General features: G+C 46.4%; 3 protein-coding genes and 1 long non-coding RNA gene across 4 annotated transcripts; 2 read left to right on the top strand and 2 right to left on the bottom strand.

The window, feature by feature from the left end:
- The first annotated feature begins 5,411 nt into the window (after positions 1–5,411).
- LOC140420104 (uncharacterized) lies at positions 5,412–15,984 on the top strand. The gene is made up of 2 exons (XM_072504123.1): positions 5,412–5,748; positions 7,718–15,984. The coding sequence occupies exon 2, from the start codon at positions 8,269–8,271 to the stop codon at positions 9,385–9,387; it is 1,119 nt and encodes a 372-aa protein (XP_072360224.1). The 5' UTR covers positions 5,412–5,748; positions 7,718–8,268; the 3' UTR covers positions 9,388–15,984.
- A 17,484-nt stretch (positions 15,985–33,468) lies between these two features.
- LOC140420100 (uncharacterized) lies at positions 33,469–37,045 on the top strand. The gene has a single exon (XM_072504116.1). The coding sequence runs from the start codon at positions 34,432–34,434 to the stop codon at positions 35,410–35,412; it is 981 nt and encodes a 326-aa protein (XP_072360217.1). The 5' UTR covers positions 33,469–34,431; the 3' UTR covers positions 35,413–37,045.
- Positions 37,046–38,516: 1,471 nt separating this feature from the next.
- On the bottom strand, positions 38,517–47,783 carry LOC140420098 (uncharacterized). Its single transcript, XM_072504115.1, has 2 exons — positions 47,732–47,783; positions 38,517–44,995 (listed from the first exon to the last, which is right to left on the bottom strand). Exon 2 carries the CDS (start codon positions 44,634–44,636, stop codon positions 43,461–43,463), a length of 1,176 nt encoding a protein of 391 aa, XP_072360216.1. The 5' UTR covers positions 44,637–44,995; positions 47,732–47,783; the 3' UTR covers positions 38,517–43,460.
- A 14,046-nt stretch (positions 47,784–61,829) lies between these two features.
- Positions 61,830–70,701, bottom strand: LOC140420097 (uncharacterized). Its single transcript, XR_011946186.1, has 2 exons — positions 70,603–70,701; positions 61,830–67,768 (listed from the first exon to the last, which is right to left on the bottom strand). It is a non-coding gene; the product is annotated as an uncharacterized lncRNA (long non-coding RNA).
- Positions 70,702–71,907: the final 1,206 nt, after the last annotated feature.

Genomic DNA, 71,907 nt, shown 5'->3' with positions numbered 1-71,907 from the left:
CCAAAGTGCGAGACCTCGCACTTGCCCACGTTGAATTTCATCAGCCATTTCTTGGACCACTCTCCTAAACTGTCTAAATCTTTCTGCAGCCTCCCCACCTCCTCCAAACTACCTGCCCCTCCACCTATCTTTGTATAATCGGCAAACTTAGCCAGAATGCCCCCAGTCCCGTCATCTAGATCGTGGCCCCAACACTGAACCCTGCGGGACATCACTCGTCACCGGTTGCCATTCCGAAAAAGAACCTTTTATCCCAACTCTCTGCCTTCTGCCTGATAGCCAAGCGTCAATCCATGTTAGTGCCTCGCCTCGAATACCATGGGCCCTTATTTTACTCAGCAGTCTCCCGTGAGGCACCTTATCAAAGGCCATTTGGAAGTCAAGATAGATAACATCCATTGGCTCTCCTTGGTCTAACCTATTTGTTATCTCTTCAAAGAAATCTAACAATGGATTCCGAATATTACTGTCCATACTAAAGATTTAACTCCATACTCCTCTCAAAATGCTCCTCTTAAGTGTGAACTTCCTGATTCAGCAAAGCAATCTTTTGTTACTCTCAAAAACGCCCTGGCTACCACCCCAGCGCTAGGATGACCTATGTATGACAGACCCTTTCAGTTGTACGTTAATGTTCTTGATGAATGTGCCACTGGTGTTCTAACACAAGAACACGGTGACCGGCATCGCCCGGTCGCCTACTATTCTACGAAATTGGATCCTGTAGCTTGCGGTCTACCTCCCTGCACCCAAATTCTTACGGCTGTCCATTTGTTAGCACAGGCAGCCTCTAATCTGACCCTTCACCAGCCAGTACAAGTGCATACCTGTGGCTCTCCTAACGTCTCAGCAAACCCAGCATCTGACTCAAGCCCGCTTGAGCCACTATGAGGTTTCACTATTGCAAAACCCCTACCTCTCTTTTCATTACTGTTCTACCTTAAATCATGCTGTGTTCCTCGAACATCCCCCCGATAACCTTGCGGACCCGCCACACGACTGTTTGTTTCGGAATCACTTCCTCACCACACCTCGCCCAGATTTAATGGACCGGCCTATTGATAATCCAGATCTAATTTTTTATGTTGATGGCAGTTCCTCCATTTCTCTCACTGGCATCCCACAGTCGGGATATGCCGTGGTAACTGACACTGACGTGCAGGAAGCAGCAGCCTTCGAGACCCCTGTCTCCGCACAAAAAGCCGAGCTATTTGCCCTTACTCGAGCATGTATTTTGGCCACAGATAAAAGTACTAATGTTTACACTGATTCTAGGTATGCCTTTGGCGTGACCCACGATTTTGGTCGTCTCTGGCAACAGCGAGGCTTTCTCATCTCAGCGGGAGCTCCCATTCAAAATGCTCTTTGGGTTAAAAATCTCCTCGATGCTATTCAGCTTCCCCATCAATTGGCAATTATTAAATGTGCTGCGCACACAAAGGGGGACACTCCTGTTCAATTAGAAAATGCCCGTGCTGATTCGGCTGCTAAGGCTGCGGGTATATCAGCCTCTGTGATTGTTCCCAGTGGGGCTAATGAGGCTCTAAACCAGGTACCTGCATTAGGAACGAAGGGCATGCCAGAGATAACTGAAGTTCAAAATTTACAGAGGGACGCCTCTGATTCCGAGTGCACACTATGGAAGTCAATGGGGTGTTCACACTCCTTGACACGAGACCTCTGGCTTTCTCCCGTTGGTCAAGTTTGTATTCCGAATTCTTTATTGCCGATACTTATTGATTATTTGCATTCTTGTACCCATCTTGGCAAGGAGGGAATGGTACAGCTACTCCTGAAAGCTTGGTGGCACCCAGATCTGAATACAGCAGCACAAATGCGGCTGGATCGATGCGTTATTTGCATGAAGCATAATATGGGTAAAGGCATTAAATGCCCTCCAGGAACCACTCCCTTGCCAGATGGCCCTTTTGCCTGTATAACAGCTTGATTTTATCGAATTGCCAAAAGCACAGTGCTATAAATATTGTTTAGTCATAATCGATGTGTTTAGTAAATTGATTGAAGCCTTCCCCACCACTAAATGTACGGCACATACAGTGGTGAAGCTGTTGTTAACGGAAGTCATTCCTCGTTTTGGGGCACCCAAAATGGTGAGCTCAGACAATGGACCACATTTAGTGGCTCGAATCAATACTGAATTGTGCGAAGCACTCTTAATTAAACAGCAACTGCAACTGCGCGTATCACCCGCAGGCTGCAGGAATTGTGGAAAGAGCCAACGGGACTTTAAAAGACAAATTATCTAAATTAACTGAAGAAACTGGGTTAAATTGGCTAAAAGTATTACCCTTGGCACTGTTCCACATGCGAGTGACTCCCCATTTGCGGACCGGACTGTCAGCTGCAGAGATAGTCTATGGTCGGCCAATGAGGACTCCCTGGGATGCCCATGAAAAACCCCTAGAGGGAGTAGACCTCCATGTGATGGGGGAACAAATGCAGAACTATTTGAAGCAATTAACACTTTCTCTGAAGTTTCTCCACTCACAGGTAAAACAGGCACATCTCCCAGTAACGGCAGGGACAGCCGTCCCTTGATATCCAGTGATCAAACCCGGAGACCACGTGTTGGTGAAAAACTGGGACAGAAAGAAACTAGGACAACGCTGGAGCAGACCCTTCCTCGTACTGCTGACTACACCAACCTCCGTCAAACTTGAAGGACGTTCAAGTTGGATACATCTAATCGATTGCCAGAAGATAGTCTCCAACCCAGACGAGAACACAGGATGAAGATCTTCATTATAATTTTTGGACTCTCTGGACTATTTAGCCTTAATGGCCACTCGGTAGTAAAAAAAAAAACGACCTCAACGAGACCTGCCTTCCAATACCTATTTATATATGTCATATCTTTATGCCGAAGAATTGAACGTAAGCAAGTGTTGGGTTTGTACCCACATCCCCGTCCATTCGAGGGAAGGAATACCTCTCCAATCCCTCCCCTTTCATATCGCAGAGATGGTTGAATGGATTTTACGACAAAATCAAACAGGGAGCAGGGGAGATAGGGGGGATATGGAAATATGGAGATCTGCTGGCTATGACATGACTAAATTTTCAGCTTCGTATCAACCTACCTATAATCATGCCTTGACTCCACCCTCCCTCACTGTCCACTCGTATAATGTTCAAGGTTCCATGTGTTTTAATAAATCAGGGAAAGGAAAGTTAATGGGGCAAAGTAGATGCAACCTTACAGTTGACTGGCAAGGACCGGTACCAGGCATATCCAACAAGGGCATATTTAACTGTGATTGGTCCAAGGTATGGAAAATAACCTCTAACATTTCATGGGGACAGACATCCCCAATCCCCTGGATGACATCAGCTGATGATTTTACGGCCTATAATGGAACCTATTTTATATGCGGCATATCCATGGCTCCCCATTGATTGGACAGGATCCTGCTTTTTGGGATATGTTATACCTCAAATGCGTCGCCTACCCAGCCTTAAGCACTCCCCCTCGCGAGCAAAAAGGACTATTTCTGAAACAGAGCAGTTCTTTATGATGGCCTTTCCCTTGTACGAAACGGGCAAGGCATCCAACGAACTGATCCACATGGCCACAGCATTGGAACAACTGGCGAACGTAATGGCAGCAGAAGCCAGGGAAGCTGGATAGGCACTGGCTGAGGTCTCAGCTGAGCTAGTAGCTGTCCGGACCGTGGCATTACAAAATCGACTGGCTTTGGATTATCTGTTAGTCTCTCAGGGAGGAACGTGCGCACTCATAGGTCAGGAGTGCTGTACTTATATTCCAGATGGCTCTGAAAATATCACTAACCTGGCCGACCATATTAAGAGACAGGCTGCTCAAATTCAAGAGATTGGCAGTGAATTTCATGACTATAACCCGCCGGGTTGGCAAGGATGGTTGGGTCACGGATTATTTGATTGGATCTTTAAGGCCTTCATTCTACTACTCCTAATTCTACTAGGGTTAGGATTGCTTGGTTGCTTGTGTAAATGCATTTTCAAACGAGTCATGGATATACCTATTTAACTAGTTGTCATGATATGACAAAAGGAGGGAATGTGATATGGTACGAATTAAGTAATGGCATGATGAGAAAACTGGTCAATGGGAAGATTGGTCAAAAGGTTTGATACAATACCAGATAGACTGAAACTACTCATTCCAGCTCCCCAGGCCCAGGTAAAGAATTCTGCCCTAACTATTTTCAGACTAGTATGGCCATGGGCCAACTCTGCATAACTGGAAGTCTGAAAAGATCAGCGAAGGTCAAGCCATTCCAAAACACCGGACCTCGGCAACTCCTGATAAAACTAACTCGTCATAACCCAGGACCGTAGGAATTTAAAACAAAGATAATTCAGGAAAAAACAAGTCTATTCTGACCTTTCAATGTTCCCTCCGAGGACTAAATAATGGTATGAGTGATATGGCCAAACATGGTCTGGTCTTGCTTCCGTTTGTATTTCCGCTCAAACTCCTGACCATACTGTTGTCATATAATCTTGATAAAGTTAATGTATAAATATTGAGCTAATTCTCCGCAAAAAGCGCAGAACTTGTGACAGACTGAGCAGTTTTGTTGACTGCCCTCTGACTTCAAGTTTCAGCCATTACTGCAAGCAGTTGTTTTCGAAAATAAAGCTTGTTATTCTGTCGTAACGAGTGTGTTGAATTTTTCTACCACAGAAGCGGGAAAATATTAACTTTGACAATACAATGCCCCCAAAAAGTTCACCAAATTACACGTTCCATGTCGTGACCTCCGGCCCTCGAGACCTTCCAGCCGAAACTCACGAAAAGCAACATGTAGGCAACAGTCAGTAAAAGGCTGGAAAGTCCCAGAGTCTATCCCGACCGTCCAAGGGGACCAACCCCCGGAGCCTCCAGGAGCAGCAGCAACCCAGGCGGGCGCGGTCTTCCGTTAGAATTCCAACCCTGGCCCCGATCCGACCTGCCGCTTTCAGTAACATATCCAGCTCCCCTCCTTCCTCCATTCCGCAAACGCCGACCTGGCCCTCCGAGAGCCTGCGCTTGATGGAGACAGCGCAGAGGGAGCTCCACTCCCCATCCACCGCCTGCTGCGCCTGTCCTGGGCCAAGCCTTCCAGAGTCTGCACCCTCCCTGGATTCACTTCCTTTCCCTTCAGTTGCTGCACGTGACCAATTGAAGGTCAGAATGAGAAAAGAAATGGAAAGGGGGGAGAAAAGAAAGTGTTTTACTCACAGGTGTCGGAGACAGGAGGAGGTTTCAGTCTGTGTGAAGCTCAATCACCATTCACACAGAGCTCGTGTTGATTGGCTGGAGGAGCAGAGTCCTTCCGGTCCTAACTCTTCTCATTGGTCAACACCTCATCAGGAAGGTCAGGGGGTGAGCTTTTCCTCGCACATGCGCAGCCTCTCCTCTCTCTTGGACATGCGCAGTCCCGGGCCGGGAGGAGGGGAAATCACCGAGAGGCTTCTCGCTCTGGCCGGAGCTGTCAGCCGGTTGTCTGGAAACCTTGTCTCGAGGAGGGGGAACAATGAGTCGGGCGGAGTTGCCGCGCTTGCGCACTGGAACCGTGAGACGTCACCACGGATTCCTTTGCGCGCGCCGCAAAGTTGTTGCCCAATGGGAAGAGTTGGTGAACCGGAAGGACTCTCTTCCTCCATCCAATCAGCCCCCCCATTGTCTGAATGCGGAAGCTGAACAATGAGCAAAACTAGGACCTCACACAGACTGAAAACTTCCTCCTCTCTCCAACATCTGTGAGTAAAACTCTTTATTTTCTCATTCTGAAGGGAATGGAAGTGAATCGAGGGAGGGTGCAGACTCTGAAAAGCATGGCCCAGGTCTCTCTCTCTCGTAAAGACATTGACATCCTTTGCTCCCTCAGCTTGACACATTTATTTGTCTTTCTGAAAGGATGGTCTCTTTCCCAATGTTCACAATGAAAGGGCTGGTTTCCCCAGGAGATGGCTTACATTTAAGGAGACAGTAAATGAATATCAGACGGAGACATGTCTCGTGTTATGTGGTACAAATTAGATATTTATGGTTCTGTAATAAAGTATATTTATTATTATTTCTAGCCTTGTAATATTGTACTGTAGCTATGTTATATATTTCCAGTCATCTCTTCCCTCAGAGAGTTATTAGTCTCTGGATTTCTCTTCCACAGGGACCAGTGGGATGTGGGGGTCATTGAATATATTCACGGATGAGGTGGACAGATTTTTAATAAGTTATTATTTTTAAAATCATTTTTTAAACAATGAGTGCTACAGAGTAACAGAAAAAATGGTGGGAAATGGGCACAAAGTGGAACAAGAGATATTGCCAACATAAATCCAAGCAACACGTTGCAGAATTCATTTGGAACAGGATATTTGAGGGACCAGAGCCTCGAGATGAAATGCCAGATCAATTGAACAACCAGTTAACAGGTTAAAATAGACCATCAAGTCGTGGCAGCATCCTTGTAAATCTCTTCTGCACGCTTTCTAGTTTATCAATATCCTTCCTATAATAGGCTGACCAGAACTGTTCCTCATCATCCAGATGAGTTTTCTGCACTAAGGTTATGTCGACTTTCTCCTTAAGAAAGGAGAGGATATTTTTCCTTCTGATAGGGTGATGGATACCCCATACATTACCTGAGAAAATTTGCAGATTAACTGCCACCATTAGGCGACAGAGAGAACAGGAACAGATTTTCACGCCACAATCGGGCGTGCGCCATTACCCCCTCCTCCAACTCACTTTACACCAGAGGCACCAAAGTCTCCCCAAACTGCTCCTTTCACAGATAAAAGCCCTGTCTGTACCAGAGTAGGATAAAGTCAACATAACCCCTCCCATTATAACAAAAATACAAAAGAATCACCACCACAATAGATCCAAGGGGACATTCCTCAATAAGACTAAGGACCCGGAGGATTAATCCGATGGCCAGACTGGCGTTACCCTCAGGGTACCTTCTCCAAACTGAGGAGAAGAAAAGAAGGGCCAACAAGGGAATGGGGATCGAATGTCCCTCCCACATTTTAGACCCACCCATGAAGACCTGCATCCACCACTTCCCACCCTTTGGCAATGGCACCACACGGTTCTGCCATGATTGACGCTCGGATAATAGAAGAAAGACGATGGAATATAAGCACACAGCCCATCTGCCATAACTGAGATAATATAATACAAGTCCTGGAACACTCGAGGAGAAGAAGAAGGTATTCAAACGGCCCTCACAGAATAACAACTCCCTTCAACAGGATAACAGATAACAAATTCAGACAACAACACCATCATAGGGAAAGAGTCCAGATTAGAGTCTCAGTTAGTCTGGGCTGCAAATCTTCGCTCCAATTCTTCCCTTTCAAGGATTTAGCGAAGATCAAGGCAGTAGTCGGATTATTGAAAGACTTGACAGAGTTGTCGGATACAATTTTCAGGGTCACAGGATGACGCAACATAATTCACTGTAAGGTGAGGTGGGAGCCAGGTCTCACCTCACCTTGCCCATCTCCAGGACCCTCTGGTGATCTTTCAAGTTGTGGAAGAATTGGGTGGGTGGATATTAGATACAGCAGAGTGAGAATGGAGGGAGAGTGTGTGGGACGGAGATTTACAGCTTTTGAGGAATGAGAGAGTAAAGAATGTTCTCTAGGAACTAGAATTGTCTATTCTGAATTTCTATTCTGTACTGACAGTGATGTCTTTTGTAAATTGTTTTCACAGGATATTAGACGAAGAGGAGGAATTACAGAGAGAAATCTCAAACTTTACGTCTCGATCTGGCTGAGTCTTTCAATTCCTTGGAACTGAATATTATCGGCCTTTGAATCTAGAAGGAGAAATGTTTGTCTGTTCTGTCGGCTTCAAAAGATTTTAACCATCAGTGTGACTGGAAAAGCACCGAGACACACACACCCGAGTGAGAGTGCTCCAGAGCACTGACTGTGGAAAGAGCTTTTAACAAGTTACACAGTCTGAAAAAATATTGCACCGTTCACAGCGGGTAAAATGAAATGAAATGAAAATGAAATAAAAATCGCTTATTGTCACAAGTAGGCTTCAATGAAGTTACTGTGAAAAGCCCCTAGTCGCCACATTCCGGAGCCTGGTACGGGAATTAAACCGTGCTGCTGCCTGCCTTGGTCTGCTTTCAAAGCCAGCGATTTAGCCCAGTTAGCTAAACCAGCCCCTGAGAGAGACTGTACATGTGTTCTGTGTGTGATCGAGGCTTCAACTGTTAGTCAAACCTGGAGAGAAACGAGGAGACCCAGAACATGGAGAAACCGTGGAAATGTGGGGACTGTGGAAAGGGATTCAGGGCTCCATCAAAGCTGGAAGTTCATCGACGCAGTCACACTGGGGAGAGGCCGTTCACCTGCTCTGTGTGTGAGAAGGGATTCAGTCGATTAGCCACCCTGCAGTCACACCAGCGAGTTCACACTGGGGAGAGGCCGTTCACCTGCTCTCAGTGTGGGAAGGGATTCACTGAGTTATCCAGCCGGCGGAAACACCAGCGAGTTCACACTGGGGAGAGGCCATTCACGTGCTCTCAGTGTGAGAAGGGATTCACTACTTCATTGAGCCTGCGGATACATCAGCGAGTTCACACTGGGGAGAGGCCGTTCACCTGCTCTCAGTGTGAGAAGGGATTCACTCAGTTATCCAGCCTGCAGACACACCAGCGAGTTCACACTGGGGAAAGGCCGTTCACCTGCTCTCACTGTGAGAAGAGATTTACTACTTCATCGAGCCTGCTGACACACCAGCGAGTTCACACTGGGGAGAGGCCGTTCACTTGCTCTCAGTGTGAGAAGGGATTCACTACTCCATCGAGCCTTCTGACACACCAGCGAGTTCACACTGGGGAGAGGCCGTTCACCTGCTCTCAATGTGAGAAGGGATTCGCTCAGTTATCCCACCTGCAGATACACCAGCGAGTTCACACTGGGGAGAGGCCGTTCACCTGCTCTCAGTGTGAGAAGGGATTCACTCAGTTATCCAGCCTGCAGACACACCAGCGAGTTCACACTGGGGAGAGGCCGTTCACCTGCTCTCACTGTGAGAAGGGATTTACTACTTCATCGAGCCTGCTGACACACCAGCGAGTTCACACTGGGGAGAGGCCGTTCACCTGCTCTCAGTGTGAGAAGGGATTCACTCAGTTATCCAGCCTGCAGACACACCAGCGAGTTCACACTGGGGAGAGGCCGTTCACTTGCTCTCGGTGTGGGAAGGGATTCACTACTTCATCGAGCCTTCTGACACACCAGCGAGTTCACACTGGGGAGAGGCCGTTCACCTGCTCTCAGTGTGAGAAGGGATTCGCTCAGTTATCCCACCTGCAGATACACCAGCGAGTTCACACAGGGGAGAAGGTGTTAACCTGCTCTTAGTGAGAGAAGGGATTCAGATAGCCAGACACCCTGCGGGAACACGAGCGACTTCACACCTGGCAGAGGCCATTCACCTGCTCTGAGCAGGGGAGACATTGAATGATCCTTCCTAACTACGGAGACACTAGCAAGTTAATGCTGGGGAGAGACCATTCATCTCTCAATGTGGGGAGGGGGGGGGATTGTGATTCATCACACCCTGTTGTGACTCCAACAAGTTCACAAATTACAGATGTTGGCTCCGTTGTTATTGGTTCTGCTCTCACTGACAGCCAGGACTGCATTTTGTTCATTCTGACATCTGGTGAATGGTGATGATTGGAGGGTTTCTTTCTGCTGGACCGGCCGGTCTAACACCTCTGCCTCCGGTGGGCTGACCATTTTTGAGGCTAGTTGCGATTACCTGGTTCCAAGTTTGGCGAGGAGCACAGAATGAAAAGGTGTTTGCACGTTGGAAGATATTTAGTTCCCAAAGCAGCCATGTTGCCATGAAGATGGGCTATGGTGGTTACAGGGTTCTTTTGTCTCATTTATCTGGGTGTTTCTCACAGAAGGAAACTGTCATGGTATGAGGGGCAAGTTGTCTGTGGTAGATTGGGAAATTACAATAAACCTATCACTGAAAGTGGCAACGCAGGTGGATAAGGAGCTAAGAAGACAGACGGCATGCTTGTCTTCATTGGTCGGGGCATTGAGTATAAAAATTGGCAAGTCATGCTGCAGCTGTACAGAACCTTAGTTAGGCCACACGTGGAATATTGCCGACAATTCTGGTCACCACATTACCAAAAGGATGTTGCGGCTTTGGAGAGAGTACAGAGGAGGTTTACCAGGATGTTTCCTGGCCTGGAGGGTATTAGCTAAGAGGAGATGTTGGATATACTCATATTGTTTTCACTAGAGCGACGGAGGTTGACGGACGACCTGATAAAAGCTTACAAAACTGAGTGGCATGGACAGAGTGGATAGTCAGAAGCTTTTTCCCAGGTTATAAAATTCAATTACCAGGTGACAGGTTTAAGGTGCGAGGGGCAAAGTTTAGATGAGATGTGTGAGGGAGGTTTTTTTACACAGAGGGCGGTGAGTGCCTGGAACTCGCTGCTGGAGGAGGTGGTGGAAGCAGGTACGATAGTGACATTTAAGAGGCACCTTGACGAATACATGAATAGGATGGGAATAGACGGATACAGACCCTGGAAGCACAAAAGGTTTTAGTTTCGACAGACATCATGATCCGAGCAGGCTTGGTGGGCCGAAGGGCCTGTTCCTGTGCTGTCCTTTCTTCTTTGTTGTTCGATGTATGACGATAGACAATAGACAGGCAACCACTCACATTTTATTTACATAAAATATAGATTCCTTTGAGAAGCAAAAATTAAACAGCAAAATGAAGCTATCGTGGCGAACAAGAAAAGTTAAAGATTCTATTAGATCAATGGAGGAGACTCATAAAGTGGCCCAAATAGTAGTGAGCCTGAGGATTGGGAACTTGTTTTAGAATTCAGCAAAGGAGGACCAAGAAACTGATGAAGAGAAAATAGAATATGAGAGCAAACTGGGGAGAACTGGAAAAGCTCCGATAGGAATTTGAAAAGGAAAAGATTAGCAAAGACCAATGTGGGTCCATTCCAGGCAGCGGAGGAGAGTTTAAAGTGGGGAATAAGGAAATGACACAGAAACTAAACAATGTGTGACTGTCTTCACGGAGGAAGATACAGAAATTGTCCCAAAAACACCAGAGAACCAAGGGACCAGTGAGCACGAGGAACTGAAAGAGATTAGTATTAGTGAAAAAGCAGTACTGGAGAAATTAATGAGATTGAAAGTTAATAAATCTCCAAAAGCTTCTCTACATCCCAGAGTGTTGAAAGAGGCGGCTGTAGAGATAGTGGATACATTGGTGATCATCTCTCAAAATTCTATAGATTCTGGAATGGTTCCTGCAGATTGGAAGGTGGTAAATGTCACCTCACTATTTAAGGAGGGAGAGAGAAAACAGGGAAGCACAGACCCATTAACCTGGCATCAGTAGGAGGGAAAATGCTACAATCTATTATAAAGGATGTGATAACATATGAATTAGGAGCAGGAGTAGGCCACTCGGCCCCTCGAGCCTGCTCCACCATTCAGTAAGTTCACGGCTGATCTGATTGAAACCTCAACTCCACAGAGGCCCCTTAGAAAATACATCTGAGGAGATAGTAATAATATTCTTTATTATTATAATCTTTATTATTGTTACAAATAGGCTTACATTAACACTGCAATGAAGTTACTGTGAAAATCCGCCAGTCGCCACACTCCGGCCCCTGTTCGGGTACACAGAGGGAGAATTCAGAATGTCCAATTCACCTAACAAGCACGTCTTTTGGGACTTGTGGGAGGAAACCCACGCATTTTGGGGAGAACGTGGAGACTCCGTACAGACAGTGACCCAAGCCGGGAATTGAACCCGGGTCCCTGGAGCTGTGAAGCAACAGTGCCTCCATGTCGCTGTGTCAGTTATGGGGAACAAGGAAATGGCAGAGGAGTTAAACAGAGTTTTTTGCATCAGTCTTTATGGTGGAAGATACTTTGCCTATCCCATTAATACTAAAGAATACAAATGGAGCAATTAAATACCATCACTGGAGAAGTCATTTTGGACAAACTAATGGGGATAAGATAAGTCCCCTGGATGGCTGCATCCGAGGATCCTAAAAGAAATGTCTACAGAGATAGTGGATGCATTGATCGTAATTTTCCAAAAATCCTTGGATTCTGGGGAAGTACCAGAGGATTGGAAAACTGCCACTGTGACAACCCTCCGATTCAGAATGGGAGGGAGGAAAAAAATAAGACACTATAGGGCGATTATTTATTGTTGAAAAAAATGTTGGAATCAATTATTGGGAAGTAGTAGGAGCACATTGAGAAAATCATAATCTAATCAAGCAGAGTCAACATGGCTTTGTGAAAGGGAAACCGTGTCTGACTAATTTATCAGAGTGTTTCGAGAAAGTTTCAACCAGAGTGGATCGAGGGGGACCAGTAGATGTGTTGTATTTAAAATTCCAGAAGGCCTTTCACAAGGTACTTCACAAAACGTTATGTCATGAGAGAAGAACCCATGGAGTTGGCGTGGATAGAGAATTGGCTAATGAGCAGGAAACAGCGAGTGGGGATAAGGGGTTCTTTTTCAGGTTGGTGACCTGTAACCAGTGGGGTTCCCCAGGGATCAGTCCTGGGATCGCAACTGTGTACAATTTATATTAATGACTTGGAGGAAGGAAGCGAACGTACTGTGCCCAAATTTGAAGACAACAGGAAAATAGGTAGAAACGCAAGTTGCGAGGGGGATACGAACAGTTTGCAAAGAGATATTGATAGGTTAAGCAAGTGGACAAAAAGTTGCCACATGGAGCATAATGTGGGAAAATGTGAAGTTCATTTCGGAAGGGAGAACAAAAGAACAGTATTATTTAAATGGAGAAAAACTGCAGAAAGCTGCAACACAAAGGGACTTGGGGGAACTTGTGCACGAAACACAGAAAGCTAGCAGACAGGTGCAGTAGGTAATCAGGAAGGCTAATGGAATGTTGGCCCTGATTCCAAGGGGGTTGGAGTATAAGAGTCGGGAAGTCTTGCTGCAGCTGTACAAGGGGCTGGTGACACCACATCTGGAGAACAGAGCAGTTTTGATCCCCTTATGTAAGGAAATGTATTATTTCATTGGAGGAGGTTTAGAGAAGGTTCACGAGGATGATGCCAGGTATGGAGGTGTCTTAGGAGTAAAGGTTAAACAGGTTGGGACTCTACTCATTGGAATTTAGAACAATGAGAGGTGATCTCATTGAACCATACAGGATTCTTAAGGAGCTTCACAGGGTAAATGCTGAGAGGATGTTTCCCCTCATGGGAGAATCTAGGACCAGAGGGCATAATCTTAAAATAAAGAGATGTCAATTTAAGACTGAGATGAGGAGGAAATTCTTCTGAGAGTCTTTGGAACAATGAGAGTTGTGGGGACAGAGCCCTTTGTCTATTTAAGGCTGAGATAGATTCTTGATCAGTGAGGTAACCGAGAATTACAGGGAAAGGGCAGGAAAGTGAATGTGTGAAATGTCAGATCAGCTGTGATCCTATTGAAAGATGGACCAGACTGGAAAGGCCAAATGGCCTACTCCTGTTCCTATTAAGTCTGGTCTTAGTATGGTCTTATTCCTGCCCGATAACCTTTCACACCCTTGCTTTTCAAGAATCTATCCAGCCTGCCTTCAAAATATTCAAAGTCTCGACTTCCACTGCCCTTTGAGGAAGAGAGTTCCAAAGACTCCAAACCCTCTGCCTTAAATGGCCAAGTTGTTACTTTTAAAGTTACTCCAATTTCTAGATCCTCCCACAAGAGGAAACATCCTTTCACATCCACCCTGTCGAGGCCGCTCAGGATCTTATGCGGTTCAATCTTGTCACCGTAACTCCATCGGACACAAGCCCAGCCTGTCAATCATTCCTCATAAGACTAGCCTCCAATGCCAGGTATGAGTTCAGTAAACCTTCTCTGAACTGCTTCCAACACATTGACATCATTCCTTAAATGAGAGCATTACTGTACACAGTGCTCCAGATGTGGTCTCACCAATGTCCTGTATAACTGAAGCATAACCTCCCTACTTTTGTATTCAATTCCCCTCACAATAAACAATAACATTCTATTAGCTTTCCTAATTACTTGCTGTACCTGTATACTCGCTTTTTGTGATTCATGCTCTTGGACATCCAGATCCCTCTGAATCTCAGAGCTCTGCAATCTCTCACCATTTAGATAATAAGCTTTTTTATTCTTCTGGCCAACAGGGCAATTTCACATTTTCCCACATTATTCCCCATTTGACAGATCTATTTCCACTCATTTAAAATATACCTTTTTAACCTCCTTATGTCCTCTTCACAATTTACTTTCCTGCTTATCATTGTACCATTGGAACATAGGAGCAGGAGTTGGTCATTCAGCCCGTCGAGCCTGCTCCACCATTCAATACGATCATGGCTGATCATCCACTTCAATGCTTTTCCCCCACACTATCCCCATATCCCTTTATGTTATTGGTATTTATAAATCTGTCAGTCTCTGCTTTAAACACACTCAATGACTGAGCTCCCACAGCCCTCTGGGGTAGGGAATTCCAAAGATTTACAACTTGCAGATCTCTGTAGATCAAACCATTGCCCCGTTCTATCCCCATATCCCTGTCAGTTTACTTCCCTCAAAAGCACGTCCAATTTCCTTTTAGAAACATTCCAACATCTCTGCTTCTACCCGCATTGTCGGAAGTGGCTTCCAGGTATTTCCCACTTTCTTCAAATGCAAATGAGTCTCAGAGAGCACAGGAAGAGGCCATCCCACCCATTGTTCCCATGCTAGCTCTTTGAATGAACTTTCTAATTAGTCCCATCGCCCGGCATGTTCCTTTTCCTCCAGAATCTGTCCAGTTCCCTTTTGAAAGTTGCTGTTGAATTTACTTCCTACACCATTGTCAGGCAGTGAATCCCAACAACTCGTTCTGTTATAAATATAATAATTTCACGATACTCTGTGTTTGGATTTTCACAGGGGATTTGAAATGGGGAGAAAGACATTGTTGTTACACAAAATCAAGACTCAGTCTTTATGAATGATCTTCATGAATGGGCAGAGTGTGAAATACCCAAGTTTGCGGTGCCAGACTGGCAGTGCCAAGTGCACACGTTCCAGGGGCTGGGCCAGGGAGGGCCACCCTGCCCTAACCCTCACCACTCAGGGGCCTCCCAATGGCCCGGGAACCCTCGGGAACCGTGACGCCTGGCTCTTGTCTGTATGGGCCAATACTAATTGGCTTCCATGTGACCGACTGGGGAGTCGCTTATATCAAGGCCTTTACATAGGGCGTCCTTCCCGTTAATGGGATGGAGATTGGCCTTAATTGTATCCAGATCTCTCCAATGGGAATAGGCCGGTTAGATCTGAAACCGATTGGCGCTTAGTGAGGTGCCTGATTTCAGACTCTCCTGCGATCTAAGTGGCGCACTTGGATTTGCACCTTGCGCATCGTGGCCATTAGATCGTACCTTGATTTTCATTTGCTGTAAAAGCTTAATTGCTGTGTATGTAAAGAATGTGCAATGAGGATAAATGTACTGGCAAGAGAGACCTTCAAGTTCTGATTCGCCTCAACATTTGAAACTGTATGAATAAGGGATTGTACAGACTCAGATAAAGGGATAGTATGAAACAGTTCTATTGTATTCCTGTCTAAGATAATGAGAGAAGGTGGCGTCAGTAATTGGGGATCCAATTAAATTAATCTAGTGACCAAATTGACCAATTGCCGTGTTACAACAGGCCCAACTCTGACGTGCGGTAACGGTCACTTTGGGGATAAAAGTAGAGGTTCCAAAAGTCTTCCTTGTTGGCCAGGTACTGAAGATTCCCGAGGCCGAGTGCTAAGGAAATGACTGTCAAAGAAGGAGCCAGACTCCCGAGGCTGAATTCCACAAGAATTACTGTCAAAGAAGGAGCCAGAGAGGGTTACGCTTCTACAGACTGATCACCCACATGAGGTTGTAAAAGTTAATGTCTTAAAGTTGTTCAGTAAATATTTTCATTTAATAAATTTATTTTTAAATTTACTATCCGGAGAATTCTGATTTTGTCTTAATTGGTTAAAGTCTTGTCTGAACGAAAGTGAATTTATTAAATGGTAAGTTGGGTGTGGCTGAAATCAATTAAGTTCCAGATAAGATCAGAAAACATAAACCTTCAATTTAAAAAGTTACATTTCTATAGCGCCTTTCACAACCATAGGATGTCCCAAAGTGCTTTACAGCCAATGAAGTACTTTTGAAGTGTAGTCACTGTTGTAATGTAGGAAACACAGCAGCCAATTTACACACAGCAAGATCCCACACACAGCAATGTGATAATGAGCAGATGATCTGTTTTTAGTGATGTTGATTGAGGGATAAATAGTGACCAGGTCACCGGGGATAACTCCCCTTGCCCTTCTTCAAAATAGTGGCTGTGGGAACTTTTACATCCACCTGAGAGGGGCAGACAGGGCCTCAGTTTAACATCTTATTTGAAAGAAGGCTGTTCTGACAGTGCAGCACTCCCTCAGTGCTGGGATGAGGAATGTTGGAACTGGTTTTTGTCCACAGGTCCCTAACTGGGTCTTAACCTTATGATCCAGAGGTGATAGTGCTGCCCCCTGAGCCATGGCGGACACTAGTTAGAAAGGAAAAGTTATACTTTAAAACCCTCCACCCTTTGCCTCCGATGCCTCAATCTAATAATTAAAAACTCCAGTATAAATAACATGGATTTAACTTGACAAATATTGAAGTATTGATTTTGAGCCACACGTTTTAACTTCCCACTTTCTCCTCGGGCACCTTTCTGTCTCTATTGCTCATATCAATGACAGCCGGGCGACAGAGCTGAGGGCTGAAATTAGCTGAAAGTAACGGGGCCTGCATCCCAGTTGGAAAACTGCAATAGATGTTGCACTAATCGAGAGTCAGGTAGGTGCTGGAGGACTGACTGGGAAATGGACCTCAAATCAATTGTTACATCGGTCACTATTCCGATCCCAGACCAGACCACAACAGTGGCTAGGATACTGGACCAAACCCCCAATATTTCAGTTTATTTGTCAGGCTGTGCGGAAAGAATGATTCGCTCCAAGAGTGATCACATGAAGAAATAGAGCTTGGGTTATTTTTAAAATAAAATTTTATTATGGCGACAATATTAAACATTTTAACATCACACCCAAAAACAACAGCTTACAATTACCCATTTAAACACTACTACTCAATCTCCCATTAAACAACAGGAAAAGAAAGATACAGCTCTCAATCTATCTTACTGTGGAGAATTGTGGACCGAGAATTCAACTCCTCCAAATCTTTCTCCAAAAACTGCTCTCTAAAGATTTTTTAAATGTCTTTCTGCCTTCCTTGGTTCCACCCAGCAATGACCTCATCTCCCCAAGCTGGAAAACAAATTATCTCTGACGGCTGCAAAGTATATTAATTCCACAAGTACTTTCCCAGTCAAACCACAGTCCATTAGCCCAGACTGAAAAACACATTCCTTTGTCAATTTCATCTTCTGGCTACTAAAAATACCCACGCCCTGCAAAACAGGATCCTTCTTTAAAATAAAAACAGGACCACTGCAGTGAATCACACTTTAACCCGATGCTTTTAACACTTAAATTGCTCAATACATTTATGATCGAAATTTTCCTAAAATCTTCCAATTGTCACACCTCCCCCTTTAAAAAAAATGAACCTGCTATGTACGCAGATGGCTTTATTTTTCTAAAAACTTTTTAACGTTAAACATTTCTTATGATTTTATGCAACTTATACTCTATAATAACATTTTACATTTTTCAACAGGCTAACATACACGTGAGTATAGTCCATTTTAGTCTTCTCACATGTCACAGTCATTAGCATAAATTTAACCACTACTTCGAGCAAGAGAGATTTCAAAGATCAGGGTGGCCTCCCAAGATTACACAAGAAAAGCTTCATCAACAATTCAGTGATAAATGCACAGAATGGTGGCACAGTGGTCAGCACTGCTGCATCACGGCGCCGAGGTCCCAGGTTCGATCCTGGCCCTGGGTTACTGTCCGTGTGGAGTTTGCACATTCTCCCCGTGTCTGCGTGGGTCTCACCCCCACAACCCAAAAATGTGCAAGATAGGTGGATTGGCCATGCTAAATTGCCCCTTAATTAGAAAAAAATAATTGGATACTCTAAATTAAAAAAAAACAACAATTCAGTGATATGTAGTTGCCTGGCTCTGACAGCAGAATTCTTCTCTTGATGGTCAGACAGGTTGCTATCGATGCTGCAGCATTCATCATCTGTTCTTCACATTTATCAGCTGCTTTGTATTCTGTGTCTGTTGAGGATAGCCAAAAATAATGGGTAAGTGCTGGTGCATTTGGACAGTGCAAAACAACAGTCAGTGCATGCAAATGTTTGCTGAACATTCTGGCTACATTTGTACAAGCTCTTCAGCCTCCACCACAGACGATGCTCTCTGTAAAACTGTGAGACAGCTCCAGTCCTGACCAGATACTAGTATAATCACCTCTTGTGTCACTACCGGTGTGACATGATAGCACAGTGGTTAGCACTGTTGCATCACAGCACCAGGGACCCAGGTTCAATTCCTGGCTTGTGTCACTGTCTGTGCGGATCTCCACATTCACCCCATTGAACCAACTTGCTTGAACTAAAATTATCCGTTTCATCCACCACCTGCTCTTGTTTTTACCAACCATCTGATCAAGCATGTTTTCTGACAACTGAACCTCAGCCTCCCTATTGGCACTCCTCAAATTCTGTTCCTCCTGTCTTAACTAGTGGTTTTGTGATCTGATTGCCACGCAATCAGGAAACACTCCCGGATATATTTCTTGCAACATCTCAGTTCCACTTTCCACTGGCTTTTCAACCATAGTAGGTTGCACTCCTCCCTGTGATCCAGCTATATTATTATCTAGGATAAATCTTATCCTAAAAAGGTAATTTTTCTTTTACTCCTACTGCCACTTCACCACTTTTCACCGAACTCTCTCACCATACCTTACATAGTGGCACACTACTGCTCTCACCACTAAATAATAATAATAATCGTTTATTGTCACAAGTAGGCTTCAATGAAGTTACTGTGAACATAAGAACATAAGAACTAGGAGCAGGAGTAGGCCATCTGGCCCCTCGAGCCTGCTCCACCATTCAATGAGATCATGGCTGATCTTTTGTGGACTCAGCTCCACTTTCCGGCCCGAACACCATAACCCTTAATCCCTTTATTCTTCAAAAAACTATCTACCTTTATCTTAAAAACATTTAATGAAGGAGCCTCTACTGCTTCACTGGGCAAGGAATTCCATAGATTCACCACCCTTTGGGTGAAGAAGTTCCTCCTAAACTCAGTCCTAAATCTACTTCCCCTTATTTTGAGGCTATGCCCCCTAGTTCTGCTTTCACCCGCCAGTGGAAACAACCTGCCCGCATCTATCCTGTCTATTCCCTTCATAATCTTATATGTTTCTATAAGATCCCCCCTCATCCTTCTAAATTCCAACGAAAAGCCCCTAGTTGCCACATTCTGGCGCCTGTTTGGGGAGGCTGGTACAGGAATTCAATGCGCGCTGCTGGCATTGTTCTGCATTACAAGCCAGCTATTTAGCCCACTGTGCTAAACAAACCCCTAATTCCACAAATGACCACATTTTCTGCCAAAATTCCTCCCAAACCATTTCTCACTATTAAAGATTGACTTGCTCAAATATATTCAGAACTACCTGGAAATCAACGACACAGGTGAGGTTTCGGCGGAGTGTCAGGGAGGCAATGAAGGCGGTGGTTAGAGGGGAGCTGATCTTGATACAGGCCCACAGAGAAGGCCGACAGAGAAAGAGACGGACGGACTGATGAAGGAGATACTGCAGGTCGACAGGAGGTATGCGGAGAACTCAGAGGCAGGGCTTCTAAGGGAGCAATGGAGGCTACAGGCGGAGTTCGGCTTGTTAACTACAGGGAAGGTGATGGAGCAGCTGAGGAATGTGAGGGGGCGATATATGTACATGGTGAGAAGGCCAGCAGAATGCTTGCACAGCAGCTTAGAAAGAGGGAGGCAGCCAGGAAGAAAGGGAAAGTAAAGGATGGGGACGGGAACCTGATCGGAGACTCAGCAGGGGTGAATAAGGCATTCAAGGAGTTTTACAGCAAGTTGTATGGGTCGGAACCCCCAGCTGGGCCGTAGGGGATGAGGCACTTTTTAGGGGGGCTGAAGTTCCCGAAGGTGGACGGGGGGTTTGGAGAAGGGCTGAGGACCTCGATTGGGTTGGACAAAATAGCAGAGGGACTGAAGGCCATGCAGTCGGGTAAAGCCCCGGGGCCAGACTGGTACCCAGTGGAGTTCTGTAAAACGTTCTCTGGGATATTGGGGTCGCTGTTGATGGGGACATACAATGAGGCAAGGGAACCTGGGGTGCTTCCCCCAACGATGTCACAGGCCACTATCTCATTGATCCTGAAGCGGGACAAGGATTCAGAGCTATGCGGAACCTATAGGTCATCCCTACTAAATGTGGACGCCAAACTGCTGGCCAAAATCTTGTCCTCTAGGATTGAAGACTGCGTTCCGGCCGTGATTGTGGAGGATCAGACGGGATTTGTTAAGGGTAGGCAGTTGGCGGCCAACATAAGAAGGATGTTAAATGTGATTATGATGCCCCCAGAAGGTAAGGACGTGAAGGTAGTGGTCGAATGGATGCAGAGAAGGCATTTGATTGGGTGGAATGGGATATCTGCGGGAGGTACTGGGTGGTTTGGATTAGGGCGGGGCTTTATTGACTGGGTCAGGCAGTTGTATCAGGCTCCTGTTGCGAGCTACGGATGGACAGGTCAACATCGGACTATGTCAGGCTGCATCGGGGACGAGACAGGGATGCCCACTCCTGTTCGCGTTGGCCATAGAGCTGCTGGCAATTGCACTGAGAGCCTCAAGGGGCTGGTCCGGGAGGGAGTGGAACACAGAGTCTCGCTATATGCAGACGACCTGCTCCTATATATTTTGGACCCACTAGAGGGGATGGAAGAAATTATGAGGATTCTGGGGGAATTTGGCCAGTTTTCGGGTTATAAGCTGAATATGGGGAAAAGTGAGATGTTTGTGATCCAGGCAAAGGTCAGGAGAGGTGATTGGGGGAGCTGCCATTTAGGGTGGTAGGGGGAAGCTTTCGATACCTCGGCATTCAGGTGGCGCGGGAATGGGAACGGCTACACATGTAAAATTTGGCCTGATTAGTGGACCAAATGAAGGACGATTTCCGAAGGTGGGACGCGCTTCCGTTGTCACTAGCTGGGGGTGTGCAGACAATGAAAATGACAGTCCTCCCGAGATTCCTGTTTGCGTTTCAGTGTCTCCCCATCTTTATTCCATGGTCCTTCTATAAACGGGTCAATAAGGTGATCACTGGCTTTGTGTGGGTGGGTAAAACCCCAGGAGTAAAAAAGGGGATGCTTGAGCGGAGCCGGGGAAAGGGCGGGCTGGTGCTGCTGAACTTTAGTTATTATTGGGCGGTGAATGTAGCCATGATCAGGAAGTGGGTGTTGGGGAGGGTTGGTATGGGAGCGTGTGGAGGCGGTATCATGCAACGGCACCAGTTTGGGGGCATTGATAACAGCGCCAAAGAGGAGGTAGAGGCTGCAAATCAAAAAATGGTTCTTATTTCTGAAAGTAACCATGTGCAAGAAAAGAGAGCATGTAAAGCTGGAGGGGTTGAAGAGGGTTTATTGATTAAAAATGAACCAAATATTTCCCTCAGCATTGACAATAGTGCTTGTAGTTTGACTGTAGGAAGTCTTTGAAATATGGATAAACATTCATTGGACAATCAGAAAAGACTGACTACATAACACGAGCTTTCAGAGCACAGCTCCTTCATCAGGTGATGAAGGAGCTGTGCTCCGAAAGCTAGTGATTCAAAACAAACATGTTGGACTTTAATCTGGTGTTGTAAGACTTCTTACTGAGCCCACTCCAGTCCAATGCTGGTATCTCCACATCATTACATTACACGAGACACAGAAAGGGGCATATGTCACAAAGATGCTGAAAGAGTATGAATAGAATTGAATGGAAATACCAAGCAGCACTTAGTTAACAAATCATGAAGTAAACATCAGAAATTCTAATAAAGCCACATCCTCCTCAGTTAGAAACTGAAATAAAATGCACGTTGAATATGTAGCGGAAACAACCAAAAATGCAGTGATCCACAGAACGCCAAGTAGAGTTTGACAGATTGACGGCCATGTTGGTGAGCGAACCAATGCTGGCCACCCCAGACATTTCCAGATCATATAAAATGGCCACAAATGCCAGTGACCTGGGAGTAGGGGCAGTGCTACTACAGGACAACAATGCGGGAATAAAGAGGCCAGGGAGGTATTTTTAGAAAAAAAACCAGTCTGTGCCAAAGAAAGTATTCCAACATTGAAGAGGCAGCCTTGGCCTTGCTACTAACCCTTCAGCACTTCGTAGTACATGTCCAACATGACAATCAGCAAAGCATAGTTTACACAGACCATAATCTACTTGGATTTGTAGAGAAGTTTAAAACCTGGGACGCAAGATTATTCCATTGGAGTTTATTATGACAACAGTTCAATGTTACAATTGTACATATTCCTGGAATGGATAATGTGATTGCAGATGCTTTGTCATGGGTTTAAGGGCTGACTAGTTACCAATATAAAGACTAGGAAGGGAACTTGTATAATGGGGATGGATTGGACGTTTGTGATTTATGTCTTGCACACCTTACAATGAAACGTCCGATTGATTGATTTGATGTTGCCAATGAATTGGCCCAAAAAGCTGTGATCTGCCCAGTAACAGGTGGTGATTGGATATTATTCCATTGGAATGCTTTTCTGAGTCCCAAGATACCAGTTTAGTATCAGTTTTGACTCTGGCAGCTCGCTGATACATCTAACTCTCTCCAACAAGAACTAGCTAACTCTCCCCAGAAGGCCACTGTGAGGGCTGACTCTCTCTCCAGAAAGCTTGGTGGGTGCTGTATTCATGAGACTACAGGGGCTGAAAGACAAACTACAAACTGAAAGCAAAGTTTGATGTGAACGAAGATGCCTCTCCAGAAAAGTTTTAACTACTGCATTTTTAAAGTAGAGAGTACCTGAATGAATAAATCTCCAAAGAAGATCATTACAGACTGCAAACCAAAGACTTTAATCTGCAAGCTTGTTGTGAAGAAAGGCTCTTTCCTCCAATTTTGATTTTTTTTACCCCTTTCCATCCCTCTGTGGTTGTCTGTCTTGTGTGTGTGTGTGTGTATATATATAGAGAGAGGGTGGGGCAGGTTGACTTGGGTATTAGGTATTAACGTGTAGTTAATCAGTTGCATATACTGCATATTTTATGATAGTTCTTGTTATAAATGAACAGTAATCATGTTTACATTTTCTAAGTATCCTGCTGTAACCTCCTTAATAATGGATTCTCGCACTTTCCCTGTCACACATGTTAGGCTAACTAGCCTATAGTTTCCTGCTTTCTGCCTCCCTCCTTTCTGGAATAGAGGTGTTACATTCTCTTTTTTCCAATCCACTGGGACCGTTCCAGAATCTAAGGAATTTTGTGGGATTATAACCTATGCATCTACTCTCTTTGTCACCACTTCTTTTAAAACCCAAGGATGCAGGTCACCCGGTCCTGGGGACTTGTCAGCCTTTAGGTTCAATCGTTTTCCTGGCATCTTTTCTCTGGTGATTGTTCTGTGTTCCTTCCTCCCTATTACCTTTCGATTTTCAATTATCTTTGTGAATTTTTCTCAGTCTGCAGCCATGACGATAGACACAAAATACCTGTTTAAATCATCATTTATTTCTTTTCCATGATCAATTTTCCAGGCTCACTCTCAAGAGGACCAACCTGGATTTAATCATTATTTTCCTCTTCAAATACTTGCAGAAACCTTTACTATCTCCTTTTATAGTCCGATAATGTTTACCCACATACTCTAATTTCTGCCTCTTTCTTATCTTTTTGGTCATTCTTTGCTGATTCTTAAAATCTGTCCAACCTTTAAGTGAACACTAACCTTTGCAAATTTGGACGGTGTTTCTTTCAATTTAATACAATCCTTGGCTTCCTTATTTAACCATGGATGATGCATTCTTCTCAAAGAGCCTTTCTTTCTCTCTGGGATAAATCTTTGCTGAGAGTTATTCAAAGTCATCCACTTCCGTACTGATGTCCCAACTTTTAACCTAGTTTCCCAAGTTCACTTTAGCCAGTTCTCCCTTCATACCCTTCAGAGTTATCTTTATTTAGTTTTTAAAACACTGGTCTTAGACCAGTCTTTAGTGTACCCCATTCTTTTTTTCCAATTAAAGGGCAATTTAACGTGGCCAATCCACCTACACTGCACACCTTTGGGTTGTGGGAGTGAGACCCACACAGACTTGAGGAGAATGTGTAAACACCACATGGGCAGTGACCCGGGGCCGGGATCGAACCCAGGTCCTCAGTGCCATGAGGCAGCAGTGCTAACCACTGCTCCACTGTGCCGGCCTTAGACCAGCACTTCTCACCTTTAAACTGAAAGTGGAATTCTATTATATTATGATCACTGTGGCTTAGAGGGTCCATCACTATGAAGTTATTGAATAATCGTGTTGCACATTACCAGGTCGAGGATAGTCTGCCTCCTGGTTGGCTCTAGAATGTACGGCTCTAAGAAATTGTTCCAAAAAGACTCTGAACCCATTTTTAAGGCTATTTTTGCGAATCTGATTCTCTTAATCGACATTAAAATTATCGGGGACCTTGATGATTGTTCCTCCGATGGTGTGTGTCCTTGTGTCTCTTCGGGTTCAATGCTCAGTTGAAGTTTCATCCACATACAGAACACCAGGAAGGTTTCTCCTCAATGTGAATGTTGTGATAATATTTCAGGCTTTACACAGTCAGTGCAGTGGAACTCTCACTTGGATGAGTCTTTGTGCCTTTCCAGTGAAAGTAATATTTAAATTATTTTAAAGCTGACAGATCATAACTTCTCCTTCTGGATTCAATGGTTAATGATATTCAGATCCTGATGAATTAAGTGAATCTGTCAGATTACAACGAGGTGCTTGCCTTGCAATTTCTGTCTTCAAATCCACCCATCTGATAAATGAGTTTACAAACGTCATCACTGTTAGTACAGGATAGAAATTAAGAACAGACAATTCTGTCTCCTATCCTCCCACCAGGATTTCTCCCACTGCTTATTTAAAAAGATTTAAAAAGCACGGGAGATTTAAAAAGAGCGGGAGCTGCGAGTCAAAACGGAGATTTTAAAAGATCGCGGCCTAGTTTCGGGAGCCGTTCGGAGGAGGAGGAGCTGTCTCTGTCAGGGATAGAACCTGAGAACATCTAAGACACTCAGAAGGTAAGAAGGTAAGTAAGTGATTTTTACTCATTTTTACTTTTGTACCTTTTTCAAATTGTGTGTGTCGGGGGGAAACTGAAGTGACATCACAGAAAAGCTGTGACCTGAGTGGCTGGTTGGGAATCTACACTAAATTAAAAAAATTAAGCATTTGTAACTAATTAAACATAATTACTTAATTATAATTTAGAGGGGTATCTAAGCCAGAGATCGGAGAGTACTATATTTAGCTTTCGCATTTATATTAGAAATCTAGTGCTAGGAAACAGATAGTTAACAGTAACTTTAAAGAAAAATATATATAAATCTTTTTTTTTTAAACTTTTAATTTTAATTAATTGACGCAATGTCAGTTAGAGGGGTGCAGTGCTCTGACTGTGAGATGTGGCAGGTCCGGGAGGCTTCCAGCATCCCGGATGGCTTCATCTGCAGAAAGTGCACCCAACTGGAGCTACTCACAGACCGCATGGTTCGGTTGGAGCAGCAATTGGATGCACTTAGGAGAATGAAGGTGCCGGAAAGCGTCATAGATCGCAGTTATATAAATGTGGTCACACCCAAGGTGCAGGCAGAGAAATGGGTGACCACCAGATAGGGCAGGCAGTCAGTGCAGGAATCCCCTGTGGTTGTCCCCCTCTCGAACAGGTATACCCCTTTGGATACTGTCGGGAGGGGGATAGCCTATCAGGGGAAAACAGCAGCAGCCAGAGCAGTGGCACCACGGCTGGCTCTGATGTCCAGAAGGGAGGGTCAATGCACAGAAGAGCAATAGTAATAGGGGACTCTATAGTCAGGGGCACAGATAGGCGCTTCTGTGGATGTGAAAGAGACTCAAGGATGGTATGTTGCCTCCCTGGTGCCAGGGTCCAGGATGTCTCCGAACGGGTAGAGGGCATCCTGAAGGGGGAGGGCAAACAGGCAGAGGTCGTTGTACATATTGGTACTAACGACATAGGCAGGAAGGAGCATGAGATCCTGCAGCAGGAGTTCAGGGAGCTCGGCAGAAAGTTAAAAGACAGGACCTCTAGGGTTGTAATCTCGGGATTACTCCCTGTGCCACGTACCAGTGAGGCTAGAAATAGGAAGATAGAGCAGCTAAACACGTGGCTAAACAGCTGGTGTAGGAGGAAGGGTTTCCGTTATCTGGACCACTGGGAGCTCTTCCGGGGCAGGTGTGACCTATATAAGAAGGACGGGTTGCATCTAAACCGGAGAGGCATAAATATCCAGGCCGCGAGGTTTTCTAGTGTCACACGGGAGGGTTTAAACCAGTATGGCAGGGGGGTGGGCACGGGAGCAATAGGTCAGAAGGTGAGAGCATTGAGGGAGAACTAGGGAATAGGGACAGTGGGGCTCTGAGGCAGAGCAGACAGGGAGAAGTTGCTGAACACAGCGGGTCTGGTGGCCTGAAGTGCATATGTTTTAATGCAAGAAGTATTACGGGTAGGGCAGATGAACTTGGAACTTGGATTAGTACTTGGAACTATGATGTTGTTGCCATTACAGAGACCTGGTTGATGGAAGGGCAGGATTGGCAGCTAAACGTTCCAGGATTTAGATGTTTCAGGCGTGATAGAGGGGGATGTAAAAGGGGTGGTGGAGTTGCGCTACTGGTTCAGGAGAATATCACAGCTGTACTGCGAGAGGACACCTCAGAGGGCAGTGAGGCTATATGGGTAGAGATCAGGAATAAGAAGGGTGCAGTCACAATGTTGGGGGTTTACTACAGGCCTCCCAACAGCCAACGGGAGATAGAGGAGCAGATAGGTAGACAAATTTTGGAAAAGAGTAAAAACAACAGGGTTGTGGTGAGGGGAGACTTCAACTTCCCCAATATTGACTGGGACTCACTTAGTGCCAGGGGCTTAGACGGGGCGGAGTTTGTAAGGAGCATCCAGGAGGGCTTCTTAAAACAATATGTGGACAGTCCAACTAGGGAAGGGGCGGTACTGGACCTGGTATTGGGGAATGAGCCCGGCCAGGTGGTAGATGTTTCAGTAGGGGAGCATTTCGGGAACAGTGACCACAATTCAGTAAGTTTTACAGTGCTGGTGGACAAGGATAAGAGTGGTCCTAGGATGAATGTGCTAAATTGGGGGAAGGTTAATTATAACAATATTAGGCGGGAACTGAAGAACATAGATTGGTGGCGGATGTTTGAGGGCAAATCAACATCTGACATGTAGGAGGCTTTCAAGTGTCAGTTGAAAGGAATTCAGGATCGGCATGTTCCTGTCAGGAAGAAAGATAAATACGGCAATTTTCGGGAACCTTGGATAACGAGAGATATTGTAGGCCTCGTCAAAAAGAAAAAGGAGGCATTTGTCAGGGCTAAAAGGCTGGGAACAGACGAAGCCTGTGTGGAATATAAGGAAAGTAGGAAGGAACTTAAGCAAGGAGTCAGGAGGGCTAGAAGAGGTCACGAAAAGTCATTGGCAAATAGGGTTAAGGAAAATCCCAAGGCTTTTTACACGTACTTAAAAAGCAAGAGGGTAGCCAGGAAAAGGGTTGGCCCACTGAAGGATAGGCAAGGGAATCTATGTGTGGAGCCAGAGGAAATGGGCGAGGTACTAAATGAATACTTTGCATCAGTATTCACCAAAGAGAAGAAATTGGTAGATGTTGAGTCTGGAGAAGGGTATGTAGATAGCCTGGGTCACATTGAGATCCAAAAAGACGAGGTGTTGGGTGTCTTAAAAAATATTAAGGTAGATAAGTCCCCAGGGCCTGATGAGATCTACCCCAGAATGCTGAAGGATGCTGGAGAGGAAATTGCTGAGGCCTTAACAGAAATCTTTGGATCCTCACTGTCTTCAGGTGATGTCCCGGAGGACTGGAGAATAGCCAATGTTGTTCCTCTGTTTAAGAAGGGTAGCAAGTACTACTGGGCCGCCAATATTTCAATGGTGTGTAAGTGGATGGGAGAAGAGGAGGGAGCGGCGTGGAAGAGATTGGAGAGGGCGTCCTGCAGTGGGACTAGCCTACAAGCTATGGTGACGGCACCGTTGCCGTTCTCACCGAAGAAATACACTACAAGCCCGGTGGTGGTGGCTACATTGAAAATTTGGGGGCAGTGGAGATGGCATAGGGGAAAGACGGGAGCCTCGGTGCGGTCCCCGATAAGAAATAACCATAGGTTTGTTCCGGGGAGAATGGATGGGGGATTTGGAGCATGGCAAAGAGCAGGGGTAGCACATTTGAGAGATCTGTTCGTAGATGGGACGTTTGCGAGTCTGGGAGCGCTGACGGGAAAATATGGGTTGCCCCAAGGGAATGCATTTCGGTATATGCAACTGAGGGCTTTTGCGAGGCAACAGGTGAGGGAATTCCCGCAGCTCCCGACGCAGGAGGTGCAGGATAGAGTGATCTCAGAGACATGGGTGGGGGATGGTAAGGTGTCGGACATATATAGGGAAATGAGGGACGAGGGGGAGATCATGGTAGATGAGCTGAAAGGGAAATGGGAAGAAGAGCTGGGGGAGGAGATTGAGGAGGGGCTGTGGGCTGATGCCCTACGTAGGGTAAACTCATCGTCCTCGTGTGCCAGGCTAAGCCTGATACAATTTAAGGTGTTACACAGGGCGCATATGACTGGAGCACGGCTCAGTAAAATTTTTTGGGTAGAGGATAGGTGTGCGAGATGCTGGAGAAGCCCAGCGAATCACACCCACATGTTCTGGTCATGCCCGGCACTACAGGGGTTTTGGGTGGGGGTGGCAAAGGTGCTTTCGAAGGTGGTGGGGGTCCAGGTCGAACCAAGCTGGGGGTTGGCTATATTTGGGGTTGCAGAAGAGCTGGGAGTGCAGGAGGCGAGAGAGGCTGATGTTTTGGCATTTGCGTCCCTAGTAGCCCGGCGCAGGATATTGTTAATGTGGAAGGAAGCCAAACCCCGGGGTGTGGAGACCTGGATAAACGACATGGCAGGGTTTATAAAGTTAGAACGGATTAAGTTCGTACTAAGGGGTTTGGGTCAAGGGTTCACCAGGCGGTGGCAACCGTTCGTCGACTATCTCACAGAAAGATAGAGGGAATGGAAAAGAAGAAGACAACAGCAGCAACCCAGGGGGGAGGGGGGGGGGCGGAGGGGGAGGGGGGGGGAGGAATCGGACGGACTCTCAGGGATGTTATTGTATATGTATAGGCACTTGTTTTAGGTAATGTATATTGGACTGTTGGATTGTATCTTTGGAGAGTATTTATTTTTGACCAGGCAGTTGCCATTTAGTTTGGTTTTTGTTTCTGTTCATATATTATTTATTTATTTGTTTAAAACTGGCCACTTTTATTTATATTGCTTTATTGTTGTTTAAAAGAAACACTACGTACTGTTATGTTTGGCCAAAAAATCTTGAATAAAATATATTAAAAAAAAAAAAAAAGAAGGGTAGCAAGGATAATCCAGGGAACTACAGGCCGGTGAGCCTTACTTCAGTGGTAGGGAAATTACTGGAGAGAATTCTTCGAGACAGGATCTACTCCCATTTGGAAGCAAATGGACGTATTAGTGAGAGGCAGCATGGTTTTGTGAAGGGCAGGTGGTGTCTCATTAACTTGATAGAGTTTTTCGAGGAGGTCACTAAGATGATTGATGCAGGTACGGCAGTGGCTGTTGTCTATATGGACTTCAGTAAAGCCTTTGACAAGGTCCCTCATGGCAGACTAGTACAAAAGGTGAAGTCACACGGTATCAGGGGTGAGCTGGCAAGGTGGATACAGAACTGGCTAGGTCATAGAAGGCAGAGAGTAGCAATGGAAGGATGCTTTTCTAATTGGAGGGCTGTGACCAGTGGTGTTCCACAGGGATCAGTGCTGGGACTTTTGCTGTTTGTAGTATATATAAATGATTTGGAGGAAATGTAACTGGTCTGATTAGTAAGTTTGCAGACGATACAAAGGTTGGTGGAATTGCGAATAGCGATGAGGACTGTCAGAGGATACAGCAGGATTTAGATTGTTTGGAGACTTGGGCGGAGAGATGGCAGATGGAGTTTAATCCGGACAAATGTGAGGTAATGCATTTTGGAAGGTCTAATGCAGGTAGGGAATATACAGTGAATGGTAAAACCCTCAAGAGTATTGAAAGTCAAAGAGATCTAGGAGTACAGGTCCACAGTTCACTGAAAGGGGCAACACAGGTGGAGAAGGTAGTCAAGAAGGCAAACGGCATGCTTGCCTTCATTGGCAGGGGCATTGAGTATAAGAATTGGCAAGTCATGTTGCAGCTGTATAGAACCCTAGTTAGGCCACACTTGGAGTATAGTGTTCAATTCTGGTCGCCACACTACCAGAAGGATGTGGTGGCTTTAGAGAGGGTGCAGAAGAGATTTACCAGAATGTTGCCTGGTATGGAGGGCATTAGCTCTGAGGAGCGGTTGAATAAACTCGGTTTGTTCTCCCTGGAACGAAGGAGGTTGAGGGGCGACCTGATAGAGGTCTACAAAATTATGAGGGGCATAGACAGAGTGGATAGTCAGAGGTTTTTCCCCGGGATAGCGGTGTCAATTACTAGGGGGCATAGGTTTAAGGTGAGAGGGGCAAGGTTTAGAGTAGATGTACGAGGCAAGTATTTTACGCAGAGGGTAGTGGGTGCCTGGAACTCGCTACCGGAGGAGGTGGTGGAAGCAGGGACGGTAGTGACATTTAAGGGGCATCTTGACAAATACATGAATAGGATGGGAATAGAGGGGTACGGACCCAGGAAGTGTAGAAGATTGTAGTTTAGTCGGGCAGCATGGTCGGCACGGGCTTGGAGGGCCGAAGGGTCTGTTCCTGTGCTGTATATTTCTTTGTTCTTTGTTCTTTTGTTCTTTATCCCCAATTCTCCTCCCCTGAAGGTGCTGACTCTCGGGTTCAGTTTCACGCTCACTTATTGTCCTCCCCAATATGTCACCCATGTGTCTAAATCTTTACACCTGGAGTTTTGCTAAGGGGGGCTCGCAATCAAATCCAGTGACTATCTACGTGTACTTTGTATCACTGTGGGGTCACTGCCCTCCCACCCCTACTTTACACCCAGGAGTTTGGAAACTCGACTTTGGGTAAGTAATTGCGGCCGCATCTCCCACAATCCCCAGCGCTGGTGAAACCGCTCTATCCACCGCGCCGGCCCAGGACTACGCATGTTCAAGAGGGAGGGGAAGCTGCGCATGTGCAGAGTGGAGCCCACCCCCCTGAACTTCCTGCTACGATATCGACCAATAGAAAAATTTGGAGGACCGGAAGGACTCTGACCCTCCAGCTAATCAGAGGGCGGATTTTGTGAGAATGAAGATTGAGCTTCACACAGACTGAAACGGCCTCCTGTCTCCAATATCTGTGAGTAAAACACTTACTTTTCTCCCTCTTTCCATTTCTTATCTCATTCTGACCTTCAATTGGCGACTCGCAGCAACTGAAGGGAAAGGAAGTGAATCCAGGGAGGGTGCAGACTCTGGAAAGGTTGGCCCAGGTCTCTCTCTCTCTCTTAAAGTAAGAACAGTATGAAGTCTCACAACACCAGGTTAAAGTCCAACAGGTTTGTTTCGATGTCACTAGCTTTCGGAGCGCTGCTCCTTCCTCAGGTGAATGAAGAGGTATGTTCCAGAAACATATATAGACAGATTCAAAGATGCCAGACAATGCTTGGAATACGAGCATTAGCAGGTGATTAAATCTTTACAGATCCAGAGATGGGGTAACCCCAGGTTAAAGAGGTGTGAATTGTGTCAAGCCAGGACAGTTGGGAGAATTTCGCAGGCCAGATGGTGGGGGATGAATGTAATGCGACATGAATCCTAGGTCCCGGTTGAGGCCGCACTCCTGTGTGCAGAACTTGGCTATAAGTTTCTGCTCGGCGATTCTGCGTTGTCACGCGTCCTGAAGGCCGCCTGACATTAATAAGTTCCATCCAACCATCAGACTCACCATGGACTACTCTCCAAAATCAGTTGCATTCTTGGACACACTCGTCTCCATCAAGGACGGTCACCTCAGTACTTCGCTTTACCGCAAACCCACGGATAACTTCATGATGCTCCACTTCTCCAGCTTCCATCCTAAACACATTAAAGAAGCCATCCCCTATGGACAAGCTCTCCGTATACATAGGATCTGCTCAGACGAGGAGGAGCGTAACAGACATCTACAGACGTTGAAAGATGCCCTCGTACGAACGGGATATGGTGCTCGACTCATCGATCGACAGTTCCAATGCACCACAGCAAAAAACCGCACCAACCTCCTCTGAAGACAAACATGGGACACAACCGACAGAATACCCTTCATCGTCCAGTACTTCCCCGGTGCGGAGAAACTACGACATCTTGTTCACAGCCTTCAACACATCATCGATGAAGATGAACATCTTGCCAAGGTCATCCCCACACCCCCACTACTTGCCTTCAAACAACTGCACAACCTCAAACAAACCATTGTTTGCAGCAAACTACCCAGCCTTCAGAACAGTGACCATGACACCACATAACCCTGCCATGGCAAACTCTGCAAGATGTGCCAGATCATCGACATGGATACAACCATTACACATGAGAACACCACCCACCAGGTATGCGGTACATACTCGTGCGACTCGGCCAACGTTGTCTACCTCATACGCTGCGGAAAGGATGTCCCGAAGCGTGGTACATTGGCGAGACTGTGCAGACGCTGCGACAACGAATGAACGGACATCGCGCGACAATCACCAGGCAGGAATGTTCCCTTCCAGTCAGGGAACACTTCAGCAGTCAAGGGCATTCAGCCTCTGATCTCCGGGTTAGCGTTCTCCAAGGCGGCCTTCAGGACGCGCGACAACGCAGAATCGCCGAGCAGAAACTTATAGCCAAGTTCTGCACACATGAGTGCGGCCTCAACCGGGACCTGGGATTCATGTCGCATTACATTCATCCCCCACCATCTGGCCTGCAAAATCCTCCCAACTGTCCTGGCTTGACACAATTCACACCTCTTTAACCTGGGGTTACCCCATCTCTGTATCCGTAAAGATTTAATCACCTGCTAATGCTCGTATTCTAAGCATTGTCTGGCATCTTTGAATCTGTCTATATATATGTTTCTGGAACATACCTCTTCATTCACCTGAGAAAGGAGCAGCGCTCCGAAAGCTAGTGACATCGAAACAAACCTGTTGGACTTTAACCTGGTGTTGTAAGACTTCTTACTGTGCTCACCCTAGTCCAACGCCGGCATCTCCATATCATCTCTTGAAGACATTTGCTCCCTCAGCTTGACACATTACGACACTTGGATTTCATTCAGCAGCCCAATCCATGCCGACTGTAGAGAAAGCAAATCAGTCCTATCCCCCTCAATATCCCTGTTACTCTGCAAGTTTATTTCCTCACACTTTTATTTTGAAATGATGATTGTCTGTGCTTCCTCCACCCTCATAGGCAGCGAGTTGCAGATCTCTCGCATCTCACTGTTGAAATAACTATCTCCTTCACAGCCCCATCAGTCTCCCCTCCTGTAATCAAGTCCTATATATTACACACATTTTTAGTGCGGTATTATTGAGTGTTTACTGGGAAAAGCAGAACGAGAATGGAGGGAGAATGTGCGCGATGGAGATTTACAGCTTTTGGGAAACAAGAGATGAAAGAATGTTCCATAGCAACTAGAATTGTCTGTTCTGAATTTCTATCCTGCACTGACAGTGATGTCTTTTGTAAACAGTTTTTACAGAATATTAGAAGAGGACGAATTCCAGTCAGATATCTCAGACGTCATGACGCGATCTGACAGAGTCACTCGATTCTTTGGGGCTGAATATTATCAGACTTTGAATCTAGGAGAAGAAAAGTTTGTCTCCTCTGTTGGCTTCAAAGGATTTTCAGCAACTTTGCAACCTGAAAAGCACCGAGACACACACACCTGAGTGAGAGTGTCCCAGTGCAGATATTGAATGAGCTTTAACCAGCCACACAGCCCAAAGAAACATCACACCATTCAGAGAGGGGAAAATCCATACACGTGTTCGCTGTGAAGACAAGGTTTCAACTGATCATCAGACTTGGAGAGAGTCACATATTGCATGGAGCAACCATGGAAATGTGGGGACTGTGGCAAGAGATTCAAATACCCATCACAACTGGAGGCTCATCGCCGCCGTCACACTGGGGAGAGACCGTTCATCTGCCCTGAGTGTGGAAGCGGTTTGAGTCATTTATCCTCCTTGCAATCCCACCAGCGAATTCACACTGGGGAGAGGCCGTTCACTTGCCTTGAGTGTGGGCAGGGATTTACTCAGTCATCCAACCTATTGAGACATCAGCGAATTCACACTGGGGAGAGACCATTCACCTGCCCTGAGTGTGGGAAGGGATTCAGTAATTCATCAGACCTGCATAAACACCAGCGAATTCACACTGGGGAGAGACCATTCACCTGTCCTGAGTGTGGGAAGGGATTCAGTAATTCATCAGACCTGTATAAACATGAGCAAATTCACACTGGGGAAAGGCCATTTACTTGCTCTGAATGTGGGAAGGGATTCAGTGATTCATCTAAACTGCTGCGACACAAGCGAGTTCACACTGGGGATAGGCCGTTCACCTGCTCCGTGTGTGGTAAGGGATTCGGTGCTTTACCGACTCTACTGACACACCAGCGAGTACACACTGGGGATAGGCCGTTCACCTGCTCCGTGTGTGGTAAGGGATTCGGTGCTTTACCGACTCTACTGACACACCAGCGAGTACACACTGGGGAGAGGCCTTTCACCTGTTCTGAGTGTGAGAAGGCTTTCACTCATTCATGCAGCTTGCAGGAACACAGGCGAGTTCACACTGGGGAGAGGCTGTTCTCCTGTTCTGAGTGTGGGAAAGGATTCACTTGGTCTGCACACGTGCTGAGACACCAGTGTGTTCACACCGGGGAGAGCCCATTCACCTGCTCTGAGTGTGGAAAGGGATTCACTCAGTTACCGCATCTGCAGACACATCAACGCATTCACAAGTCATTACAAAGGTTGGATTCTGCTGTTTGTGCTGCTGTTAATCACATCCAGGACTGAGCCATGTTCATTCTGACACTTGGTGAAGTGGGAGCGTCGGAGGCTTTCTTTCTGCTGGACTGGTCGGTCTCACGACTTTGCTTCCAGTGGGCTGGTGCTCTTTGAGCCTGGGAGAGCACATTTCCTCTGAAATGATCCACAAAAGCTGATGCAGGACATGTATTTTATCATGGATAGTAAATAGCGTTTTCCCCCCATTACAGGTAGATCTAAAATAAATACATGAAGAACTGGAAAAACACAGCAGGTCTGGCAGCATCTGTGGAGAGAAACAGAGTTAACGTTTCACGTCCAATGAAACTCTACTTCAGAACTAAAGAGAGGGAGAAATGTGATGGGTTTGAAGCTGGTGAGAAAGGGGGGAAGGTGTAAGATCTACACTTTCCTGTTGTTGCATATATTAAGTAACGCCGACCGTTTCGGGTGCCATGTAATTTTATTTGGTATCTATTGATTGATTATAACAGAAATTCTTATTCCAGAATTTACAAGGTTCTCAGTTCAGCCCTTGCCTGCAAAAGACTGTTTTGAGAATCAGATTATCCTTAGTAATTTACAGAATGACTTGAATTCAAAATACAATGTAATGGTTTCTTTGCTCAAAGCAAACAGCCACATAGGTTAGAAATAGAGATGGAAAATATGAAACAAAGATAATAGATCACTTCTTAGGCAAAACATATTGGATGATTCTAGAATAGAATACCCTAAAACTATTACCTTTAAGGAATTTGTTCTGAGTCTAAGTCAATCTATTCCTGCCCCTGTAATATGCTGATTAGTTTGGATGGGTCTTCAATACATTTGGTTCGATGATTGGGTTGTCAATCTTCAATATGCAACATTATCAGTCTTGTTGCATATTCAAATGTTTTAGTGTGTGTTGGTGTGCAAAATCTGTTCTGATCATTGCACTGGTCTGCGCTTTGTCTTTTATGATTCCTTCTTTCGGCCAATGGAAGGCTTATATGAACTCTAATGTCAACCTAACCTTCAATAGAAATGTTGCACTTGCTCAGCTTGTTGCCAGCTGTTCCTTGCCAACAGATATTCATTTTGCAGAAGCAAGCAATATCCATTTTGCAAAGGCAAGCAATATCCATTTTGCACAGTCATGATGGAATCCATTTTCCATAGTTTCTGATTGAGCTTTTTAAGTCAATTATTAATTCGATTTATTAATTAACCCTCTTTTAACTAAAATAAATAGTTAGTTTCTTTCAGAGGGTCAGGTAGAACAAAAGGTAAAGTCAGGGATTGGTTGGAGGGTGGGTAAGATTAAATGTCAAAAATGTCCTGGAACAAAACGGAAAGGGAGAGGTAATGGTTGTAGTAAAGAATCAAAGCATTGGTCCAACGTAAGTGTTAATGGCAAAATAAAGGACAGCTCTGTCTGAGAGGCTGTTGGTCCAGCTTGTGTTGGGCTTCTCCGGAACATTGCAGCAGGCCGATGTCAGAAATGTGAGCCTGAGAGCAAGGTGGTGAATTCTAATGGCAGCAAGCGGAAGTTCAGGGTCATGCTTGTGGACGGAGCGGAGGTTTCCACAAAGAGGGCAGGGAACAGGCTCCAGATGAATTAAAGAGAAACCATTTGTGTCCAGAATATTGTGAATATCCTTTTACTCTGGTTGTCTATGATCCTCAAGTCATTTTCTGGACTTTATTACCCGTGTTCTGCTTCATTAATAAACTTTTATCAGTAAAAACATTTGATTTTTCTGGACTTTTCATAATTAGATTGATGTACTTTAGGGAAAGTGGGTGAGGGGTTGACTGGCTCTTTAACAGAAAGTGAATCCCTCCAAGATAATTGGCAAAGGAGCCAGAGGGGGAGATGAGATTTTATTTTATTTGACACAGCGAGTTGTTCTGATCTGTTTGAAAGCAGATTCAATGGTATCTTTCCAAAGGGTGAATATTTGAATGGGAAGAATTTGCAGGGTTCTGGGGAAAGATCAGAGTAGTTGGACGAATCAGAGAGACCTTTCAAAGAGATAGCAGGGACACAATGGGTCAAATGGTCTCCTCCTGCAGCCTGTGAATCTGAGCCTCCTGCTTTTGTGCAGGTTAAAAGGGACAGATTTCATTGCAGCCTCTTCCCTGTATATGTATTTAAAGAGATGGGTTTCTCTTTAGCTCTGAGTGACCGATATAACAATCAGTCGGAGGCCCATTTCCCAGTCAGTCCTCCAGCACCTTCCTGTCTCTCTATTAGTGCGATGCCCATCTGGTGCACAGGCCCCGTTATTCTCAGCCAAATTCAGCCTCAGCTCCATCTCCTGCCTGTCATTGACATGAGCAATAGACAGTAAAGTGCCCGAGGGCAAATGGAAAGTCAAAACTTGTGGTTCTAAACTTTATTCAGTCAAATCCGTGTTATTTATCCTGAGGTTTCTATTATTAGATTTAGGCACTGGAGGCAAAGGGTGGGGTTTTTAAAAGGGTAACTTTCCCTTTCTAACTTTGTGCTGTCTATAGTGTCAGCTGTGGCTCAGCGGGCAGCTCTCGCACCTCGGAGTCAAAGGTTGCGGGTTCAAAGCCCAGTCCAGGGACCCAAGGACAAAATTCAGTTCCAACATTCCTCGTCCCAGCACTGAGGGAATGCTGCACTGTCAGAACAGCCTTCTTTCAAATAAGATGTTAAATTGAGGCCCTGTCTGCCCCTCTCAGGTGGATGTAAAAGTTCCCACAGCCACTATTTTGAAGAAGAGCTGGGGAGTTATCCCCGGTGTCCTGGTCAATATTTATCCCTCAATCTACATCACTAAAAACACATCATCTGCTCATTATCACATTGCTGTGTGTGGGATCTTGCTGTGTGTAAATTGGCTGCTGTGTTTCCTACATTACAACAGTGACTGCACTTCAAAAGTACTTCATTGGCTGTAAAGCACTTTGGGACATTCTGTGGCTGTAAAATGCGCTATAGAAATGCAAGTTTTAAAATTTATGTTTTCTGATCTTGTTGTCTGGAACTTTATTGATTTCAGCCACCCCCAACTTACCATTGAATAAATTCTCTTTGGTTCAGACAAGGCAATTAAGGCAAAGACAGAATTTGCTTTATATTAAATTTTAAAAGTTTATTCAAAGAAAGTTTAAGACGTTGACTTTTACAACTTCATTTGGGTGATCGGTCTGCAGAAGCGTAACCCACTCTGGCTCCTTCTTTGACAGTAATTCATGTGGAATTCAGCCTCGGGAGTCTGGCTCCTTCTTTGACATTCATTTCCTTGGAACTCGGCCTCAGGAGTCTTCAGCACTTGGCCAGCAAGGAAGACCTTCGGAACCTCTACTTTTATCCCCAAAGTGACCATTACCTCACGTCAGAGTTGGGCCTGTTGTAACATGACCATTGGTCAAGTTGGTCACTGGATTAATTTAATTGGATCCCCAATTACTGACACCACCTTCTCTCATTATCTTAGACAGGAATACAATAGAACTGTTTCATACTAACCGTTTATCTGATTCTATACAATGCCTTATTCAGAGTTTCAAATGTTGAGGCTAATCAGAGCTTGAAGGTCTCTCTTGCCAGTACATTTATCCTCATTGCACATTCTTTACAGACACAGCAATTAGTTTTTACATTTTTACAGCAAATAAAACTCAGTCTCTTATTAGAACTACTGATTCATTGTTGATTATTTTATTGTAACTCAATTAAGGCTCATTACTTAATCAGTCATCTGTCACTGACTGGTAGCTAATTAATATCGTAATCTTTAATTAATACATTCGGTTAATACTATATCCACTGGTTGGAAAAGACTTTTATGGAAGACAATCACTTTCTTTCTTACTAACTTTGATTGGATTGAACAATGAGTCTTACACTTGAGCCAGACTTTGGCAGGATATGATACCCTGTCGCTTTACAAAATTCTGGAACAATTTGTTACTTTGAACAATTTCGCCTCATTCAGCAGTTTCTTGAAACTGTTTGGTTTATACAGAATGAATTTTTAAAATAAAGGTCCAGTCACGTTTCAGAGTTTAACATGGCTTCCTTAACCTTGTTACTTACAACAGTGAAGTTGGACGAGTGATTGATTTTTAAAAAGATTATTAATGAGGCGTACCCAGAATTTCCGACATTACAACAGTCACTACACTTCAAAAGTACTTCAAAGGCTGTAAAATGCTTTAGGAGATCGTGTGGTCACGAAAGGTGCTATAGAAATAGATACAGAATCCCTTGAATGCAGAAGGAGGCCATTCAGCCCATCGAGTCTGCACCCACCCTTCAAAAGAGCACTCTACCCATATCCACTCACCCATAACCCCATAACCTAACTTGCACATGCCTGGACACTGGGGGGACAATTTATCAGGGCCAAACACCCCAACCCATACATCTTAAGAACGTAGAACAGTACAGCGCAATACAGGCCCTTCGGCCCTCGATGTTGCGCCGATCTGTGAAACCACTCTAAAGCCCATCTACATTATCCCCTTATCGTCCATATGTCTATCCAATGACCATTTGAATGCCCTTAGTGTTGGCGAGTCCACTACAGTTGCAGGCAGGGCATTCCACGTCCTTACTACTCTCTGAGTAAAGAACCTACCTCTGACATCTGTCTTATATCTATCTGCCCTCAATTTAAAGCTATGTTCCCTCATACTAGACATCACCATCCGAGGAAAAAGGCTCTCACTGTCCACCCTATCCAATCCTCTGATCATCTTGTATGCCTCAATTAAGTCACCTCTTAACCTTCTTCTCTCTAACGAAAACAGCCTCAAGTCCCTCAGCCTTTCCTCATAAGATCTTCCCCCCATAGCAGGCAACATTCTGGTAAATCTCCTCTGCACCCTTTCCAATGCTTCCACGTCCTTCCTATAATGCGGCGACCAGAATTGCACGCAATACTCCAAATGCGGCCGCACCAGAATTTTGTACAGCTGCAACATGACCTCATGGCTCCGAAACTCAATCCCTCTACCAAAAGCTAACACACCGTACGCCTTCTTAACAACCCTCTCAACCTGGGTGGCAACTTTCAGGGATTTATGTACATGGACACCGAGATCTCTCTGCTCATCCACACTGCCAAGAATCTTACCATTAGCCCAGTACTCTGTCTTCCTGTTATTCCTTCCAAAATGAATCACCTCACACTTTTCTGCATTAAACTCCATTTGCCACCTCTCAGCCCAGCGCTGCAGCTTATCTATGTCCCTCTGTAACTTGTAACATCCTTCCACACTGTCCACAACTCCACCGACTTTAGTGTCATCTGCAAATTTACTCACCCATCCTTCTACGCCTTCCTCCAGGTCATTTATAAAAACGACAAACAGCAGTGGCCCCAAAACAGATCCTTGTGGTACACCACTAGTAACTGCACTCCAGTCTGAACATTTCCCATCATCCACCACCCTTTGTCTTCTTCCAGCTAGCCAATTTCTGATCCAAACCGCTAAATCATCCTGAATCCCATGCCTCCGTATTTTTTGCAATAGCCTACCGTGGGGAACCTTATCAAACGCTTTACTGAAATCCATATAAAGCACATCAACTGCTTTACCCTCATTCACCTGTTTGATCACCTTCTCAAAGAACTCAATAAGGTTTGTGAGGAATGACCTACCCTTCACAAAACCGTGTTGACTATCTCTAATCAAATTATTCCTTTCCAGATGATTCTACATCCTATCTCTAATAAACCTTTCCAAGACTTTGCCCACAACAGAAGTAAGGTTCACTGGTCTATAGTTACTGGGGTTGTCTCTACTCCCCTTCTTGAACAAGGGGACAACATTTGCTATCCTCTAGTCTTCTGGCACTATTCCTGGAGACAAAGATGACTTAAAGATCAAAGCCAAAGGCTCAGCAATCTCCTCCCTAGCTTCCCAGAGACTCCGAGGATAAATCGCATCTGGCCCAGGGGACTTATCTATTTTCACACTTTCCAGAATTGCTAACACCTCCTCCTTCTGAACCTCAAGCCCTTCGAGTCTAGTAGCCTGTATCTCAGTATTCTCCTCGACAACATTGTCCTTTTCCTGTGCAAATACTGACGAAAAATATTCATTTAGCACCTCTCCTATTTCCTCGGACTCCACGCACAACTTCCCACTACTGTCTTTGACTGGCCCTACTCTTACCCTAGTCATTCTTTTATTCCTGACATAACTATAGAAAGCTTTAGGGTTATCCTTGATCCTACCTGCCAAAAACTTCTCATGTCACCTCCTGGCTCTTCTTAGCTCTCTCTTTAGGTCCTTCCTAGCTAACTTGTAACTCTCGAGCGCCCTAACTGAACCTTCACGTCTCATCTTTACATAAGCCTCCTTCTTCCTCATGACAAGTGTTTCAACTGCTTTAGTAAACCACGGTTCCCTCGCTCGACCCACATCCTCTGTTCCTTGAACAAGCTCCACATTTCCATTGTGCCCATCCCCTGCAGTTTTCCTCTCCATCCAATGCATCCTAAGTCTTGCCTCATCGCATCATAATTGCCTTTCCCCCAGATATAACTCTTGCCCTGCGGTATATACCTATCCCTTTCCATCACTAAAGTAAACGTAATCGAATTGTGGTCACTATCACCAAAGTGCTCACCTACCTCCAAATCTAACACCTGTCCTGGTTCATTACCCAGTACCAAATCCAATATGGCCTCGCCTCTCATTGGCCTATCTACATACTGTGTCAGGAAACCCTCCTGCACACACTGGACAAAAACGGACCCATCTAAAGTACTCGAACTATAGCGTTTCCAGTCACTATTTGGAAAGTTAAAGTCTCCCATAAGAACTACCCTGTTACCTTCGCTCCTATCCAGAATCATCTTTGCAATCCTTTCCTCTACATCTCTGGAACTTTTCGGAGGCCTATAGAAAACCCCTAACAGGGTGACCTCACCTTTCCTGTTTCTAACCTCAGCCCATACTACCTCAGTAGACGTGTCCTCATCAAACATTCTTTCTTCCACCGTAATACTGTCCTTGACTAACAATGCCACCCCTCCCCCTCGTTTACCACCTTCCCTGAGCTTCATGAAATATCTAAACCCCGGCACCTGCAACAACCATTCCTGTCCCTGCTCTATCCATGTCTCCGAGATGGCCACAACATCGAAGTCCCAGGTACCAACCCATGCCGCAAGTTCACCCACCTTATTCCAGATGCTCCAGGCATTGAAGTAAACACACTTTAAACCACCTTCCTGCCTGCTGGTACACTCCTAGAAACGTTGAAACCTTACTCATGACCTCACTACACTCAACCTCCTGTATACTGGAGCTACAATTCAGGTTCCCAAGGATGTTGGCACCCCTGTTGGGACAGAAGATGCGTTGGTGGAATTTTGGTAGTACACTCGAGGTTGATCTGGTTGAAGTACCTAGCCATGGTGAACAAGGCCTCCAGGTATTCTGTTTTATTGTTATTTATAGCGGTGTACAATTCATCAAGCGCCTTCTTCACTTCCGCCTGGGGTGGGATGTAGACCGCCGTGATGATGGCAGAAGTGAACTCCGTGGAAGGTAAGAATAAAGAAAATTACAGCACAGGAACAGGCCCTTCGGCCCTCCCAGCCTGCACCGATCCAGATCCTTTATCTAAACCTGTCACCTATTTTCCAAGAAAGAACAAAGAAAATTACAAAATGTAGTATGGACAGTACTTCACAGTCGGGTATTCCAGATCCGGGGAGCAGTAGTTCACCAGGGTCGCCACGTCCGAGCACCAGGAGTTGACGAGGAGACAAATCCCTCCACTCACTCAATGTTCAGTCCTGGATGTGATTGACAGCAGGAATAACAGCAGAATCTAACCAGTCATCACGTGTGAACCCTTCGGTGTCTCAGCATGTTGGACGACCGAGTGAATCCCTCTCCACAGTGAGAGCAGGTGAATGGCTTCTTTCCAGTGTGAACTTGCTGGTGTCTCCACAATGTGGATGATGTTTGAAACCACTTTGTGCAGTGAGAGCAGCTGAATGGTCTCTCCTCAGTGTGAATGTGCTTGTGGAACTTCCAGTACCTGAGAGCTTTTAAACCCACTCCCAGAGTCGGAACATTTAAAGGGTCTCTCATTGCTGTGAGTGACATTGTGGCTCAGCAAGTGATGACTGAGTGAATCTTTTCCCAGTCGGAGAGGTGAACGGGCTCTCCCCAGTGTGACCTCGCTCGTGTTTCATCAGGTTGGAGGAGGTTCTAAAGCTCTTTGTGCAGTGAGAGCAGCTGAACATTCTCTCTTCAGAGTGAACGTGCTGGTGGGACATCAGTAGCTGTGAGCTTTTGAAACCCCTCCTGCAGTCAGAGCATTTAAAGGGCCTGCTCTTGGTGTGATTGACATTGTGTTTCAGCAGGCTGCATGAATGAGCAAATCCCTTATCACACACAGTGCAGATGAACGGCTTCTCCCCGGTGTGAACTCTCTGGTGTGTCTGCAGGTGGGGTAACTGAGTGAATCCCTTATCACACACAGTGCAGATGAACGGCTTCTCCCCGGTGTGAACTCGCTGGTGTGTCTGCAGGTGGGGTAACCGAGTGAATTTCTTATCACACACAGTGCAGATGAATGGCCTCTCCCCGGTGTGGACTCGTTCGTGTCTTCGCAGGCTGCCAATGTTAGTGAATCCCTTTTCACACTGAGAGCAGGTGAATGGCCTCTCCCCAGTGTGAACTCGTTCGTGTCTCTGCAGGTTTCCAATGTCAGTGAATCCCTTTTCACACTGAGTGCAGATGAATGGCCTCTCTCCAGTGTGAACTCGTTCGTGTTTCCGCAGGTTGCCAATGTCAGTGAATCCCTTTTCACACTGAGAGCAGGTGAAAGGCCTCTCTCCAGTGTGAACTCGCTGGTGTGTCTGCAGGTGGGATAACCGAGCGAATCCCTTATCACACACAGAGCAGGTGAATGGCCTCTCCCCAGTGTGAACTCGCTGGTGTCGCTGCAGGCTGGATAACTGAGTGAATTCCTTCCCACACACTGAGCAGGTGAAAGGCCTCTCCCCAGTGTGAACTCGCTGGTGTGTCTGCAGGTTGGATAACCGAGTGAATTCCTTCCCACAGTCAGAGCAGGTGAACGGTCTCTCCCCAGTGTGAACTCGTTCGTGTCTCCGCAGGCTGCCAGTGTCAGTGAATCCCTTTAAACACTGAGAGCAGGTGAACGGCCTCTCTCCAGTGTGACTGCGTTGATGCCTTGCCAGCTCGTCTGGGGCTCTGAATCCCTTCCCACAATCCTCACATTTCCATGGTTTCTCCATGGTCTGGGTGATCTTGTGTCTCACCGTGTTGGACGATCAGTTGAAGCCTGGTCCACACACAGAACACCTATACAGTCTCTCCCTGCTATGAATGGTGTAGTATTTGTTCAGGCTGTGTCACTGGTTAAAGCTCTTTGCACAGTCAGTGCTCTGTAACAGTCTCACACGGGTGTCTGTGTGTGTCTCAATGCTTTTCCAGACACACTGTTGTTTAAAATCTCTTCAAGCAGACAGAATAGACAAACATTTCTCCTTCTAGATTCAAAGGCCGATGATCCCAAGAATTGAGTGACTCAGTCAGTTCTTGACGTGATATTTAGTTTGCGATATTGGTCTCAAACCCCTCTCGTTCGAACTTCCTGCAAACAGATTTTACAATAGTAATCATTGTCAGTACAGGATTGAAACTCAGAACAGACAATTCTAGTTTCTATCGAACATTCTTTCCTCTCTCTTTCCCTGAAATGCTCTAAATCTCAATCCCACACACTCTCCCTCCATTCTCACTCTGCTGGATCTAATATTCACCCTCCCACTTCTCCTGAAGGTGCTGATTCAGGCTGATTGATAGATCCAAGCTCACTGCTTCCTGTCCTGGACACAGAGACCTGAAAATCTTCATGCAGGCTGCCAGACAGGTATATATCTATATTACTGGATGAAAAATGTGTGTAATATGCAGACTGTATTCATTTACTTTCTCTCCCAATTTTCCTGAAGGTGCTGATCAACAAATCTAAACTCACTAAAACCTGTACAAGAGTAGAGAATCTCCAGACAAGTACATTTACTGATTAGAGATAGGGAAATTCTGAGGAAGAATTTTATTTAGTTATGGAGTGGTCATGACAGGGAACTCACTGCCTACAAGGGTTGTGGAAGTCGAGATGATCAATAATTTAAAATAAAATAGGATGGTCGCTTGAAGAAAATAAACTTGCAGGGGAACAGGGATATCGAGGGGGAATGGGACTGACTGGATTGCTGTACAGAGAGTCGGCATTGACTTGAGTTACAAAATGGATTCTGTCAGTGCTGCAATGACTGTATGACTGGAAATATATAATGTAGGTACAGTACTATATTACAAAACTAGAAATAATAATACATGTATTTTATTACAGAACCATCAATAATATATAGAATACATACCATATAACGCTAGACATATCTCTGTCCGGTATTAAATTTTTAAAAATTAATTTACGGGATGTGGACAATGCTGGTTAGGACAGCATTTACTGCCCATCCCCAGTTGCCCTTCCGAAGTAGTGGTGAGCTGCCTTCTTGAACTGCTGCAGTTCTTGAGGTGTAGGTACATCCCCTGTGCTGCTTTTTTAAAATTTGTTTTTTTATAAATTTAAAGTACCCAATTCATTTTTTTCCAATTAAGAGGCAATTTAGTGTGGCCAATCCACCTACCCTGCACATCTTTGGGTTGTGGGGGCGAAACGCTCACAAACACGGGGAGAATGTGCAAACTACACACGGACAGTGACCCAGAGCCGGGATCGAACCTGGGACCTCGGAGACGTGAGGCAGCAGCGCTAACCACTGCTCCACCATGCTGTCCTACATCCCCTGTGCTGTTAGGGAGGGAATTCCAGGATGTTGCCCCAGGGACAGTGAAGGAACGGCAATATATTTCCAAGTCAGGGTGGTGTGTAACGTGGAAACGAACCTCCAGGTGGTGAGGTTCCCAGGTATCTGCTGCTCTTGTCCTTCTAGATGGTAGTGGTTGTGGGTTTGGAAGGTGCTGTCTGAGGAACCGTTATGATTTACTGCAGTATATCTTGTAGATGGTATACACAGCTGCTACTGTTTGTCGGTGGTGGACGGTTTGAATGTTTGTGGAAGGTGACGCAATCAATCAGGCTGCTTTGTCCTGGATAGTGTTGAGCTTCTTGAGTGTTGTTGGAGCTGCACTCATCCAGCAAAGTGGAGCGTATTCCATTACACTCCTGACTTGTGCTTGTAGATGTCTGGTAGACAAGCTTTGGGGCATCAGGTGGTGTGTTACTCGCTGTAGGATTCCCAGCTTTTGACCTGCCCTGGGAGCTACAGTATTAATATGGCTAGTCCAGTTCAGTTTTGATCAATGGTAACCCCCAGGATGTTGGTTGTGGGGGATTCAGCAATGAAAATGCCACTGAATGTCAAGGGGTGGTGGTTAGATCCTCTCTTGTAGGCGATGGTCATTGCCTGGCACTTTTGTAGCACCAATGTAACTTGCCACTTATTAGGCCAAGCCTGGATATTGTCCAGGTCTTACTGAATTTGGACATGGACTGCTTCATTATCTGAGGAGTTGAGAATGGTGCTGAACATTGTGCAGTCATCCACAAACATCACCACTTCTCACCTTATGATGGAAGGGAGATCATTGATGAAGCAGCTGAAGATGGTTGGGCTGAGGAAACTGTCCTGAGGAACTCCTGCAGTGATGTCCTGGAGCTGAGATGATTGACCTCCAACCACGACAACCATCTTCCTTTGTGCCAGGTATGACTCCAACCAGTGGAGATTCCCATTGACTCCAGTTTAGCTCGGGCTCCTTGATGCCATACTCGGTCAAATGTTGCATTGATGTCAAGGGCGGTTACTCCCACCTCACTTCTGGCATTCAACTCTTTCGTCCAAGTTTCAACTAAGGGTGTAATGAGGTCAGGAGCTAAGTGACCCTGGCGGAACCCAAACTGAGTGTCCAGTAGCAGGTTATTGCAGAATAATTAATAGCAACTTTGATGACTCCTTCCATCACTTTGTTGATGATGGACAGTAGACCTACAGAGAAGTAATTGGCTGAGTTGGATTGGCCCTGTTTACTGTCCCCTTAAATGTCCGTCATCTCCTGGGGAAACCAGCCCTTTAATTGTGAACATTAGGAAAGAGACCATCCTTTTAGCCAGACAAATAAATGTGTCAAGCTGAAGGAGCAAAGGATGTCAATGCCTTTCAGAGAGAGAGAGAGACCTGTGCCAAGCTTTCCAGGGTCTGCACCCTCCCTGGATTCACTTCCTTTCCCTTCAGTTGCTGCAAATCACCAATTGAAGACAATAAATGGAAAGAGGGAGAAAAGAAAGTGCTTTACTCACAGATGTTGGAGACAGGAGTCTGTGTGAAGCTCAAGCTCATTCAGAGTCGGAGGAACAACAGTTTTGCTCTGATTGGGGGAGGAACAGAGTCCTTCCGGTCCTCCAGTCTTCCTATTGGTCACCTCAGCAGTAAGGTCAGCGGAAGTGAGCTCCCCTGCACATGCGCATCTTCCCCTTCCCTTAGACATGCGCAGTCCCGTATCAGGGGTGGGGGAGGGCTTTCACCGACGGCCGGAATTGTCAGCCGGTTGCCTGGAAACTTGTCTCGAGGATATGTGGGGGAAGGAGAACAATGGGTGGGGCCGGGACTCCCGCATCTGCGCTTTGGGCAGTGACGTCACCGCGGAGCGGGCTTATTCCTATTGGTTGATTTAGAGGACGAGCTCCTTTGAGATGTCACAATGTGGAGGTTGGACAATGAGTTTCAGACTAAAACATTCTCCTCTGGGCAACATCTGGGAGCAAATCAATGGTTCATAAGATATAGAAGCAGAATTAGGCCATTTGGCCCATCGAGAGAACCCTTCAACCCGATTAAAAATCTGTCTAACTCCTCCCTAAATTTACTCACTGTCCCAGCTTCACCGCACTCTGGGGTAGTGAATTCCACAGATTCACAGCCCTTGGGAGAAGCAGTTTCTCCTCAACTCTGTTTTGAATTTGCTACCTCTTTTTTTCAATAATCGTTATTTTAAAAAAATATATATTTTATTAAAGTTTTCAAACACAATTTTCCCCCCTTACAAATCAACAAAAACGGTAACACGATAACTAATAGATAACATTGTTTAAATAAAGTAGTGAACTAACAAAATAACACAAAATAGTGCTCCCCCCCCCCCCCCCCCCGCCCCTCCACCCCATCTGGAACAAAAACAATTTACCGCTCCCCCCCCTCTCTTTCTGGGCTGCTGCTGCTGGCCATCTATTTTCCCCCTAACGTTCTGCTAGATAGTCGAGGAATGGTTGCCACCGCCTGGAGAACCCCTGAGCCGATCCTCTCAGCGCAAACTTCATCCGTTCCAGTTTTATGAACCCTGCCATATCATTTATCCAGGCCTCCATGCCGGGGGGTTTCGCTTCCTTCCACATGAGTAAAATCCTTCGCCGGGCTACCATGGACGCAAAGGCCACAATATCGGCCTCTTTCGCCTCCTGCAGTCCTGGCTCATCCGCTACCCCAAATACAGCTAACCCCCAGCCTGGCTTGACCTGGACCTTCACCACCTTCGAGATCACTCTTGCCACTCCCTCCAATACTCCTCCAGTGCTGGACACAACCAAAACATATGTGTGTGGTTCGCCGGGCTTCCCCCGCACCTCCCGCACCTGTCCTCCATTCCGAAGAACCTGCTCAACCTCGCTCCCGTTATATGTGCCCTATGTAGCACCTTAAATTGGATCAGGCTAAGCCTGGCACACGAGGAAGAGGAATTTACCCTACTTAGGGCATCAGCCCACAAACCCTCCTCAATCTCCTCCCCGAGCTCTTCTTCCCATTTTCCTTTCAGCTCTTCGACCAGCTCCTCCCCATCTTCTCTCATCTCCCGGTATATTTCGGACACTTTGCCCTCCCCGACCCACACCCCCGAAAGCACTCTATCCTGGATCCCCTGTGTCGGGAGCAGCGGAAATTCCCTCACCTGTTGTCTCGTGAACGCCCTCACCTGCATATAACTAAAGATATTCCCCGGAGGCAGCTCATACTTTTCCTCTAGCGCTCCCAAGCTCGCAAACGTCCCATCTATAAATAAGTCTCCCACTCTCCTAATTCCTGCCCGGTGCCAGCTCAGGAACCCTCCATCCAACCTCCCTGGGGCAAACCTATGGTTGTTCCTGATCGGGGACCACACCGAGGCTCCCAACACACCCTTCTGTCGCCTCCATTGCCCCCAGATACTTAATGTTGCCGCCACCACTGGGTTTGTGGTAAACCTTTTCGGGGAGAGCGGTAGTGGTGCTGTCACCAGCGCTTTTAAGCTCATTCCTTTACAGGACGCCATCTCCAGCCTTTTCCACGCCGCCCCCTCTCCCTCTATCATCCACTTGCGGATCATCGCCACATTGGCGGCCCAGTAATAGTCGCCCAAGTTCGGCAATGCCAGTCTCCCTCTGTCCCTGCTACGTTGCAGGAACCCCCTCCTTACCCTCGGGGCCTTCCCTGCTCACACGAAGCTCATGATACTCCTATCTATTTTCTTGAAAAAGGCCTTAGTGATCAATATGGGGAGACATTGAAACACAAATAGTAACCTCGGGAGGACCATCATCTTAATCGCCTGCACTCTGCCCGCCAGTGACAGCGGCAGCATATCCCACCTTTTGAAATCCTCTTCCATTTGCTCCACCAGCCGAGTCAGATTGAGTTTGTGTAAGGTTCCCCAGCTCCTGGCTATCTGAATCCCCAGATATCGGAAGTTTCTTTCCACTCTCCTTAGCGGCAGGCCATCTATCCCTCTACTCTGGTCCCCAGGGTGTATTACGAAAAGCTCACTCTTCCCATGTTAAGCCTATATCCCGAGAAATCTCCAAACTCCCTCAATACCTGCATAACCTCTGTCATCCCCCTCTCTGGATCCGCCACATACAGCAGTAGGTCATCTGCGTAGAGTGACACTCGGTGTTCCTCTCCCCCTCTAACCACCCCTCTCCATTTCCTGGAGTCTCTCAGCGCTATGGCCAGTGGTTCAATTGCCAGCGCGAACAGTAATGGGGACAGAGGGCACCCCTGTCTTGTTCCCCGATGTAACAGAAAATACTCCAATCTTTGCCGATTTGTGACTACACTTGCCATTGGGGCCCCATAGAGGAGTTTAACCCAGCTGACAAACCCCTCCCCAAACCCAAACCTCCTCAGCACCTCCCATAAATATTCCCACTCTACCCTATCAAATGCCTTCTCTGCATCCATTGCCGCCACTATCTCTGCCTCCCCCTCTGCTGGAGGCATCATTATCACCCCCAATAGCTGTCACACGTTGACATTCAATTGTTTCCCCTTTATGAACCCTGTCTGATCTTCGTGCACCACCCCCGGGACACAATCCTCTATCCTCATTGTCAGCACTTTTGCCAACAACTTGGCGTCCACATTCAGGAGCGAGATAGGCCTATAAGACCCGCATTGCAGCGGATCTTTATCTCGCTTCAGGATTAGTGATATCATCGCCTCCGACATTGTCAGGGGTAGAGTCCCCCCTTCTCTGGCCTCGTTAAAGGTTCTGACCAGCAGCGGGGCCAACAAGTCCATGTATTTCCTGTAAAATTCCACCGGGAACCCGTCAGGTCCTGGGGCCTTCCCTGCCTACATGTTCCCCAGCCCTTTGGTCACCTTGTCCACCCCAATTGGCGCCCCCAGGCTTGCCACCTCCTGCTCCTCCACCCTCGGGAACCTTAGTTGGTCCAGAAACTGCTGCATCCCCTCTTTTCCCTCCGGGGGTTGGGACCTGTATAACCTCTCATAAAAGGTCTTAAACACCTCATTTACCTTCCCTGCTCTCCGCACCGTAGTTCCCGTTTCATCCCTAACTCCCCCTATTTCCCGCTGTCCTCTTACGAAGCTGGTGGGCCAACAGGTGACTCGCCTTTTCCCCATATTCATATCTCATCCACTGTGCCTTCTTCCACTGTGCCTCTGCCTTCCCTGTGGTCAGCAGGTCAAACTCCATCTGGAGTCTTCGCCTCTCCCTATATAGTCCTTCGTCCAGGTCCTCCGCATATCTTTTATCCACACTCAAAATCTCCCCCAGTAATCTTTCCCTCTCTTTGGCCTCTGTTTTCCCCTTGTGAGCCCTGATGGAGATCAACTCTCCCCTGACCACCACCTTCAGCACTTCCCATACTACCCCCACTCGGACCTCCCCATCATTATTGGCCTCCAGGTACCTTTCGATACATCCCCGCACCCTTCCGCAGACTCCCTCATCCGCCAATAATCCCACATCCAGTCGCCAGAGTGGGCGCTGTTCCCTTTCCTCTCCTAGTTCCAGATCCACCCAATGTGGGGCATGGTCTGAAACAGCTATGGCCGAGTACTCCGTTCCTTCCACCCTCAAAATCAGTGACCTTCCCAAAATGAAGAAATCTATCCGGGAGTATACCTTATGGACATGGGAGAAAAAGGAGAACTCTTTGGCCAGCGGCCTAGCAAATCTCCACGGATCCATTCCCCCCATTTGGTCCATAAACCCCCTAAGCACCTTGGCTGCTGCCGGCCTTCTTCCGGTCCTGGATCGAGATCTATCTAACCCTGGGTCTAGCACGGTGTTGAAGTCCCCCCCATTACCAGGTTTCCTACCTCCAGGTCCGGGATACGTCCCAGCATCCGCTTCATAAATCCCGCATCATCCCAGTTCGGGGCATATACATTGCCTGCAGTCTGCCACTCACCATCACGTATCTGCCACCGCTGTCCGCTACAATGTTCCTAGCCTCGAACGACACCCGTTTCCCCACCAATATGACCACCACTCTATTCTTTGCGTCCAGCCCTGAGTGAAACACCTGTCCCATCCATCCTTTCCTTAACCTAACCTGGTCCGCCACCATCAGATGCGTCTCTTGAAGCATTGCCACGTCTGCCTTCAGTCCTTTTAAGTGCGCGAACACTCGGGCCCTCTTAATCGGCCCATTTAGGCCTCTCACGTTCCACGTGATCAGCCGGACAGGGGGGCTGCCCGACCCCTCCCCTGTTGACTAGCCATCACCCTCTCTGGGCCAGTCCCACGTCCCGGTCCCGTGCACCCACCCGTCCCCCAGGCGGCGCATTCCCGCCCCGACCACCTTTTCTCTTTCCAGCTCCCTTTCGATCTCAGCAGCAGCAACCCAGTTATCCCCATCTAGCATGGTTACTCCCCCCATATTGCTTCCGAAAGTCAGCTGACTTCAACTGACCCCGGCTTCTCCTGCTCTCTCCTTGACCGCCCCCCCCTCCCCCCGTGTGCGGAACTCCCATCCTCCTTGCGCCTATCTTCCCGCCATCATCTCTCTGGCACGGGAAAAAAAACCGCGCTTTCCTCGAATCATCCCGCCCCCTATGGCGCAGCTCCCCTTACAGCCCCGTTCCCATTCCCCATCCCCCGCCTGTGTCTCTTTTTCCCCCCCACGGGCGCCCACATTTCTCAGTGTCCCCCCCGTCAAAGACCGTCCCGATACAGTGAACCTCCCTTTCCCCAATTTACATCTCTATACATCAACATTGTCGTTTCCCCTCCCACATCAGTCCCTCAGTTCTGGTCCAGTTTCTCTTTTTGGATGAAGGTCCATGCTTCTTCCGACGTCTCAAAATAGTAATATCTATCCTAGCACGTGACCCATAATCACGCCGGCTGCAACATCCCGAACTTTACTTTCTTCTTATGCAGCACTTCCTTGGCTCGATTGAAACTCGCCCTCCTTCTCACCACCTCCGCGCTCCAGTCCTGATACACTCGTATCAGCGCATTCTCCCACCTGCTACTTCGTACCTTCTTGGCCCATCTCAAAACAACCTCTCTGTCATTGAAGCGGTGAAATCGCACGATCATCACCCTAGGTGGTTCTCCAGCCTTTGGTCTCCTCGCAGGGACCCGATGGGCCCCTTCCACTTCCAAGGGGTCCGAGGGGGCCTCAGCTCCCATTAGCGAACGTAACATCGTGCTCGCATAAGCCCCACCGTCAGCTCCTTCCACTCCCTTGGGGAGACCCAGGATCTGGAGGTTCTTTCTCCTTGATCTATTTTCCAGGACTTCAATTCTTTCGATGCACTTCTCATGAATCGCCTCGTGCGTCTGCATTTTGACCGCCAGGCCCAGGATCTCGTCCTCGTTATCAGTTACCTTCTGCTCCACCACACAGAGCTCTATCGCCTGGGCCTTTTGTGTTTAAGCCCCTCGATTGCCTGTAACATCGGGGCCAGCACCTCTTTTTTTAACACCTCCACACACCGTCTGAGAAATTCATCCTGGTCCGGTCCCCATGTCGCCTGGGCTCCCTCCGGCGCCATCTTGTTTCTTTCTTTCCTCTGCCGCTGCCCTCGAGGATCCTCCGTGATCTGGCCACCGCCGCCGATCTTTTTCTTTCACACTGGGGGGGGGGGAACTCCCTGCTGCTTCACCCCACACCGGGTTTTGTCGGGAAAATTTCCCGTTGGGGGTCTTAAAAAGAGCCCGAAGGTCCGTCAGAGCTGGAGCCGCCGAAACGTGCGGCTTAGCTGGTCATCGCCGCAACCGGAAGTCCAATAATCTTTATTGTCACAAGTAGGCTTACATTAACACTGCAATGAAGTTACTCTCAAAAGCCCCTACGCTCCATATTTTGGCACCTGCTCTCAGTGTGGGAAGGGATTTATTTCCACATCCAACCGGCAGAGACACCAGCGAGTTTACACTGGGGAGAGGCCGTTTACCTGCTCCCAGTGTGGGAAGGGATTCACTCAGTTATCCCATCTGCAGATACACCAGCGAGTTCACACTGGGGAAAAGCCGTTCACCTGCTCTCAGCGTGAGAAGGGATTCACTCAGTTGATCAGCCTGCAGATACACCAGCGAACTCACACTGGGGAGAGGTTGTTCACCTGCTCTCAGTGTGGGAAAGGATTCACTCGGTTCGATAACCTGCAGTCACACCAGCAAGTTCACTCTGGGGAGAGACCGTTCGCCTGCTCCCAGTGTGGGAAGGGATTCACTCACTTATCCCACCTGCAGACACACCAGTGCGTTCACACTGGTGAGAAGCCATTCACCTGCTCTCAGTGTGGGAAGACATTCACTCATATGCCCAGCCTGCAGACACACCTGTGAGTTCACACTGGGGAGAGGACATTCACCTGTTCTCAGTGTGGGAAAACATTCACTTTGTTCTCCAACCTGCGGGCACACCGTCGCGTTCACACAGGGGAGAAGCCATTCGCCTGCTCTCATTGTGGGAAGGGATTCACTCGGTTATCCAACCTACAGACACCAGCGAGTTCACACTGGGGAGAAGCCGTTCACCTGCTCTCAGTGTGGGAAGGGATTCACTCAGTTATCCCATCTGCAGGCACATCAGCGAGTTCACACTGGGGAGAGGCCGTTCACCTGCTCTGAATGTGGGAAGGGATTCCGTGATTCATCGCAGCTGCTGAGACACAAACAAGTTCACAAGTGATTACAGGGGTTGGATTCTGCTGTTAGTGTTGCTACTCTCAATTACATCCAGGACTGCATTTTGTTCATTCTGACAGTTGGTCAATGGGGATGGTTGTCGAGTTTTCTCTGCTGGACTGGCTGGTCTCACAACTTTGACTCCAGTGGGCTGACGCTCTTTGAGCCTTGTTGCGAATACCTGGTTTCAAATTTCATAAGGATCACAGATTGAAAGTTGGTTTGGAAGTTGGAAGCTGTTTCCTTCCCATTTCTGTTTGGATCTCCCTAACGCATGCCACCTTGCCATGGAGATGGGCAATGGAGGGTACATGGATCTTTTGTTTAATTTATCTCGGTGTTTCTCGCAGAATAAAATTATCAAGCTATGGGGCAGGTTGTCTGACATGGACTGAGAAACAACATTAAATGGTGTGATGGGAGACAGGCAATAACTAATATTACAGGGGATTGGTTAGCTCAGTTGGCTGGTTGGCTGGTTTGTGATACTGAGCAACACCAACAGCGTGGGTTCTACTCCGTACCAGCTGAGGTCATCCAAGAAGGCCCTGCCTCCTCAACATTGCCCCTCGTCTGAGGTGTGGTGACCCTCAGATTAAATCACCACCAGTCAGCTCACTCTCTCACAAAGGGTGATGCTCTTATGAAATTCTGACAGTGGTACCAGCCAGTAACAAGGTTAAGATAAGGGAGTTATGTATACTCAAGACCCAAGGACGGTCGATGAGGGGGTCTGGAAGGCATCATGAGTTCATGAGTAACCCTCCAGCTGTCCATGAGCTGATCACCCAGTTCCCTGCTGCCCAGTAACCACTTTCATTGGATCTACCAGTCAATGTGTGCAATCTATAATCATTGTGATTGGATCGTGTCCGGCTGAGTTGGGCTGACTAACTATTTGAAATTGTATAAATGATGATGATTCCCTTTGTTCAGTGGAGAGGTATCTGCCTTTGCCCAGAGGCTTACTCCCCGCCGGCGTTACAACAATAATCTGTTTGATGTTTGAAGCAGACCTGAATGTCAAGGGATTCTTTTGGATTCATTCATGCGAACAGAATCATAACCTACTTTTGTATTCAATTCCCCCACAATAAACAGGAACATTCTATTAGCTTTCCTAATTACTTGCTGTACCTGTATACTCGCCTTTTGTGATTCATGCTCTTGGACACCCAGATCCCTCTGAATCTCAGAGCTCTGCAATCTCTGACCATTCAGATAATAAGATTTTTTATTCTTTCTGCAAACATGGACAATTTCACATTTTCCCACATTGTTCTCCATTTCCCAGATCTTTTCCCACTCACGTAACTTATCTATATCCCTTCGTAGTTTCATGTCCCCTTCACAATTTACTTACCTACCTACCTTTGCAACATTGGAACATAGGAGCAGGACTTGGCCATTCAGCCCGTCGAGCCTGCTCCACCATTCAACACGATCATGGCTGATCAACCACTTCAAAGCCTTTTCCCCACCCTATCCCCATATCCCTTTGTGTTATTGGTATTTAGAAATCTGTCAGCCTCTGCTTTAAACACACACAGTGACTGAGCTCCCACAGCCCTCTGGGGTGGAAAATTCCAAAGATTCACAACCCTCTGAGTAAAGAAATGTCTCCTCCGAGACCAGTCCTAAGTGGCTTCCCCCTTATTTTGAAATTGTGTCCCCTGGTTCTAGACTCCCCAACCAGGGGAAACACCTCACCTGCATCTCGCCTGTCTATTCCTTTATGGATTTTGTAGGTTTCATTGTGATCACTTCTCATTATTTGACACTAGAGAACACAGGCCAGGTTTCCCCAATCTCTCCTCTAAGGGCAGTCCTGCCACCCCCGGAACAAGTCTGGTGAACCTTGATTGCCCTTTCCCTCTGGCAACAAGGGCAGTAAAACTGCACACAGTCCTCCAGCTGCGGTCTGACCAAGGTTCTATACAACAGGTACATTCTGGACAGTCTCATGACTTTGCATTTATTTTATCCTGGATAGTATGGGGGAAGAGGTGGCCTAGTGGTATTGCCGCTGGACTAATAATCCAGAGACCCAGGTATTATTCTGGGGTTCGAATCCCACCAGGGCAGATGGTGAAATTTGAATTCAATAAAAGTTTGGAATTCAAAGTCTAATGATGACCATGAAACTATTATCGATTGTTGTAAAAACCCATCTGTTTTACTAATGTCCTTCAGTGAAGGAAATCTGCCATCCTTACCTGGTCTGGCCCACATGTGACTCCAGAGCCACACAGATGTGGTTGACTTTTAACTGTCCCCCACTGTAATGACCTAGCAAGCCACTCAGTTCAAGGGCAATTATGATTGGGGAACAAATGCTGGCCCAGCCAGTGATGCCTACATCCCAAGAAAAAAGTTTTATCATACTACTACAGGTAGATCCAAAATAAATACATTTGTCTCGGTTCCATTGAGTCTACAGCACAGGGCCTGGCCAGTCGGCTCAATTGGTCTCTGTCTGTATTTATGCTCCACATGAGCCTCCACCCAGCCCTCTTCATCTCCCCCATCAGCATATCCTTCCATTCCTTTCTCGCCTTGTCAAGATACAGGAGTATTCATGTTGTTCACCTCAACCACTCACTGTGGTAGTGAGTTCCACATTCTCACCACTCGCTGGGTAAAGAGGTTTCACTTGAAATCCCTATTGGATTATTGAACCCCTGAAAATGGATTGAAAATGCACGCAGCATTTGACAGAGATTGGATGAATTGTCAGCGCAGATGGGGCAGCATGGTGGCGCAGTGGTTAGCAGTACTGCCTCACGGTGCTGAGGTCCCAGGTTCGATCCTGGCTCTGGGTCACTGACATGTGTGTGCACATTCTCCCCGTGTTTGCGTGGGTTTCACCACCACAACCCAAAGATGTGCAGACTCGGTGGATTGGCCACGCTAAATTGCCCCTTAATTGGACAAAATGAATTGGGTACTCTAAATTATAAAAAAAGAATTGTCAGCACGGATAAAGATAAATGTGTGTCCTGATAGACATTACAGAGACTTGTTTGAAAGGTGACCAAGGCTGGAATCTAAATGCTGAAGGGTATTTGACATATTGGAATGCATGAAGCTCGGAAAAGATGATGGGATTGCTCCTGTTCATTAAGGATTACATTAGTTCAGTACTGAGAGATCAACTTAGCCTGAAAGTTCAGGGTGTGGAATCAGCTTTGCTCGAGATAAGAAATAATACGTTACAAGGTCTCATGTGAGTAGTTAATGGGCCTCCTAACAGTAGTTACATTGTAGCTAGAGTGTACAGGAAGTATTAAATAAGGCTTGTAATTAATGTACCACAATAATCATGGGTGACTTTAATCGAATATAGATTGGGAGAGTCAGATAGGCAGAGATAGCCTGGAACATCGGTTAATAAAGATTTTTGGGGAGAATTTCTTGGAGCAGTTCCTTCTGGAGCCAACCAGGGAGCAGTCTATCCGACCTCCGTGTGCAGTGAGACAGGCTTAATCAATAAATATGTGGTGATGGAGCATCTATGTAACAGTGATCATAATACTGCACATTCTCCCCGTGTCTGCATGGGTTTCGTCCGGGTGCTCCGGTTTCCTCCCACAAGTCCTGAAAGACGTGCTGGTAGGTAATTTGGACATTCTGAATTCTCCCTCTGTGTACCTGAACAGGCGGTGGAATATGGCGACTAGGGGCTTTTCACAGTAACTTCATTGCAGTGTTAATGCAAGCCTACTTGTGACAATAAAAATTATTATGTAAGTCAATGTTTATTCATTTTAATAGTTTTGTTTTAGTTATGTTCAGTTATCGCAGAATCAAAGTGTATGAATCAATTCACTCAATACGGTATCTCACTCTGAGTCTCTGTATTCAGGTGCACTCGTCCTTGACAAGTGACTTGTGCCATATTGTCTTCGGCCAAAGTAGGTTTAATTTTATGGTTTTACCACAAGATTAATGATGAATGAGAATCTCTGTTATTGCAGGATTTGACTAAACAGCTGGCTTGTAATGCAGAACAAGACCAGCAGCGCGGGTTCAATTCCCGCAACGGCCTCCCCGAACAGGTGCCGGAATGTGGCGACTAGGGGCTTTTCACAGTAACTTCATTGAAGCCTACTTGTGACAATAAGCGATTATTATTACTACGTGTCGATGCTAGAGAAATGCTGTCTTAAATTGTATTTGCTTTTTAACTTATTGCAAAAGAGTCACTTTCCTTCAAATTGTACAACAGATTTTCTGCATTATTGTGGTTTTATCAGTTCCTGTAATGGTGTTGTAGTTATGTCGTTTTTGTGACTTTTATTTCTTGTGAACATGTAATTTATGAACAGAAAATGATATTTTGTAACGTGTATCTTGCTACTTGAACTGTAGCACACCGATCACCTTCACAAATTTATTTTGTGTTCAGTAGGAATTGCTGTATTAGTTTAAGTTTGTGTATCTTGTGCACTTTCAGTTATTTGTATTTAAGTAACTTGCTTCAGTCATTGACAATCACTAAGTTACACATGACACCTGAAGATGTATCATCTCAGCACGGTGGCACAATGGCTAGCACAACCTCTTCACAGCACCAGGGACCTGGGTTCAATTCTGGCCTTGCGTCAATGTCTGTGTGGAGTTTGCACGTTGTCCTTGTGTCTGCGTGGGTTTCTTCTGGGTGCTCCAGTTTCGTCCAACAATCCAAAGATGTGCAGGTTAGGTGGGGTTATGGGGATAGGGTAGGGGAGTGGGCCTAGATAAGGTGCTCTTTCAGAGGGCCGGTGCAGACTTGAGGGGCTGAATGGCCTCTTTCTGCACTCTACAGATTCAGTGGTGCTATGGTATCAGTTAGGACAATGAGCCTGACGAATATTAATCATGAGGAAGTGACACCACAATGAGAAAGTGACATCACACATCAGCAAGGTGACCGATATCCTTCAGAGACCAATCAGACATTGATCGTACCCCATTTAACCAATCAGGGACTGATCATGGGCTGCTTGGGCCAATCAGAACCACAGGATACTACCAGCCATGCGTAGAGGTAGGTACTAGAAAGGGTTAATGAGCAACAATTTTCTGGAGCTTGGTGCACAACACAACATGAAGCAAGAGGATAGACTTCAGCCAATAGAACAAGAGACAGCTCCACAGTCACCTGGAAGCTGAGAGCTGGTGATCCAGAGTGAACGGACTGATCCACTGCCTTTGTTAATTATTGTGATTTTGTACTTATTACAATTAACTTAATAAATTCTGTGACAACATTCTTGTACCCGGAATGGTCTGTAACTAGTCAGGAGCTGCAGGTAACTTTCACAACACAGTCTGACGTGTAATTGATTTGAGTGTTACAATTGAGATTGGATCCAAACCCGGATCTTACAATAGGATCAAATTTCACATTCCTGCACTAAGTGATGGCTTTTGTAAACTCCTTTTACAAGATATTAGAAGGGGAGGAGTTACAGACAGAAATTTCACACCAAACACCACATCAAGATGTGACAGAGTCACTCGATTCATGGGAGCTGAATATCATCGACCTTTGAATTTAGAATGAGAAATGTTTGTCTGTTCATCTCCTGAAAGAGATTTTTAAACATCACTCAGTGTACAGACACTGAGCCAGGCTCATCCGAGTGAGGCATCACTAAAAAAATCCATTTTATATCTTGCAGCTCACCCAAAGATGGAAATTTCAACACACATTTCTCCATCTTGTATTTTTTTAATGTTTTGTTCACCCGTTAAATATCCTCGGGTTCTGGACGTTTCATTACAGAACTCAGCTCGAAGACATCAAAACTTGTATCCGGCCCTGTCTGTGTGCCCCATTCGTCAATTCAACTTTGCAGCAGCTCAGTCCCAGCTTTGGAAACATCTTCATCTTTCTGTGAGGCCCCGGCCCCATTGACTGTGACAGGGTTCATACTGTCTCCCTGAGATTGTTGATGTAAAGTCACGTCAGACCCACACTGCCCGATTTCCAATCCAATTTATTTAAAGGTCCCAGAAGCCTGACTCCAGCCTTAAATGTTGTTCTGATCCTGTCAGTAACATTATTTTGGAACTCACTAGTACCACCACATAGGCAGTCATCAACATGCATCATAAAGATGCCCAAGAGTTTCCTGCCATGGTACCAATAAAGCACGGCAGCTTCTGCCTTCAGGTGGAGACAACCCGACTTGAACAAAACTGATCTAACTGAGAAGTGCCATACACTCTGAAACATTGTTCAGAACATCGACAAACTTATTGAACTTCTTCAGTCTTCCATACATCTGGCACCTTGGGAGGTTGCAGAAACACTGCCCTCTGGAGGTGATCCCCCAGCGCAAATGCAGCTTTTATGTTTCCTGATTGAAAGTTCCGGGAAAATGTCACGAAAAGGGCCAAAGAAATTTCAAAATTACCTTTCCCACTGTGGGCGAGTCCACTCTGACCTCTTTATCTCCCAAAGCTTCTTCAAATCCCCGCGCCACTAACCTCATCTTGGGCCTTATAAGCGCCATCCGGTTGGACCTTTTCTGTGCAGATCCATTGATGTGATGATGCTGGCTGACCCCCTATCTGGGACCTCTGAACACACACCAAACTCTGTCCAACTGCCAAATCTTGCTGTTTAGCCTCCCGTACGCCTTTATCCCCTCATTTTTCAGCAGCTACAAGACCCACTCGGTCACGGGGACTTCAGCATCACCCCCAAACACATCCTTGGTGTAAAACCGACAATTCCCTGCCTGAAATGTTCCAGTTATTGAAATTACATTGAATGAATGTCAAAGAAACAGACCAGAAACAGATCCCTGAGGTTCTGAGGTGTCCCCAGTGGTCAGTCAGACTGAACTAAACACGGGTGGTATAAAACAAACAATACTCACCCCGGTATCTGCTGTCCACGGGGACTTGCCTTTAATCAGAGCCGTCAGTGGATCCTGTTCCTGACACCAGACTGTTGTGGGACAAATGTCACTCGGAGTCCAGAGTTGGTTAAAGTTTGGGAATCTTTATTACAAACATGCAGGGAATGCTTCAGCGAACCGAAGCATCTCTGGGAGTAGTTACAATAACACACGTTTATACACAGTACGGTTGCTGCTGTTTTGTCTGTAAGTTAGTGGGAAAGTACAGGACGTCAAGGAAACAACTCGAAAACAGCTCACTTATTGGCTATAGTGACTTCATCTCTCACAAAACACATCTCGGAAAACAATAGCCAGACCAGTAATCCAGAGACCCAGGGTAATGCAATAGGGATCCAGGTTCGGCAGATGGTGAAATTTTAATTAATTATAAATCTGGAATTAAAAGTCATCAATGACCATGAAAGCATTGTCGATAGTTGTAAAAACCCATCTGGTTTCTTTTAGATCCACCTGTAGTGGGGGAATAACACTATTTACTATCCAGGATAAAATAAATGTACTTCAACCTTTGTGGATCATTCCAGTGGAAATGAGCTCTCCCCCAGGCTCAAAGAGCATCAGCCCACTGGAAGCAAAGTCGTGAGACCGGCCCATCCAGCAGAAAGAAACCCTCCGACCCTCCCACTTCACCAAGTGTCAGAATGAACAAAGTTTGATTTGATTAAATTTATTCACGTGCACCGAGGTACAGTGAAACGTATTGTTCTGTGTACAATACAGACAGATAATTTTATACATGAAAAAACATGGGACATATGATAAATACACAATTTAAATACGTAGACATCGGGTGAAGTATACGGGTCATTCAGAAGTCTGGTAACAGCGGAAATAAGCTGTTTTGAATCTGTTATTGCGAGTTCTCAAACTTTTGTATCACCTGCCCGATGGAAGAGATTGGAAAAGAGAATAACCTCGGTGAAAGGGTCTTTGATTTTGCTGCCCGCTTTCCCAAAGCAGCGGGAGGTATTGACAGAGTCAATGGATGGGAGGTGGGTTTGTGTGAGGGACTGGGCTGTGTTCACAACTCTCTGTAGTTTCTTACAGTCTTGGGCTGAGCAGTTGCCATACCAAGTGTCATGGGAGTGTCCCTTTAAGAAATGTTTTTGTCTTATCACATGGCTTCAGTGATGTCATTGTGTGGGTGGAGCTGGGCTGTGGCCCTGGGAGTTGGTTTTACTTCTGCTTTGGTTTGGGGTTGTTTTGTGGCTCTCAGTTTTTTGCTTTCGTTTTCACATTTTTGGCTGCTGTACTCAGAAAGAGGAGTATTTTGGCCTGTCTCTCTATCTTCATTTTAAAAGCTGAAAAGAAATAATTGCTTTCTGGAAGGAATTCAAACCTGTTGTTTTGGAAAGGAAACAAGAGCATCCATACCAGGTCTTGAGTGCTGTGTGCTGGGCCACACCTTTGAAAAGGAGGTACTGGTTTATGGGATTGTGTTATTAAATTGGAACAGTTAAAGGGGGGAATCTATTAAGGGTTATACATAGATTCCTGTAGCTGTGGGGTATTTATGTTTGTAATTGATAAAAATGCTTACTGTGTGTGTTTATAAAAATGTTAACTAAATTCGTAGAATAAAGCTTGTTTTGATTAAAAGTGCTTGAGGCCTCTGTTGAATAACCCCTGAAAGGCAGCCCTGTGCTCATCGGAACCAAAATCAATAAACAATTGTAGGTCAGGTGAACTCCATGATACATTTTGGAGTTTTCTAAACCCTGGCCCATAACACAAGCTGTGATGCAGCCAGATAAGATGTTTTCTATGGTGCTCCTGTAAAAATTGGTAAAGTCAATGCTAATAATCTTTATAATTATCACAATTAGGCTTACATTAACACTGCAATGAAGTTACTGTGAAAATCCCCTAGTCGCCACACTCTGGCGCCTGTTCGGGTTCACGGAGGGAGAATTCAGAATGTCCAATTCATCTAACAAGCACGTACTTCGGGACTTGTGGGAGGAAACCGGAGCACCCAGAGGAAACCCACGCAGACACGGGGAGAACATGCATACCCCGCACAGACAATGACCCAAGCGGGAATCAAACCTGGGACACTGGCGCTGTTAAGCAACAATGCTAACCACTGTGTTACCATGCTTCCCATGTGGCAATCAATGTGGGCATGCTGAATTTCATTAGTTTCCTGAGAAAGTATATGTTTCCTGGTCATAGCGTTGATGTGGGTGGACCAGGACAGAATGCTGGTGATGTGCACACCTCGGAATTTGAAGCTGCTAACCATCTCCACCTTAGCCCCATTAATGCAGACAGGGGTGTGTACGATATTTCGCTTCCTGAAGTCAATGACCGCTTCTTAGTTTTGCTGACATTTAGGGAGAGATTGTTGTCATTACACCATGTCACTAGGTTCTCTATCTCCCTCCTGGACTCTGACTCATCGTTGTTTGATATCCGACCCATTACGTCGTGTCATCAGCAAACTTGTAGATGGAGCAGGAGCAGATTTTGCCACACAGTCGTGTGTATAACGAGTGAAGTAGGGGGCTAAGTACGCAGCTTTGTGGGCCCCGGTATTGAGGATTATCGTGGAAATGTTCGAGATCCGAACCACTACGGTCGTGTCATCAGCAAACATGCGGATGGATTTGGAGCCAAATTTTGCCATGCAGTCGTGTGTGTGTATAGGCAGTGCAGCCTTCCGGGGCTCCTGAATTGAGAACTACCGTGGAGGTGGTGTTGTTGTTCATCTTTACTGATTGTGGTCTATGGGTCAGAAGGTCGAGGATGCAGTTGCAGAGAGAGGAGCCTAGTCCTAAATTTTGGAGTGTTGATATGAGCTTGGCTGGGATTATGGTGTTGAAGGCGGAGCTGTAGTTAATGAATAGGAGTCTGACGTAGGAGTCCTTGTTGTCGAGATGCTCCAGGGGCGAGTATAGGGTCAGGGAGATGGCTTCTGCTGCGGACCGGTTGTGGCGGTATGCGAATTGCAGTGGATCAAGGAATGCTGCGAGTATGGAGTTGATGTGTCCAACATCTCGAAGCAATTCATAATGATCGATGTCAAGGTCACCGGATGATAGTCATTGAGCCACGTTGCCTGGTTCATCTTCGGAACTGGTATGATGGTGGTCTTCTTGAAGCAGATGAGAACCTTGGAACGGGGGAGGGAGAGGTTGAGGATGTCCGCAAACACACCTGCCAGTTGGTCCGCGCAGGATCTGGGTGCATGGCAGGGATCCCGTCAGGACCTGTCGCTTTCCGAGGGTTCACTTTCAAGGAGGCCGATCTGATTTTGGAGGCTGTGACCGTGGGTATGGGTGTGTCTAAGGCTGTTGGGACAGTTGACAACGGTTTGTTGGTTTCCTGCTCGAAACAAGCATTGAATGCATTGAGTTTGTTGGGAAGGGGTGCGCTGTTGCTGAAGATTCTACTCGGCTTTGCTTTGTAGCCCATTATGTTGTTTAAGCCCTGCCACAACCGACGAGAGTCCCTGTCGTTACTCTGCGACTCTAGATTAGTTTGGTATCGTCACTTGGGAGTCCGTGATGGCTTTGCGGAGGTCATATATAGATTTATTGAATAGGTCAGGGTTGCCTGCCTTGAACACCTTCAGTCGGGAGTGAACCTCCCAATTAAACCATGGATTCTGGTTGGGTAATGTACAGACTACCTTCTTTTGCACGCAATCTTCTACACATTTACTGATGAAGTCTGTGACGGTGCTGGCATACTCATTTAGGTTCGCTGCTGAGTTAACATGGGCTGAATGGCCTCCTTCTGCACTATCGAGTCTACACCTTCCCACTTAAGCCCTCACTTCCACCCTATCCCTGTAACCCAATAACCCCTCCTAACCTTTTTTGGTCACTTAAGGCAATTTAACATGGCCAATCCACCTAACCTGCACGTCTTTTGACTGTGGGAGGAAACCGGAGCACCCGGAAGAAACCCACGCAGAAACAGGGAGAACGTGCAGACTCCGCACAGACAGTGATCCAGCAGGGAATCGAACCTGGGACCCTGGTGCTGTGAAGCCACAGTGCTATCCACTTGTGCTACCGAGCTGCCCTTGTTCTTGAATATGGACCAGTCCACTGACTCCAAGCAGTCGCGTAGGAGCTCTTCCGTTGCATTGACCTTCTTAACCGGATTCTCCCGTTAAGATTCTGCTTGTATGCGGGGAGAAGGAGCACCGTATTGTGGTCCGATTTTCCGAAGTGCGATTAGGGGATGGATCATCAGGTGCCCTTGATGTTTGTGTAGCAGTGGTCAAGGATGTTGGGGTCCCTGTTGGGACAGGACATGTGTTGGTGGAATTTTGGCAGTACACTCTTGAGGTTGGCCTGGTTAAAGTCCCCGGCCACGATGAACAAGGCCGCCAGGTATTCTGCTTCATTGTTATTTATAGCGGTTACAATTCATGAAGGGCCTTCTTCACTTCTGCCTGGGGTGGATGTAGACCGCCGTCACGATGGCAGAAGTGAATTCCGTGGAAGGTAGTATGGACGGGACTTCACAGTCGGGTATTTCAGGTCCGGGCAGCAGCAGCTCCCCAGGGTCGCCACGTCCGAGCACCAGGAGTTGACGAGGAGGCAAACCCCTCCACCCACTCCAGGTTCAGTCCTGGATGTGATTAACAGCAGGAATAACAGCAGAATCCAACCCAACACCACTTGAGAACCCTTTTGTGTCTCAGCATGTTGGACGACTGAGTGAATCCCTCCCCGCAGTGAGAGCAGGTGAATGGCTTCTTTCCAGTGTGAACTCGCTGGTGTCTCCGCAATGTGGATGATGTTTGAAACCTCTTTGTCGCAGTGAGAGCAGCTGAACAGTTTCTCCTCAGTGTGAATGCGCTGGTGGGACATCAGTACCCGAGAGCTTTTAAACCCACTCCCACAGTCGGAGCATTTAAAGGGTCTCTCATTGGTGTGAGTGACATTGTGGCTCAGCAAGTGATGATCGAGTGAACGTGCTCTCCCCGGTGTGACCTCGCTCGTGTTTCATCAGGTTGGATGAGGTTCTAAACCTCTTGGTGCAGTGAGAGCAGCTGAACGGTCTCTCCTCAGTGTGATCGCGCTGGTGGGTCATCAGTAGCTGAGAGCTTTTGAAACCCCTCCTGCAGTCAGAACATTTAAAGGGCCTGCTCTTGGTGTGAGTGACATTGTGGTTCAGCAGGTTGGATAATTGAGTGAATCCCATATCACACACAGTGCAGATGAATGGCCTCTCCCCAGTGTGAATTCGCTGGTGTGTCTGCAGGTGGGATAACCGAGTGAATCCCTTCCCACACACAGTGCAGGTGAATGGCCTCTCCCCGGTGTGAACTCTCTGGTGTCTCTGCAGGTGGGATAACCGAGTGAAGCCCTTCCCACAGTCAGAGCAGGTGAACGGCCTCTCCCCAGTGTGAACTCGTTCGTGTCTCCGCAAGTTGCCTATGTCAATAAATCCCTTTTCACACTGAGAGCAGGTGAAAGGCTTCTCTCCATTGTGATTGCGTTGATGCCTTTCCAGCTTGCATGGGGCTGTGAATCCTTTCCCACACACAGAGCAGGTGAACGGCCTCTCTCCAGCGTGACTGCGTTGATGCCTTTCCAGCTCGTACGGGCCTTTGAATCCCTTCCCACAGTCTTCACATTTCCATGGTTTCTCCATGGTCCGGGAGATCTTGCTTCTCACCGTGTTGGAAGATAAGTTGAAGCCTCGTCCACACATAGAACACGTGTACAGTCACTCCCTGATATGAATGGTGTGGTGTTTTTTCAGGTTGTGTAACTGGTTAAAGCTCTTTCCACAGTCAGTGCTCTGTAACAGTCTCACACGGGTGTGTGTGTGTGTGTGTGTGTGTGAGTGTCTCAGTGCTTTTCCAGACACACTGATGTTTAAAATCTCTTGAAGCAGACAGAGTAGACAAACATTTCTCGTTCTGGATTCAAAAGCCGATGATATTCAGTTCCCAAGAATTGAGTGACTCAGTCAGTTCTTGACGTGATGTTTAGTTTGAGATATCGGCCCCAAACTCATCTCGTTCGAACTTCCTGCAAAAAGATTTTACAAAAATCATCATTGTCAGTACAGGATAGAAATTCAGAACAAACAATTCTAGTTTCTATCGAACATTTTTTCTTCTCTCTTTCCCTCAAATACTCTAAATCTCAATCTCACACACTCTCCCTCCATTCTCACTCTCCTGTATCTAATATTCACCCTCCCAATTCTCATGAAGGTGCTGATTGATGCTGTTCAACAAATCTAAACTCACTACAACCTGCAAAAGAGTAGAGACTCTCCATCTAACTATATTTACGGATTAGAGATGGGGTGAATCTGAGGAAGAATTTTATTTAGTCATGCAGTGCTCATGACCAAAAACCCTCTGCCCACAAGGGTTGTGGAAGTCTAGATCGAACATAGAATTTACAGTGCAGCGGGAGGCCATTAGCCCATCGAGTCTGCATCGGCTCTTGGAAAGAGCACCCTACCCAAGCCCACATCTCCACCCTATCCCCATAACCCAGTAACCCCACCCAACACTAAGGGCAGTTTTTTGGACACTAAGGGAAATTTAGCATGGCCAATCCACCTAACCTGCACATCTTTGGACTGTGGGAGGAAACCGGAGCACCCGGAGGAAACCCACGCATACACGGGGAGAACGTGCAGACTCCGCACAGACAGTGACCCAAGCCGGGAATCGAACCTGGGACCCTGGAGCTGTGAAGCAATTGTGCTAACCGCTATGCTACTGTGCTGCCCATAATCAATAATTGATCAAGATGATCAATAATTCAAAATAAAATAGGATGGACACTTGCGGAAAATAGGTTTTCAGGGGAACAGGGATACCGAGGGGGAATGGGGCTGAATGGATTACTGTACAGAGAGTCAGCATTGACTTGTGTTACCAAATGGATTCGGTCAGTGCTGCAATGACTGTATGACTGGAAATATATATTGTAGGCACAGTACTATATTACAAAACTAGAATAAGACATATTTTATTACAGAACCATCAATAATATATCTAATACATTTCATATAACAACATATCTCTGCCCGATATTACATTTCTAAAAAAATCATTTGCGGGATGTTGGATTCGCTGCTTCGGCCAGCATTCATTGCCCATCCATAGTTGCCCTTCAGAAGGTAGTAGTGAGCCGCTGCAGTCCTTGAGGTATAGGTACATCCTTGTGCTGTTACGGAGGGTGTTCCAGGATGATGTCCCAGCAACAGTGGAGGAACGGCAATATATTTCCAATTCAGGGTGGTGAGTGACTTGGAGGGGAACCTCCAGGTGGTGGGGTTCCCGGGTATCTGCTGCTCTTGTTCTTTTAGATGGTAGTGGTCATGGATTTGGAAGGTGCTGTGTATGAAACCTTGGTGAGTTACTGCAGTGCACCTTGTAGATGGTACACAAGGCTGCCACTGTTCATCAGTGTTGGAAGGTTTGTATCCTTGTGGAAGGTGGAGCAGTCAAGCAGACTGCTTTGTCCTGAATTGTGTTGAGCGTTGTTGGAGCTGCACTCATCCAGGAAAGCAGAGAGTATTCCATTACACTCCTGACTTGTGCCTTGTAGATGATGGACAGGCTTTGGGAGGTCAGGAGGTGCGTTACTCGCCATAGGATTCCTAGTCTTTGACCTAGCCCCGTATTAATATGGCTGGTCCAGTTCAGTTTCTAGTCAATGGTAACCCCCAGGATGTTGGTTGTGGAGGATTCAGCGATGGAAATGCCACTGAATGTCAAGGGGCACTGGTTACATCCTCTCTTGTAGGAGATGGTCATTGCCTGGCAGTTGTGTAGCGCAAATGTAACTTGCCACTTCAGCCCAAGTCTGGATATTGTCCAGGTCTTACTGAATTTGGACATGGACTGCTTCAATATCTAAGGAGGCACGAATGGTGCTGCACATTGTTTGTCGATGACTGCACATCACCACTTTTCACCTTTTGATAGAAGGGTGGTTAGTAATGAAGCAGGTGAAGTTGGTTGGGCTGAGGAAATTGCCCTGAGGAACTCCTGCAGTGATGCCCTGGAGCGGAGATGATTGACTTCCAATCACCCCAACCATCTTCCTTTGTGCCAGGTATGACTCCAACCAGCGGAGTTTCCCCCCTGATTCCCATTGACTCCAGTTTAGCTGGGGCTCCTTGATGCCATACTCGGTCGAATGCTGCCTTGATGTCTAGGACAGTCACTCTCACCTCACCTCTGACATTCAGCTCTTTCATCCATGTTTGAACCAAGGCTGTTATGAGATCAGGGGCTGAGTGACCCTGGCGGAATCCAAACTGAGCGTCTGCGAACAGGTTATTGCTCAGTAAAGTGCTATTTGATTGCACTGTTGATGACTCCTTCCATCAGTTTGCTGATGATGGAAATAGACTGATAGGAAAGTAATTGGCTGGGTTACATATGTCCTGTTTACTGTCCCCTTAAATGTCAGCCATCTCCTGGGGAAAGCAACCCTTTATCCTGGCCTTATCTCTAGCTTCCTGAGATTTCTCCGTGACCCTTCAACTGTTGCTTTACAGCGGCAGGTTCTATTCCTGGCTTGGGTCACTGTCTGTGCGGACTCTGCACGTTCTCCTCGTGTCTGCGTGGGTTTCCTCCGGGTGCTCCGGTTTCCTTGTGAACTTGTTAATTGTGAACATTAGGAAAGAGACCATCCTTTTAGCCAGACAAATAAATGTGTCAAGCTGAGGGAGCAAAGGATGTCAATGTCCTTAAGAGAGAGAGAGAGACCTGGGCCAAGCTTTCCAGAGTCTGCACCCTCCCTGGATTCACTTCCTTTCCCTTCAGTTGCTGTAAGTGACCAATTGATGGTCAGAATAAGAAATGGTGGAGAAAAGAAAGTGTTTTACTCACAGATTTTGGAGACAGGTGTCTGTGTGCAGCTCAAGCTCATTCAGGGTTGCAGGAACAACAGCTTTGCTCGGCAAAAACCTCCATGTCCAGCTTCCGGATTGAGACAATGGGGGAGCTCTGATTGGCGGAGGAGCAGTGTCCTTCCGGTCCTCCAATCTTCCCATTGGTCACAACTCAGCAGTAAGGTCTGAGGATGTGAGCTCATGTGCACATGCGCAGCTGCCCCGTCGCTCAGACATGCGCAGTCCCGGGCCAGGGGAGAGGGAATCATCGATAGCTGGAGCTGTCAGTCGGTTGGATGGAAACCGTCTCAAGGATGTGTTGGGGGAGGGGGGAACAAAGGGTGGGGGCGGGGCTCCCGTGTCTGAGCGCTGGGCGTGTGCACTCAAACGCAATGACGTCACTGCGGAGCGGAATTATTCCTTTTGGCTGATTTGGAGGACGAGCTCCTTTGTGATGTCACAATGTGGAGGTTGGACAGAGTTTCAGACGGAAACTTCGTCCTCTGGGCAACATCTGGCAGCAAATCAGTGTCTCCCCTTTCAGAAGGTCATAATGTGGAGACCGACGTTGGACTGGGGTGAGTACAGTAAGAAGTCTTACAACAGGTTAAAGTCCAACAGGTTTGTTTCAAACACAAACACTAGCTTTCGGAGCACTGCTCCTTCACCTGAGAAAGGAGCAGTGCTCCTAAAGCTAGTGTTTGAAACAAACCTGTTGGACTTTAACCTGGTGTTGTAAGACTTCTTAATAAGTTCATAAGATACAGGAGCAGAATTAGGCCATTTGCCCCATCGAGTCTGCTCTGCCATTTGATGATGGCCGATCTCATCCTGGCCTTATCTCTACCGTCCTGAGATTTCACCGTGACTCTTCAACCCAATTAAAAATCTGTTTAACTCCTCCCTAAATTTACTCACTGTCCCAACTCCACCGCACTCTGGGATCGTGAATTCCACAGATTCACAGCCCTTGGGAGAAGCAGCTTCTCCTCAACTCTGTTTTGAATTTGCTCCCTCTTCTCGTTCTAGAATGCCCCACAAGAGGGAGCAGCTGCTCCAAGTCTACTTTATCTTTCCATTTATTTTCTCATTGGGGGGGCGGGGCGGGGGGGGGGGGGGGAGTTGGTGACTTGCAGCAGCTGAAGAGAAAGGAAGTGAATCCAGTCTGTATGTTGCACACATTTTGAGTTCAGTAATATAGACATATTTCTGTCTGGCAGTCTGCATGGAGAATTTCAGGCCTCTGTGCAGGACGGGAAGCAGTGAGCATGGATCTGTGAATCGGCCTGAATCAGCACCTTTA

Source organism: Scyliorhinus torazame, chromosome 5 (assembly GCF_047496885.1).
Source record: "Scyliorhinus torazame isolate Kashiwa2021f chromosome 5, sScyTor2.1, whole genome shotgun sequence".
Taxonomy (NCBI): Eukaryota; Metazoa; Chordata; class Chondrichthyes; order Carcharhiniformes; family Scyliorhinidae; genus Scyliorhinus; species Scyliorhinus torazame.
Note: the sequence above shows the minus strand (reverse complement) of the source record. Positions and strands in the feature narration are given on the sequence as shown.

Coding starts and splice junctions, on each gene's coding strand:
- LOC140420104 (XM_072504123.1), top strand. CDS start 8,269: ATGGAGAAACCGTGGAAATGTGGGGACTGTGGAAAGGGATTCAGGGCT.
- LOC140420100 (XM_072504116.1), top strand. CDS start 34,432: ATGGAGCAACCATGGAAATGTGGGGACTGTGGCAAGAGATTCAAATAC.
- LOC140420098 (XM_072504115.1), bottom strand. CDS start 44,636: ATGGAGAAACCATGGAAATGTGAGGATTGTGGGAAGGGATTCAGAGCC.